This window comes from Cibotium barometz, chromosome 8, assembly GCF_041138505.1.
Source record: "Cibotium barometz isolate CiBa-2024 chromosome 8, ASM4113850v1, whole genome shotgun sequence".
Lineage (NCBI taxonomy): Eukaryota > Viridiplantae > Streptophyta > Polypodiopsida > Cyatheales > Cibotiaceae > Cibotium > Cibotium barometz.
Window position 1 is genome coordinate 44,800,874 of NC_141053.1, and position 72,089 is coordinate 44,872,962.

The following is a 72,089-nucleotide window of genomic DNA, read 5'->3' on the forward strand; positions in this document are numbered from 1 at the left end:
TATCCGAAGGGTGAATAAGAATCCATTGTCAAGGCACTATAAAAAACAACACCCTAGGGGATAAGGTAGGATGCTTTAGGGCTTGCTATAGGCTATGGACAACCCAAGGGTGGCCCCATGGTGGGTAGCCCATATTGTCCCCAAGACCTTTCCCAAGAAGCCTAAGGCAACATGAACCCCTATATAAGGGGTATTTGGGGGCTAATTCCTCCACCTCATGCCTACAAGAACCCATGCATAAATGTAGCCAAAGGTAGTATTTTGTGCGAGAAAACACAATTGCATGTTGCAAAAGGACAAAAATGACATGTTTTGTTAACATCCATAAATACAAACATTCAGAGGGTTATTTGGGACCTAATCATGGCTCTCTCTCTCTCTCTCTCTCTCTCTCTCTCTCTCTCTCTCTCTCTCTCTCTCTCAACACACACACACACACAAACACACACACACGTACTCATACTGAAAATATAAATGGAATATTATCTACACAAACTAACAAGTTAAAGTTCTATCAAATACAAAAGAGTATGCCTTCGTAAGAGAGATAACAGAGCCAATGCTTAGCAAGAAAGGTAAAAATTAAGAAGATGCCTTTATGAAAGTGTAGAATAATTGGCTAATCTTTTTCAAAGGGTGCTTGGAAAGTGTTGATAGTTGGGCGAATGAAATTTCGTATAAAGATAAAAGTAGTATTAGCCCTTATGTAACTTATGAATTATCTTGCACAGTAGATGGACTCAAAATCACCTATATACGTTTTGATTATGTGAAGCCCGAAACAATATGGTATTCTCCAAGATATCAAGAGAAATTGTGAAGCCCGAAACAATATGGTATTCTCCAAGATATCAAGAGCTCAATGTAAGATGTGTCCTCTCCCTCAATGCGTCTCTTTTTCCCTCATTTGAACCTCCCTCAACACCTCCATCTCTCTCACTCTTGAGTCCGGGTGAAAAATATCCAAAGATCTTTGATGTGATGTAAATAACATATTTATTTTTTTGTCCTTAATAAAGATTGGCATTTGAATTACTTGAACAATGTAATTCATCAGATTTTGGATGGTTACAAGGATTGGTCTACCTTATCCTTGTGATTTTTTTATTTTGTAAAAAGTGGAACAATTAGACCAATTTATGCATGAGTAGTAGGAATTGGTTTGTATATAAAAAGGACACATGTGTTACAGATACCTATTTCATTAATGACTGATATGATTTGGCAAGTCTATTGTCCAAATAATATGTTTAATTTCTCAAGCGTTGGCTCCTTGTTAAGTGTGAACACAGTGTAGTCTTAACTTGAGTCTTGCAATTCACTGTGAGGTTACCTACTAGTAAGGAGATGAATTGTAACCTCCTCTTGGTCTATCCACCACTCACACCATTAGCTTGGTGCCGAGTGCCCAATCCACATGGCCACATCTCTTATTAGTCTAAATTTGAAATAGATCATCTTTGGTTTTCCCTCTTATCCCCCACCTTTTCTTCCTTCAGCTATGTCCCAAGACCCATTATGATTATCGCTTTATTGTCCATGTTGGAATTTGGCTTCCTCTAGTTTCCCATCCCTGCTGCCATAATAGTCCCTAGAACATCCCTAATGGAGGACATCTTCATGCACATGTGGGTTCTTAGCTCCTTTCAAACTTGGCACAACATTAGAGTGATGAAGCAAACCAATCTGAGGCCACCTCCATGTAAATCTGCAAGAAATATGGGCAAGTAGGGTCGCATCATAGAATTTTGCCTTCATGACCATGGCTTCATTCTGCTCGAGTTTGTCAGGGAGGGTTGGGCCAAGAGTGTCCTAAAGAGGACACCCTAGCATTACACAATGTTTGAAGATGAGAAGGGGGGATGCCATATGCATCAATCCTCAGATGCTTGTCATGACTCTTCAGACCACATATTGTCTAGCTTGGGAGAGATGGTGACCATAGTGAGTTCTACTAATAGAGTAGAAATTAAGTCATAGTAGAGAGCACATAATAGTGTAGGTGCGTACATGTGTAAAGAGTTGATCCATACTCGGAGGCGGAAGGCCTATGAGAATGAGCTAGAGTTGAAAGATCCCTGTCGTTTTCGCGCAACGAATTCGGGGGTGGTAGCAGCGGAAGTAGCACTTCTTGCACAGGGCAGAGGCTCTCACTTAGGGCCTCGTCCATGGATATCCAGACAAGAGACTAATCCCTTGGTTTATTCCAGAACCGCACCCGGAAAAACTTCCCTTGCCTAGAAAGCACGGGCGATTCCTCTAGGATAATTTTATTTTAACGTAGTCAAGAGCCTTAACTAACTAAACTGATCCGACCGAACCAGTAAGTCACATGGTCAGATCAAGGAATCTTTCTTCTATTTCAGAGAGGGGAATAATTACAAGAACAGAAGGGGAGGTTCTTACACCTTTACACCTCAAATGCTGGAGGGAGGAATCTTACAAGAGTTATGGCATATTCATAGCGCCAGCTCTCATGTAGTCGAGTTCACACTAAGGACTAACATTTGTATGTTATAGTAGGAGAGTACTTTTCCTTATTGTATAGTATTATTATCTACATGTTATAGTGAGAGTACTCCCTTATAGTGTAGCACTCTTAACTATATGGTATGGTTGTAGAGAAGACAAGACAATACGTTACAGTTGGTGCTATATGTATTCCTCTCATTCATATACTTAGACTCTTGACTCTAACTTCTTGCATAAATAGGCCACACGTGCCTTGTTACGCACCTATAAAGCAAGCATATCCCAAGCATGCTTGGAAATTTTACATGACCAAATAGGAGGAATAATCCTCCTTTTCACAGAAAATACCACCAATTCATGTTGTGCATGTGCATCTCTATCATCCCACTTGGTGTGTTCCACATTGACATGTGCAGAGGTATATGCTATAATTATATCCAAACTAGTATATGCTATAATTATATCCAAACTAGTATCACCATCCAAAGTACATCTACTATCCTGTGTTGGCAAGATAGGGCAGTGTGCCTCAATGCTAATAACAAGATTCCAAAACATTCCAAAGTCCTTCAGCATCACCAATACATGATGCATCATATAGGACCACAACAGGTAGTTAGTCTTGTCAAGATTATCCTCAGCGGTAGCGATGGGGGTGGGGGAAAGCATCCCAAATATATCATTACCTATCTTTTTTGCCCACAAATAATGAATCTTTAACATAAATTGAAAATATCCTAACCATATGTAAATATTGTCAATGCCCACTAAATGCAACATGAAACCAAGATGGCTTTTAGCATATCATTTTGATAAAAAGACCTACAAAGTATGAAAAGAGAAATGTTACTAGTAAGGATGCAAAAGTCGATGATAATGATGATAACTTTTATGAAGCTATTGACGATGAGCTCAAAGATGTGATGTCGATGAAGATCCTATAACACTTATGTTATATGCACACAATCTTTGCACACCGAACCCAAAATCAAAGAAAGACAGTTTAAACTAACATTTCCCTAGGATGTCTATGAAAACCACTTGTGTCATCCATTTTAAGGAGGCAGGTAGCTTACATTTTGAAGATGCTTTAGAGAAACTTGTGTTATGAGAATATATTTTAAGCTCTCTTAAAAATATTATTATACCTTTTTGGATAATTTGAGGATACTTGGATTATCTTTGTGATAAGGAGGAAAGTGATCATGTTAGGTGCACTTTCAAAGCTACTTTATGTGATAATTTGAGGATGCTTGGATTATCTTTGTGATAATTTAAGGATGCTTGGATTATCTTTGTGATGATAAGGAGGAAAGTGATCATGTTAGGTGCACTTTCAAAGCTACTTTACGTGCCCAAAGTTTCTAGAGAGATTCACGAATCAGTTGAAAGGCGTTCACTTTCTAGAACTATGATAGTGGCAAGAAAGACGCGCAAATGTGATTTTAACCATTTAATTAAAAGTGCTACTTTGTGGTGGAATGTGATCAAGCAGGGCAAACATCGACCTATGACATGGAAGGATTTTTGGAAACTTTTAAAGAAACATTTTCTTCCTTCTTCTCAATACAAGGCTAAAGCTCCTCAACGATGGGATACTTTATGTGAGGTTGAGAAAAAGAATGTCTTAGCTTACATTGACAAATTTTGGGATATTCTTGTAGGTTCAAGTGATCGAGAAGGTCAGAGAAAGAGAGCAAAGAAGATAATTCATTTCCAATCTCAAGCCTACTATTAGGGCCGATGTTAATATGTTTCATCCTCAAAGTCTTAGTTCTACTATGGATCTTGCTCTAAATTTTGAACATAAAACTTCTATTTCTAGAGATTCTAGAATGCAAGAAAACTCTTTTACTAAAAGAGGACACAATGAACCCTTTTAAGATTTTGTCAAAACCCTAATGTGACATATAGTTGGAAAGCTCTTGAAGATAGGCTCTAAATCCACATTCTCTGATAACTTTGGAATTGGTATACTCAAGGTACACCAAAAGTTGATTAAAAAAGCTAACTCCAAAGTAATGGGATTTTCCCAAAGTCCCTAATATGGTCTTGGTCAACGAAACTCAAGACTCTTAATAACCATGCTCGGAATTCATTCGGAATTGGAGTAAAGGACCGTGCTAAGATCAACCTTTTGACAAATTTCAAACCCGAATTCAATGCCGTTAAAGAGCTAAGTTTTCTATCTTTATTTATTTATCTCCATCATAAATTATATTTTCTTTATTTGTTTATTTGCAATGGCCAATTTATCTACACAACCCACTATGCAAGAGTAAATTTTTACACTTTAAGAGCAAATTGCAAGTGAGACTGTGAACTCGAACATGAGTTAGAGTGACATATGAAGCGTTCTAAGTGTAAACGTAACTCTTCCAACTCTATCGAGCAAGAAAGTGATCATGGTAGACGCACTGTCAAAGCTACTTTGCATAGCCAAAGTTCTCGAAAAGACTCATGGATTAGTCGAAAGGTGTTCACTTTTCTGTACTATGATGATGGCAAGAAAGATACACGAGTAGTTATTGCATGGCTTACTCAACTGGATGACTATTTTTCAGGGGCAAAAGATTCTCGAAAAAGCACAAGACTAAATGTGCTTGTAACCATTTGATTGGAAGTGCTCCTTTGTGGGTGGAATGTGATCAAGTAGGAAAAACATAGACATGCGACATGGAAGGAGTTCTAGAAATTTTTAAAGAAACATTTTCTTCCTTCTCAATACAAGGTTAAAGCTCGTCAATGTTGGGATACGATATGCCAGGTCGAGAAAGAGAATGTCCAATCTTACATTGGCAAATTGTGGGATATTTGCTTGATATTTTGTAGGTTTAAGTGATCGAGAAGGTCAAAGAAAAAGAGCAAAGAAGAAAATTCATTGCTAGTCTCAAGCCTATTATTAGGGCGGATGTTAATATGTTTTATCGTCATAGCCTTAGTTCTGCTATGAATCTTTCTCTAAATTGTGAATGCAAAACTTCTATTTCTATAGATTCTAGAATGCATGAAAATTCTTGTACGAAGTCTTCTAAACCATATTTTCCTTCAAGCAATTTTGATAAATCCAAGATGCATAAGGGTAAAGATGTAGTCAAAGAAGATCTTTGGAAAGAAAATAACAATAAACCCTCAAATGGTCAGCTAAAGAATCATGCATGACATGTTTCAAATGTCACAAGGAAGGTCACCTTGCACTAGATTGTCCAGAGAAGAAAAAGAACTACGCACTTGTTGTGGCTCGTCTCAAGGAGGAAAATGATTCTTCCAAGAGCAAGAGAGTAATTCCGATCCTGACTATTCGGATGGAGGTAAGATTCTTATTTATGCTTTGTTAAGAATTCAAGAAAGAATAGAAGGGAAACCAATTTCTATCCTGCATGATGATGATAGTTTCCATGACTTCCTTTTCAAAAAGGCATTGAAAGCACTTAACCTAGATGCATTGTACTTAGTTATAAAGTGAAAGCTGCACTTCAAGAAACTAAGTAGAGGTTACGAATCTAGAATTGGAAATGGATTCATTGAAAGAAAAGAGAACATTTTTAGTTACTCCTTTGCAAGGTGTCTTAGGAATGCCATAAAAATATGAACATAATCCTTAGAATAATTATGACACCCATATAATATGGTTAATGAAAGATGACAAACAAATTTATCTCTAATGTCAGACTAAGGGTGACTTAGGTCCTCTTTTAACTCACCCCCAAGCTAAAAGACCAGAAGATATTTTTTATTCTTGTCAACCAACTTAGTGCTCAGGCTGACTCTAAATCAAGCATGTCTCATGATCCTTTTATTTCTAAGTTCTCTAATTTCTTTATAGATAACCTACCTCCTGCTTTACCTAAATCTCGTCTAGAGGATCATAAAAATAAAATAATCCCTGGAAGCTCTCCACCACCCACTATATGTAAAGCTTATCGAGTTAACATGCGTGAACAGAAAGAGATTTAGAGACAAGTAGAAGAATTGTTAGACAAATGACTAATTAGACCTAGGAGTTCTCCATTTGATGCTCTAGTTCTTCTTATTAAAAAGAAAAATGGGACATATTGAATGTGTATCGATTATCGTACTTTAAACAAGATTACTTTTAAGAACCGAAATCCAATACCACGAGTGGATGATTCGCTAGACAAGCTCAAGGGAGCACAATTTTTTTACAAAATTGACCTCAAGTCCGGTTACCATCAAATTCGAATGGATGAAGGAAATATTTTCAAGACTTCTTTTAGAGCCCAAACTAGTCAGTAGTTTTTAGTTATGCCATTTTGTTTGACTAATACCCTAGCTACTTTAATAGAATGATGAATAGAATACTCTTGAAACACCAAAGTGTTATTATAGTGTTTTTTTATGATATCTTAATTTTCAATAAGTATCGTCAAGAGCACAAACAACATTTGAAAAAAGTGTCAGCTCTATGTCGATCCTCCCAATATGAGAAAATTCATTCAAGAGGAAATTGAATACTTAGGACATATTGTTTCGGTTGATGGTATTCAAGTAGACCCCAAAAAGATCGAAAGCATTGCTAACTAGCCCAAACCGTATGATATTCTCACGAACTCTGATCTTTTCTTGGAATCAGTATAGCTACTATGGGAAGTTCGTCAAAAATAAGTTTCCATATATTTCACATCCTTTAACTAAACTCATCTAGACATTTTGATTGGCCTAGTAGACAGGACCATTCCTTCTTTGAACTTAAGAAAGCATGGACTCATGCACCGGTTCTTACACTACCAAATTTTCAACGACCGAGCATGGACATGGTTTTGGTAGTGTTCTCATGCAAGATGGACATCCCATTGCTTATGAAAGTCGTAAGCTTAAACCAATAGAAAGAAATTATAGTACACATGACAAGGCATTTGCTGTTGTCGTTCATGTCTTAGGACTTTGAAAATATTATTTAATGGGATCTAAATTTTTTATTAAAACAGACCAACAAAGTACTAGTCATTTATTAATGCAACCCTTAATTTCTGACCGACGTATCAAATGGGCTCCATTTATCTAGAGTTTTCAATCCATGATTCAATATCAACCAAGGAAAGAAAACGTTATGGGCAGATGCTTTAAGTCAATGTTCTAGTGTCCACAATATCTCTATGATTCAGAGTGAAGTCCTAGCTTGGGAGAGATGGTGACCAAAGTGAGTTCTACTTATAAAGAGAAGACATTGAGTCACAATAGAGATTAAGGTTTGCACATAATAGTGTCAGTGTGTGCGTGTGTGAAGGGTTGATACGTACCCGAAGGCGGAAGGCCTATGAGAATGAGTAGATCAGGAAATAAAGAGCAATGGGAGACAGGAGTCGGTCACAGTAGGGACACCATTGGAAATGCGGGGCATTGTTGGACACTGGTGTTTAGGGTGAAATCAACAAGGAACAGGGCTGCTCCGAGGCAGGTTTGAAGAGGTGGTGTGATAATTTCCGCAATTTTCAACCTAGCATGGCCAACCAGCAGTAAGTAGGGGAGGGGGGAGAGGCAGATTCGTCTTACCCCATCCCCTTATTCATCACCATTGCCTGCTTTTGAAGTTGGAGATTATGTACTTTTAAGAATTGCAAAACATAGACTTAAGAGTGTTGAAAATTTCCCAGCTCTTAATCTCGCCCCCCTAAGATTTTATGGGCCTTTTAAAGTGATTCACAATGTTGCTTACAAACTAGAATTACCTTTTCATTGGCAGATTCATAATTCATTTCATGTGAGTTTGTTAAAATCTTTCAGGGAATCACTTCTCACTCATCCTCTATATGAGGATCCACCTCTTATATATTGAGGGTAAGAAAGAAGTTTTAGTTCCTGATACTATCATTGACCAATAGATTACATCGACTCATACACTGGAATCAATATATAAAATACTTGGTGAATTTTTAAAATAATCGTCATGAATATGAGTGCCTGATAAATATTTCTATGCCTGAGATCCTCCATTCTTTTCAATAACCCACAATTGAGAGCAATTGCAAACTCAAGCAAGAGGGAATGTTTTGAGAATGTATTTTAAGCTCTCTTAAAAATACTATTCTAATCTCTTAGATAATTTGTGGACAATTGGATCATCTTTACGATTGGTTACTTACGCCTGGAAAATATTTGTGTGATGATAGTTTATATACTTATGGAATATTTGTTTATCAATTTATTGACCATATTAGGGAATTTGGTAAAATCCCAGTTCCCATTTTGCAAGATGAAAAAAAGGGGGGACACAATGAACCCTGTTAAGATTTTGTCAAAACCCTAATGTGACATATAGTTAGAAAGGTCTAAAAGAGTAGGCTCTAAATCCACATTCTCTGATAACTTTGGAATTGGTATACTCAAGATACACCAAAAGTTGATTAAAAAAGCTAACTCCAAAGTAATGGGATTTTCCCAAACTCCCTAATATGGTCTTGGTCAACAAAACTCAAGACTCTTAATAACCATGCTCGGAATTCATTCGGAATTGGAGTAAAGGACCGTGCTAAGATCAACCTTTTGACAAATTTCAAACCCGAATTCGATGCCGTTAAAGAGCTAAGTTTTCTATCTTTATTTATTTATCTACATCATAATGCAATGGCCAATTTATCTACACAACCCACTATGCAAGAGTAAATTTTTACACTTTAAGCGCAAATTGCAAGTGACCGTGAACTCGAACATGAGTTAGAGTGACATATGAAGCGTTCTAAGCGTAAACATAACTCTTCTAGCTCTATCCAGCAAGAAAGTGATCATGGTAGGCGCACTGTCAAAGCTACTTTGCATAGCCAAAGTTCCCAAAAAGACTCATGGGTTAGTCGAAAGGTGTTCACTTTTCAGAACAATGATGGCAAGAAAGATACACGAGTAGTTATTGCATGGCTTAGTCAACTGGATGACTATTTTTCAGGGGCAAAAGATTCTCAAAAAAGAACAAGATTAAATGTGCTTGTAATCATTTGATTGGAAGTGCTGCTTTTTGTGGGTGGAATGTGATCAAGCAGGGCAAACATAGACATGTGGCATGGAAGGAATTCTAGAAATTTTTAAAGAAACATTTTCTTCCTTCTCAATACAAAGTTAAAGCTCGTCAATGTTGGGATATGATATGCCAGGTCGAGAAAGAGAATGTCCAGTCTTACATTGGCAAATTGTGGGATATTTGCTCGATATTTGTAGGTATAAGTGATCGATAAGGTCAAAGAAAAAGAGCAAAGAAGAAAATTCATTACTAGTCTCAAGCCTATTATTAGGGTGGATGTTAATATGTTTTATCCTCATAGCCTTAGTTCTGCTATGAATCTTTCTCTAAATTGTGAATGCAAAACTTCTATTTCTATAGATTCTAGAATGCGTGAAAATTCTTGTACGAAGTCTTCTAAACCATATTTTCCTTCAAGCAATTTTAATAAATCCAAGATGCATAAGGGTAAAGATGTAGCCAAAGAAGATGTTCGGAAAGAAAATAACAATAAACCCTCAAATGGTCAGCTAAAGAATCATACGTGACGTGTTTCAAATGTCACAAGGAAGGTCACCTTGCACCAGATTGTCTAGAGAAGAAAAAGAACTACGCACTTGTGGCTCGTCTCAAAAGGACGAAAATGATTCTTCCAAGCAAGAGGGTAATTCTGATCCTCACTATTCGGATGGAGGTAAGATTTTTATTTATGCTTTGTTAAGAATTCAAGATAGAATAGAAGGGAAACCAATTTCTATTCTGCATGATGATGATAGTTTCCATGACTTCATTTCCGAAAAGGCATTGAAAGCACTTAACCTAGATGCATTGTACTCTAGTTATAAAGTGAAAGCTGCACTTCAAGAAACTAAGTAGAGGTTACGAGTCTAGAATTGGAAATGGATTCATTGAAAGAAAAGAGAACATTTTTAGTTACTCCTTTGCAAGGTGTTGATGTTATCTTAGGAATGCCATAAAAATATGAACATAATCCTTAGAATAATTATGAAACCCATATAATATGGTTAATGAAAGATGACAAACAAATTTATCTCTAATGTCAGACTAAGGGTGACTTAGGTCCTCTTTTAATTCACACCCAAGCTAAAAGAGCTATAAAGAACAAGGAGAAGATATTTTTTATTCTTGTCAACCAACTTAGTGCTCAGGCTGACTCTAAATCAAACATGTCTCATGATCCTTTTATTTCTAAGTTCTCTAATTTCTTTATAGATAACCTACCTCCTGCTTTACCTAAATCTCGTCTAGAGGATCTTGTGAATCAAGCCTTCGGTTGCTCTCCTCTTATATATCATCTTAGCTTGGGCAATAAAAGGGTTTCTCTTAGAATTGAGGTTACAGTTTAGTGTCCTTAATATTTTCTCTCTTCCTTCTAATAATTACTCTTGTACAAGAGTTGCCAGCAATTATAGTTACGTAAATAAACCCTAAACCTTCATCATTATAATTACAATCATAGTAAATGCTACTGCTCACATATGCATAAGGGTTGTTTGGGAACTCACCATTAGTGCACATAGAATGCGGCTAACCACAACGAGCTGATCTATCGCTTCCCTCGGCATTGTCATGCCACTAAGGGCTCAATCACCCCAACAATAGAGATCGAGCAGAGCTATATAGAGATTTACTCCACCTGCCTACTATGCCTCCTTATATGAATCTCATAAAAAGTTATGGGAAGCTGTGAGAAGCTCATTCATTATGTCTCCCTCTTATTCATATGCTCGAACTTTAAGTGCTTACATAAGTAGGCCACATATGCCTCCGTACGCATATGTGCCTCGTCATGCATCTCATAAAGTAGAGCAGGTGCATCACTAGCCTACTTGGCAGTATTACATGTGCCTCCTTACACACATGAGCCTCGTCGCGCACCTCGTAAAACAGAGCAAGTGTATCCCTAGCCTACTTGGTAGTATTACATGAGCGAATAGGACGCACACATGCCACAATTACATTTGAGCTAGTATCACCATTTGAATTACCTGTAATATCGTATGCTAGCAACGTAGGGCATTCCTTAATGCTTGTAACAACATTCGAAAGCCCTTTGGCAAATCAATACATGATACATCATTCGAAAGCCCTTTGGAAAATCCATACATGCTGATGAAGTTGATGATAAGCTCAAGATGCAATGTCAATGATGACCATGTAACACTTATGACACATGCACACAATGGTTACACACCAACCTAAAATTGAACAAAGCTAATTCAAACTGACAATCCCCTAGGATGTCTATGGAAACTTACAACATGAGAATGGACCCCAAAACATGCCTACCAATGCTGGAACAATGAAGCATATTCAAGATAATAGTCATTGAGTTTACTCAACTGGCCCATTGAAAATTGGGGGGGAACATCAATCACCCATTACATGGTACTTTTTTGTTATTATCAAGTTGTTACAATCTATATGTATTTATAATCACTCACGCAATTTCTTGTTTCTAACATATTATTTACGCTCATGGATCACATTACTTAGAAAAGTATAGTTCCCTCGACATGTGAAGCACCCAAGGGATGGAGAAGTCACATTATAGGGGGGCAAAGAGAATCTATTTCAAGAACACTCGTCACAGTGGAGGGGTGACATGAACAAATTACCTCATTGAAATGTTGGATTGGTCTTTTTGATACACAATGTGGAGCACCCGAGGGATGGAGAAATCATATTATAGGGCACAGAGAATCTATTTCAAGAACACTCATCATGGTGGAGGGGTGACATGAACAAATTACCTCATTGAAATGTTTGCTTGGTTTTTCTAATACACATCGAGTAGAAGCTTATTGAAGGAGAAAGCAAAGGCATCTTAAATTACAAGAGCAGTCTAACTCTGCATATGCAGGAGACCAATAAGGCTAAATGTAACCAAAGTAGTGGGCCCAATCACCAACAGTAGAGACCGACCAGAGCTATATAGAGCTTTACTCCACCTGCCTACTATGCCTCCTTATATGAATCTGATAAAAAGTTATGGGAAGCTGTCTCCCTCTTATTCATATGCTCGGACTTTAAGTGTTTGCATAAAAGTAGGACACATATGCCTCCATACGCATATGTGTGATGAAAAATAGGTAGAGGGAGAGGAGACACACACAGAAGCAAACCCTAATGTATATTGCAAACCCTAACCATAGAGGGAAGCCATCTCCCTTCTGACACAATGCATAAAGCCATAATCCATAATCTACAACACACTACTTGTGTTGTGTCCACACACAGCTAACCCTAGCTAATGTCCACACACTTATGACCAACTAGACGTGGTCATTTATGTCTCACACATGTTACTACCTAACATGCCAACACAAAGTGCAACTGGCACTATTTGTTCTCCCATACATGCTTCCCAATAGCTTCTGTATAGCATGTAGGTTCCACATGCTTCACCAAAGAGGTCATATATGCATAATGCTTGGGCAATAAAAGGGTTTCTCTTAGAATTGAGGTTACAGTTTAGTGTCCTTAATATTTTCTCTCTTCCTTCTAATAATTACTCTTGTACAAGAGTTGCCAATAGTTATAGTTACGTAAATAAACCCTAAACCTTCATCATTATAATTACAATCATAGTAAAGACTATTGCTCACATATGCATAAGGGTTGTTTGGGAACTGTTGAAATTTGAGCATAATGATGAGCTATGGTGGATCAAACACTAGAATCAACATCATTAACAAAGTGATTAGCAAATGATTAAGACGTAATTAGTGTGAATAATTAGCAAATAGATTAATGTAGGCATGGATACTCAAAAACCAGCAAATTCTCATTAGGGCTATGCCTCAATTTATAGAGTTTACATCAAGCATCAAATCCCATTGATTTCTCCATGATTCACTCCCAGAATATCTCCACCTTTTGCCTGATTCTCTCCACCTCTTCTCTTTTCCCTGATTATCTCCCAGAATAACTCCACACTCCTAAATTCCCTCATGCTACCCATTATTCTCTCCCAGTAGATTCTTCTATCCTTTTCACAGGTTCTTTCACAATTACATCTCTTCTTTTACAGCCTCTATCCAAGAGCTTGTTCCCACACACACCCTATTCACTTGTATTTTCAACACCTCCCCTCAAGTGAATAATCCTAGTACACCTAGACCCTATACCAAGTTTGCCTCCCCTTACTTGGTAGTCCGCGACCAGTGTCTACTCCTCCCCTCAAGTTATCTCAGCACACCTGGACCCTGTATCAAGTTTCTTTCTTACTTGACAGTCTGCGACCAGTGCCTCAAGTCCCTAAACCCATAGTCCTTGACACTCTCTCTCTCTATGTGTCCAAGGCTTACTATAGTTGCCCGCAACCTTGACTAAAGTGCTCACACATACATCTATCTACCACGTGGCCTACATCATCGGTGGCTCAGAGGTGGTTTTACTTTGTTGGGGCAGGTTACATTGGGTTGTGGGGTCTCTCTCTCTCTCTCTCTCTCTCTCTCTCTCTCTCTCTCTCTCTCTCTCTCTCTCTCTCAGAGATTTTCACATGGCTCCTCACTCTTTGGAGCCTCATATCTTCTCTTTTCTTCAGTCTTCTTGTCATGGCAGCATCTCTCCACGCGTCCGTCTCTTCTTTCAGTCTTCTCGGGGCAGCTTCTCTTCTTGTGGCAGCTTCTCTTCTCGTGTCCATGTCTTCCTTCAGCTTTTCTTCTTGGTGTGGATCCTCTTCTTGGGAAGAGATATTCTTCTTCTTCCATGGCTGGGGCCATGAGCTCGTCCGTTAGGTCATTTTGCTCCAGGTGAGCAACATGTTTCAATTTTTTGCTGACAGTTCCTTTCGGCTTTTTATGTTTATCTTTTGTCATTATGCAATGCAAACCCTGTGAGATCCCCCTGTTCCCACCGAGCAACGGATTCGGGTACTAGCAGCGGAAGTAGCACTTCTCGCACGGGACAGGGGTCCCACATTCGGGGCCTCGTCCATGGATATCCGGACAAGAGACTAATCCGTCGGTTTTTCCAAAACCGAACCCGAAAAAAACTTCCCTTACCCGAAAAGCACGGGCGATTCCACCAGGATAATTTTTTACTCTAACGTAGTCAAGATCATTACTGATCACGCTGATCCAACTGCACCTATAAAGATACTCGGTCGGATCAAGGAAGAAACTTGCACTTGGATCATTGGGATCAACGCTTTTTTCCCCATCAAGAGGCATAGCCGTTGATTCCTATCCATAGAACAATTACTATCCGAAACTTACTTCATCTATCGTAATAACAGAAATTGAGTCTCGGTTTACGGATCCATCAGTCCAGCCTAACCCCATCCGATCCCATGGGTTAGCCAACCGCCCAACCACTGTAGTGATGGGATCCAATTTGGAATTTGGTTAGGTTTTGTCCCGGGTACCAAGGAAAAGAGTTCCAAGGCCCCCTAGCCGGAATTTCATGCAAACATAAAACTAGCCACACCACTTACACACCCAATATGAAATTGCCTTTTTCTTATCATCAGCTAACTTTAAAACAATCCTTTAATGAAACCATAGTACCACTGATCACAATCTTCCAATTTATCCGGTTGATCCTCAATTTTCCCATCATTCCTTCATCAGAGTATCTATGGCATCATTGGCAACTAGAACGCTCACCACCTGTCCACTCAGAGGCCGTTTCCATAGTTCCTAGCCCATAATACTCGGCAATATAATCACTTATCAAGATGGACTCTCGTTGAAGATCAGCAAGATCAACCAACAGATCCATATAAAAGAGCCATGGACTCATCCGTTGAGGACCAGCAAGGTCAGTCAACCAGATCCATGCCCGGTTTCACAAAACAACTCTTACTCCTTGTTCCAATATCTTCCTCGACGCACGCGTGGGTATCCTAGGCGACCCAGAGCCCGAGCACCGTATGGTCAGTACCCTCTAGGATCCTTCGCAGGTGACCTAGCGCTTCACTCATAGGCCGCTTCCTTGGTCCCTCATCCACCGTACCGGAAGCTCACCATTTTAATCGAACCGAGGCTGGTCAAGACCTCGGTCGACCTTGCTACGCGAGACGTCCTCCATTGACTCTCCGTCAGCAGTTGCAACTTTATCAGTTAGGTCTCCACGACCTTAATCACAAGACGGTCAAAATGCTTTCCCAGCATTCTTGACATAAAACAGCATTTACAAACAGTTTACAAATACAATTTCTATATTAACTCTCATTTTTCCACATTATCCCTCATACAATCCACATTACTTATTCCACATTTCATTTATATGTGTACTCATCCAATCATATTATTTTCCATCTCTTCACTTCAGATTCCTTCACATCACATATCATATATTCACATCCATATCCACATCCATACATCCACATCCACATCCACATTCACATCCATACATCCACATCTACATTCACATTCACATACATCCACATCCACATTCCCATACATCCACATCTATACATCCACATTCCACATTCACATCTACATTCACATTCACATACATGCACATCCACATTCCCATACATCCACATCTATACATCCACATTCCACATTCACATCTACATTCACATTCACATACATGCATCCACATCCATTCACATCTATACATCCACATCTACATCCACATTTACATCTATGCATATATATCTTCATGCATATATCCATTTTCATGTTCATACATCCACACTCCCATCTCCATATCCACACATCCACATACATACATCCATTTTCACATTCCCATTTATATAACCCCATATACTTTCACATCTAATCTTTTACATCACATCCATTCTCGCCCTATCACAACCCATATACATCTTATCCTATCACATACACTTCTTACCTCATCCCCCCATACACATCTTAATTCATCTTATCACATCCTAACTTATTTCATAAGCATCTTATCACCTCTTATCACACCTCTTATCACATCCTATCACTTTCCATACGCATCTTATCAATTCTTATCACATCTCATACACCTCTTATCACATCTTATCACATTTCATATCTTTTTTTTTTTAAAAAAAAGAGAATTCTTTTATTTGATATAAGATTTCTCTACACATTTATTTATACATAAATTCCATTTAAGGAGACTAACACTTTCGAAATTAAATCAATCTTTTATGCATCTTCTTATGCATGATTTCAATTTGGTAGAGAATTATACTTTTAGAATAAAAGAATTTCTCTTATGCATCTAAGTTAAGCATAAAATCCATTTATGAGGAAAATCATACTTTTAGTATAAAAGGAATATCTTTTATGCATACCTATATGCATGAAATCCAATATGATAAAAGTAACACTTTTGATATAAAAATTTTTCCTTTATGCATACTTCTATGCATGTAACACTTTTGATATAAAAATTTTCCTTTATGCATACTTCTATGCATGAAAATTAAAAATGATAAAAGTAACACTATTGATATAAAAATTTTCTTTTATGCATACTTTTATGTATGAAATAAAAATGATAAAAGTAACACTTTTGATATAAAAATTTATCCATTATGCATACTTCTATGCATGAAAATAAAAATGGTAAAAATAACACTTTTGATATAAAAATTTATCCTTTATGCATAATATTAAAATTCAATTTCTCCATGATTATAATGAAATTCTTTCAATTAATCTAGGATGATGATTCCTAGAATATGGTAGGAAGTCCTCTTTTTATGCTTTGAATGAAAATTTTTTTTATGCATAATTTTTATAAAAATTTTGCCATAGCTCCGCTGCTATGACTGATAAATCTCAATTTTTCTAAGGGATAAAGCTTATCATTAAGGAAATAATTAAAATGATTCTCTAATTGGATCCTTAATCCATAATGGATTGAATCATCAATATACATAAACTAAAAGCATAAGAAAAAGCCATTAATTTGGCCTCAAGCATAGCTTTATCTTGGGTTAAGGAAAAGCTTTATGAAAAGCTTGATTTGGATTGAGAATGGGTCATGAGTATGACCATTTCTTGAGTGAGAGAGAGAATTTACATAAGAATAATTAGAATTTAAACATAAATGAAAATTAACTTCAATAGCATTTATTAAATTATGTAACTCTTCACTACTATTCAAACTTCAATAGCATTTTAAAAAAAACCATCTCTCAAGCTTGAGAGGGGTTGAGAAGAGAGAAACATTGAGAAATTAGAGAAAGATGAATATTCACTAATTACCTTACAACTTGCTTGATTCTTTGTTCACGGTAGAGGCCCCCAACCAATCAATTGGTTAAGTATGTTGATGGAGCCACTAATGGGGATTGAAGAAAGAGGGAAGCTCCAAAAACTAGTGAATTATTAAATGAATTCACAGTTCTTGGCTTAGGTGGAGTAGAGTAACGATGCATAAACACTATATATTTTTCAACAAGGGTGAGGCTTCTATTTATAGGAAAAATTGAGCTCCTAACCAAACAAACTGATTCTAGAATTTTCTAAATCAGTTTGGTCAATATTTGATCATTTTTAGGTCAGTTAAGCTAACTTTTTGGAACTAGACTTGAATGAGGAGAGAGGAGAGATGAAATATCTCAATTTTTATGAGTTTAAAACTCATTCAAGCATGTGAAATATGCACCTCCTTTAAAGAACTCCCCTTCCTTACATATGTCATATTTTTAATATTGCTCATAGTTTTTTACTAATAAACCTTGTACATTTTCAACTCTTCATCTTATGTGAAATATGCACCTCCTTTAAAGAACTCCCCTTCCTTACATATGTCATACTTTTAATATTGCTCATAATTTTTTATTAATAAACCTTGTACATTTTCAACTCTTCATCTTATGTGAAATATGCACCTCCTTTAAAGAACTCCTCTTCCTTATATATGTCATACTTTTAATATTGCTCATAATTTTTTATTAATAAACCTTGTACATTTTCAACTCTTCATCTTATGTGAAATATGCACCTCCTTTAAAGAACTCCTCTTCCTTACATATGTCATACTTTTAATATTGCTCATAATTTTTTATTAATAAACCTTGTACATTTTCAACTCTTCATCTTATGTGAAATATGCACCTCCTTTAAAGAACTCCTCTTCCTTACATATGTCATACTTTTAATATTGCTCATAATTTTTTATTAATAAACCTTGTACATTTTCAACTCTTCATCTTATGTGAAATATGCACCTCCTTTAAAGAACTCCTCTTCCTTACATATGTCATACTTTTAATATTGCTCATAGTTTTTTTTTTTACTAATAAACCTTGTACATTTTCAACTCTTCACCTCATGTGAGCATTTACTCATTTTTGGGTATTTTCTTTTTACAAGTTGGATTTATCTCCTCCCTACACATGGATTGATGCTATTGGTCCATAGGAACCTTAATTGGACCATAGTCTAAAGATTTCTGAAAATCTAGACCCTTAGGCTAAGGTTCTTTATAGCTATTTTCAATTAATTCCAATTGCACATTGGAAAATTCTTTTTGAATTTCTGTTTCAGGGGAACTCATCTGAATTAGAAGAGATATTTTTCTATCCAAAAATATTCAAAATCTGAATATTCTCTCTCTAGGCCAAAACAGATAGAAACAAGGTCTTTATATTTTTGAAGAGGGATTGATTACAGGGAAAGATACTAGACATCAAAAAGGGGGTGGGGGAGGAATCTTACAAACCCAAATTTATGCGGGAGGTCTTACCACTTGCCTTATTCTGGACAAGGGCAGTGTCTGTTCCCATTTTTACACTGATGCAATGTGCCCAATACATAATGCGTATAGCATTCATTCTCATGCACATTCCCAAATGCAACTCTGGCTGTGAATAATCTTGATTTTGAGTGAGATTTACAGGCATTAACCAAGGGTTAAGTGCAAAATGATGATTTTCACAATTTTATCAGCACAATTTTTCCAGAAATTACATTAAATCAGGGTAACCAATTTGTACGGGATGGTTGGAGTATCAAACCAACTCCGATTTGTAATTTGAAGTTATAGGGATCTGTATCACATACCTAATGGTTAATTTGAACCCTTAATTGCACCAAAATATAGTGATTAGCACTGATTAATCACTAATTAGCAAATTAATGCTCTATTTTGTGTGCAGAAAACAAAGTATGCGGGGAGCCCAGATCTGGTGCCTTCCACTTCAAATGAGCTCAAATGCTTTCAAAGGCATCAATAGCAATGAGTCTAGTAGAGGATTAAGCCAAGAAACACAAGATTTGATCAAATATTGAAAGCTTAATCTCTGTTTTACCAAAGTCACCTGCAGATTTGATGAAGAGCTTTGATCTCAATGTAGACTTGATGAAACTCAATTCTGTCTTCACCAGCTTGTAGAGCATGCTTGATTACCCCTTGGGCTAGGAGGAATTGAAGCAATTTGGCTTGATGAGCACAAGATCTACAAAACTGTCAGGAAAAACTGCGCTGAAAAAAACATCGATTTCTCCTCAACGTTTTCGCGTTTTGCTGCGCCATTTGATGAGCTTGTAGCTAGGTGTGTAGGCTAGCTTGTGTTAAAGGGGCAAGGCCTAATGTTGACTGTGCATGGAGAATTGTAACATACCCATTGTAAATAACAATGTACTTGCTTCAGAGTTGAAAAATATAACTTAGTTTGTCATTTTTACGATCAAAAAACTTCTATTTTTGGAAAATGAGCCATTTTTGCTTAGAAATTTGTAATTCTGAATCCAAATTTGGAATCTACGCGTAGTTTTACGCTTAAAATAGTTTTTTCTGAACTAAAAACGGGTACCCGGAATGGGTTTAATTAAGCTTTTAAGCCTTTAATCTGCGAACTTCCGACCAAAAATAGTAACTATCCAGGCGTCTAATCAACGAACGGAATACGCCCCCATGGTCACGGGGCAAGGCCGGACATTTCCGTCAAAAAATATTTTTTGACCCCCCCGGACGACGGCGGGCGGCCGGCGTGGGCCCCACACGGGCGCCGCCCGTGAAAAAAACCGACAATCCGCCCGGGACACCCAAGCGTGTACACGACCTAGACGCACCCTCCAGCACACCCCTACACGTACCCCCTCCTCCCAGAACCCTCTATCCACAGGTGTCGCGCTCTCTCTCTCTTGGGGACACCTCCACCCCCATGTGTCACACTTTCTCTCTCCTCGAGACACCTCCACCCCCAGGTGTCTCACGCCCACACCCTCTCCCGGACACCTACACCACCCAGGTGTCACCTTCCCGTACCCGGACGTCCACCCTCCAGCACCTATAAAAGGACCCTCCCAGCCCCCTTCTCCAGACAAGCCCCCAGCAAGCCCCTACGCGCAAGCTCTCTCTCAAGCTCTAGGACATGTCCTACACTCTTCTCCCCCCCCCCCCCCCCCCCCCCCCCCCCCGTGTGAATAGACTTTAAGTGTGCCTCTCCTTCAACCCTTGCCTTGCTCTTCCCTAGGCCTCCCTAGACGTACACTCTTCTCAAGAGCTCTCCAGGTTAAGGACACCCTCTCAATTCCCCCCCCCCCATATGCGGCGACTTAAACTTAAGCTAAGAGGTCGTTCCTGCCCATAAGCCCAACAAGCTTTTCCTACCCCAAACGGACTCCGTTTTCGAATCCGTTTGAACCAGTAGAATTCTCTCTTTTCTCTCCACGCTCCCAACCTCTTATATTCACCTCGTTTTCTCTTTATCCTCTTAAAACTCTAGTGCTCCTATGGCGCCGAAACGCCGCCGAATTGAAGAACCGCGCGCTGCCCAAGGAGGGAATGAAGCAAATCGCGTCCCTGCAATCGACTTCGCCCCTCTTGAAGTGGATAGGCATGAAAATGATAACCAGGTTGGTCATTTAACAAGTTTTAAGTAAAATTCTCTCTTATCAAGCTTAATGCAAAGATTCTCGAAATAATAAGAAAGGAACCAAGGTTAAACCCTAGTATAGATGGCCTAAAGTACCTTATGGTTACTCTTAAGTAAAGTTATAGGAAAGTAATCTTGCTTTCGAATCATTGTCTTTCCGAAACGATGGTTTTTGTTAATGCGTGAATTCATTGAATTAAGGCTATGTCTCTTTTTATTGGATATACTGTTGGTATATTGCTAACATGCAGGTACAGCTTCTCCCCCCCCTTAGCTAACTCCGTGCTTGCCTGTGTAGCCGGGCGGAGGATATAGCGAGGCCGGGAGTCGGCCCAAGGCAATCCCCTCCTATGCCACTGGGAATTGGTTTTCACCATCAGGGTGATGTATATATGCTGCCTAGTTCTGTGGGTCCAGGCTAGTGCGGTGACTTAACCCCCACCTCATGAGGAGACGTCCCCTCCGAAGAGCGAGAGGGTTTGGTACAAGCGTCAGTACCTGAGGGGGTGACAGGACGGCTTGGCCCTCATCGTCTGGCTGACGACGAGGAGAGACGGTCCGTGAGGTTTACCCAGCTGGTTGAGGCTGGAAGATCGAATTCTAGATTATCGATGTAGTTGTGGTTATGGTTATGGTTTGGACATGAGTTTGGATTGGAATATCGGCCCGGTTTCAGGGTCTTTGTAAATATTTTTCACTGTAAGTATGCTCGTTGATTTCAATGTTGTGCTAAGAAAGACTTTCTTTAAGGAATCAAGTGTAATTAATTAACAAAGGAATTTGTTTTTAAGTGTTTCACAGTGTGGTAGGACTTAATTAGGAAACAATTGAACGGGTGAGTGTGTGGAAAGTGGGAGAATGGATGCCCTGACGGTACCATTCTAAGGATGGGTGGACCCGATCAGTCGGGTAGCTTTCTACTAGTCGTAACCTACGATACTTAGGGAATAGTAGAGTCACGAACAAGACTTGTTTTAGGGGACCGAGCCAGCGGCCGTGCCTCATGAATACGGGGGAAAAAGGCGTTGGCTTCCTTGAACCAAGTGTGGGTCTTGTTCCATCTCCACGCACATCTCGTGCTGGGGATTAGAATTTCCTTTAGGATGACTACGTTTCCCCTGCGAGATAGAGTTAGGTCCGTCCGTTTGCTCGTAACCTCGTATTTCTACGAGATCGAGGTGTCGTCGATCGGAAAATAACACGAGACTTGACCGCCTATCAAAAGGATTCCCCCGCCCTTCGGGACGGGGGCCTTTTAGTACACGTGGTATCAGAGCGCGTTTAGACTTGGGAGATTTTATATTGTATTCTCTTGTTGCTCTAGGAATTCTTGTTAAACTAATCTAGTTACTGCTGGATGCAGGAGGACGAGATGGATCCCTATTCTCGCTTCCTGGTATTCCAATGCATGTTCATGACTGCTTGTCGCTCTTCCGAATTCGAGTTCCGTGACACTATGATGCACATTGTAGACAAGCTAACCCTTCCTCTTTACACTCGCATCGAAAGGGGATGGAACAGAACTGAGTATTGGCATCGTCGATCTACCTACTTCATCATTCGAGCTGAGCACGTCGGCAATCTCACCAACGACTTGAGGCGGATCCGATATGCCGAGATGTTGCGGATGGTTCGCCTGTTCTGGTTTATTGGCACTCCTCGTAACACCTATGTCACTATCGATGGGAATCGCATGCTGCAGAATCGTTGGGTTTATGATAAGGTGACTCAAGTTGTACCCCCTGATAGAGTAGCCGTTACCCGTCTTTCTAGACGAGGTTTACTTCCCCTACCAGAGACTTATCGAGTTCTTGAAACCATGGGAGAACCCCCCTACTTTTTCAATGCTACCACCGCAGATCTTTATTAGGTTTCCTAGAGGACTACCATGTAAATAAATAAGATTGGATTTAGTCCAATCCTTGTAAATGGCTTGGTTTACTTGTAAATGGCTTGGTTTACTTGTAAATATTAAAGCTTGGAATAAAAAGTTTTGATTTTCACACTCATTGTCTTATGTGTATTAAACCGCCTAAGCGTCATAATTCTAAATTTAGCTTCTTATTGATAACCAGGATCGTCAACTTCTTGCTCCCAATGCATTATATACAGATACACAGGAGAAGAAGCTTCTCCTCAAACAAATGCAACCTCCCTCATTTAATGGGGCAGGTTCAAAGATTGAAAGGGATGCAGAAGTTTGGATAGAAGCCATGGACGATTACTTTTCGGCTGCTGGTACAGGAATTGGGAATCAATCCATGCTTGCTAGATTCCGTCTTACCGGGGACGCCAAACTTTGGTGGAAGCAATGGTGCCGAGATAAGGGCGTCACTGAAGATACCCAAACCTGGAGTGACATTAAGCAAGCTGTGAAGGGCCGTTATCTTCCCCCATCTCATGAATCTATTAAGATGAACGAGTTCTTCAGCCTCAAGCAGCTTAGCTTAACCTTGGAGGAATACTACTCAAAATTTGTCACACTTGGCAAATATGCTCCACCTATGTCGATCACTCAACAAGTGGCCCGATTTTGCCAAGGGCTGAACGAACCTTTGGATTCTCGCCTTGAAGCAATGAGGCCAACTACCTTACAAGATGCTCTTACTCGAGCCAAACCTCTGGCTAAAGAAGTAAAGAGTGGTCAAGCAAAGAAGAGAGTCTATCCTGAGTCTAACCCAAGGGGGCGCCTTCAGAGGAATTACCAATCGAATTTCCGCCACAACACTATTGGTCAGTACCCCAATAATTTTGTCCCCCGCAGTTATGCTAATTCCACTTCAGAATCCTATGGGGACCAAAGGTGCTTTTATTGCAATGAAGTTGGCCACTTCCGGAATGAATGCCCCAAACTTGCAAGATCCTCTCTCAATCCTAATGTCATTCCTGCTCCACAAGGCGGCCGGGGAGTTCAAGGTCGTGGGACTCCTAATAACCGCCAGGCTGGACGAGGTGGTGGTGGACGTGGTAGAGGTCGTGGAGTGACTGCCCGTGTCTGCTCTATGATTGGTGAACCGACTTTAGAGATGGAAGAAGAAGAGCAAGCCACCATTCATGCAGCTATAGAACATCAAGGACCTAATCAGCAGTTTTCTGTTATCCAAGCTCCGGCCACTTATCAAGGTAGATCTTTCCAGCTTTTGGTTGATTGTGGTAGTACGCATTCGTTTCTTTCTCCAAAATGCTTGCGTAAGCTACAGTTAGATCAAAAACCAGCCCAAGCAATGATTGTTGAGTTAGCTAGTGGAAAAGAAGAAGTATCCCGACATTGTGTGGGAGATCTTGAATTTGAATTGGATGGTGAATCAACCCATGGGTATTTTAGAAGCTTACCATTAGGGATTTATGATGGAATCCTTGGTATGGATTGGTTAATTGCAAACAATGCTGACATTCACTGTGCTGAAGGAAGCATCACCTTTAAGAATAGTCAAGGACAGGTAGTATCAGCCCAGGGAAAAACAGGTAAACCCAAATTTCATTTGGTCAAAGCTAATCGTCTTCTTAAGGGAGTGCGCAAGGGCCAACAGATCTTCCTTGTCAAACTCAACAAGGTAGAAGAAAGCAACCCAGATTTAGAACCCTCTTGGCTCCAGGAGTTTTCAGATATCTTTCCAGAGGAACTTACAAAACTACCCCCATCTCGAGAAGTAGATCATGGGATTGAGTTAATCCCTGGTGCTGAATCAGTTTCAAGGAGACCTTACAAAATGTCTCTTCCCGAAGCCATAGAGCTCAAGGAACAACTTAGGCAGCTTATTGAGCAAGGATTCATTCGCCCTAGTAATTCCCCATGGGGAGCGCCTGTTCTTTTCCAGAGAAAGAAGGATGGCTCGCTTCGGCTTTGTATTGACTACCGAGGCCTAAACAAGGTCACTGTCAAAAACAAATACCCCATTCCTCGCATCGACGAACTTCTTGACAGACTTTATGGATCCAAAGTTTTCTCCAAGATGGATTTAAGGTCTGGCTACTATCAAATCAGGATCAAGGAATCAGATATCTCTAAAACCGCTTTCAATACCCGCTATGGCCACTATGAATTTACAGTCATGCCATTCGGATTAACCAATGCTCCCGCCACCTTCAACCGCCTGATGCAGGATATCTTCCGACCCTACTTGGATGAATTTGTCCTTGTCTTCTTCGATGACATCTTGGTCTATTCTCAGTCAAAAGAGGAACATGAGGAGCATGTACGCAAAGTATTGCAAATACTGCGCGAACATAAGCTCTATGCCAAGAAAAGCAAATGTACCTTCTTCACTTCCCAAATTGAATATCTAGGGTTCATTGTCTCCTCAAAGGGCATCTCAGTAGACCCTGCCAAAGTCAAGGATATATTGGAATGGCCACCCCCTAGGACAGTCAAAGAAATCCGTGGGTTTCTAGGCATCACAGGATGGTATAGGATATTCATCAAGGATTATGCCAAGATAGCCGCACCCTTAACTGATCTCCTCAAGAAGGAATGTAAGATAGTATGGCTACCAATCCACCAAATCAGTTTTAGCCAACTTAAAGCTATCCTCACCTCAGCACCAGTTCTGAAGCTCCCTGACTTCACCAAAGAGTTTGAGGTTGTCACTGATGCTAGTGGCCTTGCACTTGGTGGTGTCTTAATTCAAGAAGGAAGGCCTGTGGCTTACACTTCTCGTAAGCTTAAATCCTATGAAGTCAATTATGCCACCCATGATTTGGAACTCCTTGCAGTTGTTCATTGTTTCAAGTTATGGAGACACTATCTCCTAGGCCGTAAGTTTCTGCTTGTAACTGACCACCAGAGCTTAAAGTGGATCTTCACCCAGCCCAATCTCAACATGAGGCAAAGGAGGTGGATTGAGATTCTGCAAGAGTTTGATTTTGATATCAAATTTTGTCCTGGAAAGGATAATGTTGTAGCAGATGCCCTCAGTCGCAAATCCTTCCTAAGTGCAATCTCTATGCCAAATAACCCCATCCTAGAGAAGGTAAAGCAGGTTTCACTTCATGACCCTGATTACCAAAAGCTAGTAAGTCTGGTTCACAAGGAGGCACCCACAGAAAAGGAAAATATATTGATCAAGGGATACACCCTCGATGATGAATGCCTCTACTTCATGCATAGGTTATGTATCCCCAAAGATCTTGCACTAAAGAAGATGATCTTGTATGAAGCTCATGATAGCCCAGTAGCAGGACATCCAGGTTATGCAAAAACCTTGAATGCCTTAAGGAGAAGTTATTTTTGGCCTGGAATGAAGAGAGATATCCTTCAATACATCAGACAATGCCTTTCATGTCAAAGGATTAAAGCTGAAAGAATCAAAATGCCCGGGAAACTCCAACCTCTGGACATTCCTCAGATGAAGTGGGAATGTATCAGTATGGATTTTGTCACAAGTCTTCCCACAACACAAGGAGGGTATGATTCTATATTAGTAGTTGTGGATATGCTTACCAAAGTCACTCATATTATCCCAGTAAAGAAGACATTTAAATCTTCTGATATTGCCCGCCTTTTCATCAAGGAAATCTTTAGGGTTCATGGATTGCCAAAAAGAATAGTCAGTGACCGGGACTCTGACTTCACTTCAAAGTTCTGGACATCATTATTCCAGGCTATTGGAACACAACTTTGTTTCAGTACAGCTTACCACCCAGAAACAGATGGTCAAACTGAGAGAGTTAATCAGGTTATAGAAGACATCCTGAGAGCCTATTGTGGGCGTGAACCAAAGAAGTGGATTCAGTATCTCCCTCTAGTGGAATTCTCTTACAATACATCCTATCACCAAAGCATAGGGATGTCACCATTCAAAGCTCTTTATGGTCAGGAATGTTTGTCTCCCTTAAATTTCTCTGACCCCACACTAAAGGTTGAAGCCTCCAGGATAATGCTTGAAGAAATGGAAGAACAAACCAAAGCTATTCGTAAGGATATTAAAGCCGCCCAGGATCGACAGAAGCATTATGCTGATACCAAAAGATCTGACAGAATTTTTCAGCAAGGAGACAAAGTTTTTCTTCGAGTGCGGCCAAAGAGAAGTTCTCTATCTCTTGGAAAATTTAGGAAACTGAGTCCAAGGTATTGTGGGCCTTATGAAGTCATCAAATGTTTGGGGAAACATGCCTACAAACTTCGCCTCCCAACCCACCTCAAGATCCATGATGTATTCCATGTAAGCTTACTAAAGCCATATGTGCCTCATCCTGATCATGTTCTTGATGATGAACAAATTGTAATGCCAACTCAGGGAGTCCTTGAAATGAGACCTAATAGAATCATCGACTCTAGAGAAAGAGTGCTTCGCAATAGAATCCTTAGGGAACATTTAGTGGAATGGAAAGATTACCCTGAGGAGGATGCCACTTGGGAGGAAGAGTCAACCCTCCAAAAGAATTACCCAGAGTTCGTGCCGAGATGAGGACATCTCGAGTTCTTTTAGTAGGGAAGGATGTAACATACCCATTGTAAATAACAATGTACTTGCTTCAGAGTTGAAAAATATAACTTAGTTTGTCATTTTTACGATCAAAAAACTTCTATTTTTGGAAAATGAGCCATTTTTGCTTAGAAATTTGTAATTCTGAATCCAAATTTGGAATCTACGCGTAGTTTTACGCTTAAAATAGTTTTTTCTGAACTAAAAACGGGTACCCGGAATGGGTTTAATTAAGCTTTTAAGCCTTTAATCTGCGAACTTCCGACCAAAAATAGTAACTATCCAGGCGTCTAATCAACGAACGGAATACGCCCCCATGGTCACGGGGCAAGGCCGGACATTTCCGTCAAAAAATATTTTTTGACCCCCCCGGACGACGGCGGGCGGCCGGCGTGGGCCCCACACGGGCGCCGCCCGTGAAAAAAACCGACAATCCGCCCGGGACACCCAAGCGTGTACACGACCTAGACGCACCCTCCAGCACACCCCTACATGTACCCCCTCCTCCCAGAACCCTCTATCCACAGGTGTCGCGCTCTCTCTCTCTTGGGGACACCTCCACCCCCATGTGTCACACTTTCTCTCTCCTCGAGACACCTCCACCCCCAGGTGTCTCACGCCCACACCCTCTCCCGGACACCTACACCACCCAGGTGTCACCTTCCCGTACCCGGACGTCCACCCTCCAGCACCTATAAAAGGACCCTCCCAGCCCCCTTCTCCAGACAAGCCCCCAGCAAGCCCCTACGCGCAAGCTCTCTCTCAAGCTCTAGGACATGTCCTACACTCTTCTCCCCCCCCCCCCCCCCCCCCCCGTGTGAATAGACTTTAAGTGTGCCTCTCCTTCAACCCTTGCCTTGCTCTTCCCTAGGCCTCCCTAGACGTACACTCTTCTCAAGAGCTCTCCAGGTTAAGGACACCCTCTCAATTCCCCCCCCCCATATGCGGCGACTTAAACTTAGGCTAAGAGGTCGTTCCTGCCCATAAGCCCAACCACGACATGATATATTTCAAGATTAAGAGATATTTGGTATATGGATTTTGGTGCCTCTAACCACATGACCAGTCATGGTAAGTGGGTTAGAGATATGCAGAAAATGGAAAAACCACGATTTATAGAAACTCCATGATAGGAGATATGTCAAGATCAAGAGATATTTGGTATATAGATTTTGGTGCCTCTAACGACATGACTAGTCATGATAAGTGGTTGAGAGATATACAGAAAATGGAAAAAACAAGATACGTGGAAACAAGTGATGATACTGCATATTCCATTGCACATGTTGGTAAAGTGTGATTGTCTATGTAGGATGGCAAAACTTGGTATATATACTTCATGTTCTAAATATTATAAGAACCTAGTTTCTGTTGGACAGATGGTTGACCAGGGTATACAAGTGAGGTTTAATCCTTAAATATGTTTTATGGAAGACTTTAAAAATTAGTGCCGCTTGGTTACAAAGGATAACATAAATGGAAGGATGTTTAGTTTGGATCTGAACATGCCTAAGGTGAAGGAAACCATGTTTACGCATGGAATAGGTGTCATTATAGATATTGATATATGGCAGAAGCACATTGATCATGTGAATATACACAAAAAAGAATTTTGAAAGAGTGGTTGTCCCACCATTTTAGCAGCACAAACTTACCAACTCCTTTCACTAGATATATGAGGAGTTGTTTGCACATGTGAATATGTCTCCTTTGAGAAATAGACTCAAGCGAGGATATTCCAACTTAATGTAACTATAAATCAAATGCATATTTTTCTTTTGTGAAATAACATACACACTTATATTGCCATACCCATTTTAAGCTATATTCAATATTGTCTTCTCCATGGACACTATAGTTAATATTAACGTATGTATAGTATAACTAATGTAAATATTTTCTAGACTTTGAACCTAACTAAACTTACGGAATACTAATTATATAATATACTAACTATACTAAATACAAACTTATTATGCGGATATTATACTTAATACTATACTAAATACTAAATATAAACTATATTATGTTGGATATTATACTCAACACTATAATAAATACTCAATATGCTAAATACAAAATATGTTATTTTGGATATATCAATGCCATATCGTATGTTGAAGTCTCATGTTTGTATAGCTCCCATTACGAGGAGTAGATATGGTTGATTCGCCACTGCCACCGGATGCCTAGCATCCTCATATTCACATGGGAAGGTAGCCTAGGAGGCCATATAGTTTAGATACGACTTACATTAGATTTGTCACATTACCATATAGACTACCTTCACATGGGAATTACCATATAGACTACCTTCACATGGGAAGGTAGCCTAGGAGGCCATATGATTTAGATATGACTTATGTTAGATTGGGCGCACTACCATATAGACTACATAATGCTACATTGGGACTCTCATTTCATAATGGTAATGGACCACACATGGAGTAGGTAGAATTTACTCTTGCACACTCTGTTGTGACATTGTGGATATGGCATGACATTGTGGACTCCAAGGTCAGTGTTGCAGATGGTTATGGTGGAAAGTGGGGTCACCCTAATCTCACCATTGATTTGCCTTTTGTAATGTCCCCATGCTTTTATTACTTCCTTCAACTCATTAATATTATATCTCTTACATAATTGTATCAATTCAAGCAGCTTGAACACAAGTCGATAAGAGATTGTAGTGGTCATCTCTTTACTACTATGTTTTTATTCTATTTCATTGAGGCCTCCCCATGACTTGTAAGCAGTCAAACCACACACTCGAGATCATGGACATCTTCTTGCACCTTGTCCTAACCCTCACATTGTTTCCCTAGATATTTCACCACACTTGAACAAGATACCCTCATTGAATTTTTCTGGTTCTTTTATTAGACGAATTGCTAAACAAAAATATACAACTAATTAGTCTTCAACATGATAAAATATTATGTTAATGCCCAACATGATAAGTAGGAAGTATTTTTATCTTGGTTTAGGTAGTTCTTTACAATTATTTTTTTTTCTTCCCTTATTAGGACTCCATATGATCTAGCTTTTGAGAAATTATTTCAATTTCTTACCACGAGAATAATCTCCCATGTGCTTGAAGCAAACCGGGTCATCAAGTCCTACCAAAGAAGTCTTGGAATTTCATCTAGCCAAAGCACAAGAGGCTTACACAAGGCATTCCAACAAAACAAAGGGAAATTTCCAATTGTTGAAAGGGGATGGGATGTACCTCTAAATAATCAAGCAAATATTAAAGCAAGTGGGCAAGCAATGATTAAAGCAAGTGGGCAAGCAATAATCTCACAATTTTATATCATTTTCAATTATGAAGAAAATTAATGACATCTCCATGAAGCTCTGACTTCAACCAGTTAGATAATGCATGATGTTTTCCATGTTAGTTGTTGTTGTTGAAGCCATACGTAAGTCCTTTGGAGAAGGTGCCCTTTTAAAGCTATGTTTTGTTCACACCTATTTGTTGGTTTTGATATTTTAGGGATTTTTTGAGAAATAATGGCATGTGGCATTTATTGCTAGCTTAGCTTGTGTGGTTATGTAAATACCTTAGCTTGTGTGTTGGCCATGCAGTATATGAAGGATAATATGTGTATATGTAGCTTTACCTACAAAGGGGATATATAATATCTACAAAGTATTTTTGAAAACAAAAATCCATGCATAAGCCCTACTATGTCCAAGGTTTTGAACATGCTGAAACCAGAAGTGATAGACAAAGTAAAAATTGTGATTCCAGAGAAGATATTCCTTCATTTATTCAAGCATGGCTCTAACTGTCGTACAAGCATCAATACCTCACAAAGTTCCAAAATTGAGGGACATATGAAGCCGTTTGACTTGATGATGAGGAGAAGAACCCAACATTGTTAACGGACTACCTAGATGCAATGTAACTCTTATCAACAAGCTAAGCAAGAAAGAATATCATGTGCATCCCCGCACTTGGATGCTACATGAACATACTATACAGACAAGTTCAAGGACCTAAGGTCGGATATTATCCTTGTCTACTGAGTGGTCAGTTAGTTGTGCAAGTCTCACATAAGCCATACCACATGTAATCCTCTTGTATAACGTAATGATATAAAACTTTCATTTATTAGACCTAAACCCACACAATGAGCCCAGTTAGAAGTCAAACTCAGTGTTTATCCAAAGTGGGGTGAATGAGAATCCATTGTCAAGGCATTATAACAACACCCTAGGGGATAAGGTAGGATGCTTTAGGGCTTGCTATAGGCTATGGACAAGGGTGGCCCCATGGGTAGCCCATATTGTCCCCAAGGCCTTTCCCAAGAAGCCTAAGGCAACATGAACCCCTATATAAGGGGTATTTGGGGGCTAATTCCTCCACCTCATGCCTACAAGAACCCATGCATAAACATAGCCAAAGGTAGTATTTTGTGCAAGAAAACACAATTGCATGTTGCTCAAGGATGAAAACGACATGTTTTGTTAACATCCATAAATACAAACATTCAGAGGGTTATTTGGGACCTAATCATGGCTATCTCTCTCTCTCTCTCTCAACACACACACACATACTCATACTGAAAATATAAACGGAATATTATCTACACAAACTAACAAGTTAAAGTTTTATCAATACAAAAGAGTATGCCTTCGTAGTAAGAGAGATAATAGAGTATGCCTTCGTAGTAAGAGAGATAATAGAGCCAACGCTTAGCAAGCAAGGTAAAAATTAAGAAGACGCCTTTATGAAGTGTAGAATAATTCACTAATCTTTTTCAAAGGGTGCTTGGAAAGTGCTGATAGTTGGGCGAATGAAACTTCGTATAAAGATAAAAGTAGTATTAGCCCTTATGTAACTTATGGTAAGTGTGAGCACAATGTAGTCTAAACTTGAGTCTTGCAATTCACTGCTGTGAGGTTACCTACTAGTAAGGAGATGAATTGTAACCTCCTCTTGGTCAGTCCACCACTCACACCATTAGCTTGGTGCCCAGTGCCCAATTCACATGGCCACATCTCGTATTAGTCTAAATTTGAAATATATCATCTTTGGTTTTCCCTCTTATCCCCCCACCTTTTCTTCCTTCAGCTATGTCCCAGGACCCATTATCATTATCACTTTATTGTCCATGTTGGCATTTGGCTTCCGCTAGTTTCCCATCCCTACTACCATAAGTCCCTAGAACATCCCTAATGGAGGACATCTTCATGCACATGTGGGTTCTCAGCTCCTTTCAAACTTGGCACACCATTAGAGTGATGAGGAGGATGAAAGAAACCCAATCTCAGGCCACCTCCATGTAAATCTACAAGAAATATGGGCAAGCAGGGCCACATCATAGATACATGTGTACTTTTGGGGGCATTGGGCTATATTAGGCATAGGGCTCATGGGCATTGTACCTTTTTTATTATATTTTACTTTATAAACATTATGTCTTCTTGGTGCTCATGCCCAAACTTCCATGTCCTTCTTGGCTATTGCCTTAGGATGGTGACCTACACCCATGCCTATTCCATGCCCTAAGTAGCCCCTTTCTTGCACAATGGTTACACACCAAACCTAAAATCGAAAAAAGTTGATTCAAATTGACAGTCCTCTAGGATGTCTATGGAAACCTTTGTTGAAATTCGTGGCGCTCATGCTAGATCAAAGATGTGGAGCAGAGAGACGCAAAATACAAGAAAAGATCTTGCTTATTAAGTTGCTCAAAGTACAACTAAGCTTCATACTCCATAAAATGCCTTCTAGATCCACCTTTAAATAGGTGAGCTAGTGGACCATAAGTCCATTCACACACACACCCTTCTCCTCCCCTTTTACACAACCTTAGTCCTTTAATACCCCCCTCAATACCAACTATGAAAAAAAATTGGAATAGGTGGTATTGAACATAGGTTGCCTTTATAACATTAGGCGTACAAGGTTAGGAATATAGGTGTGGTTACATTGAGATTTAAAACAATTTTTCAGTGGAGTTAGAGGCTGATACCCTCTGACTCTTTGTTAGGACATCTGGAAGTGACATGTCTCGTTTGTTTACACTTGTTACATTTCATTTTGTTGGGATATTTGATCCAACAATTATTTGCCAAATGACCCACCTTTTTGCAATGGACACACCTTACTTTGATCACTTGATGTAACAAAGCTTGTTGGATATTCAATGAAGTTATTGCATTTGAAGATTCAGCTCCTCCCTTTGGCCTCTTTTCTTCATCAAGACAAGATTGAATGACCCCTTCAAGGGTGGGATTAGGTATGTTCTTCAGGGTGGTGACTAAGGTGGGGTACACCTTCTTGACTGCTTTTAGCAAAACAACCACTGCATCATCTTCATCCATTCTCGCATTCACTGATGCAAGTTGAGCCATAAGACCCTTCAATTGAGAGATGAAGGCTCCAATGCCGTCTCCCTCTTTGAGTTCCAAGCTGAAAAATTCAATTTTAAGTAAGATCTTGGAATTCTTACCACGAGCTCCATAGAACTTGTCAAGCTCATCCCATTTCTCATGGTGGTGAATGAGAGCCTCATCAAGATGAAGCATGATGATGGCTTGTGCCCTCTCATCATCTTCAATATCTTCAGCCTTAGTTTGATAAATAACCTTAGTGCCGGAGATGAATGGCCAAAAACCATCATCTTGTACTTTGACAAGAACTTGCGAAGTGTGAAGCCCTCTCCTGAGAACTTCTTGATTTGGGTGTTGTCCTTTGACATTGGGTATTGAAGGAGATTACAAGAGACTAATCGGCTGATTTATGAAGAAGAAAGACCAAAAAATTTGTGATGTTTTGGCTTAAGTAGAAAGAGAAAGGCTAATGAGAGTGCAACAACCCTTAATCAAGCCAAGGATGTTGCATAAAAAAGGAGATTAAGATGGTGAAGCTTATGGTTTAGCACTTAGGGTTTGTGCCAACCACTAATTCTGATGGAGATTAGCTTCATTAGTGTTAAAGAACACTTTGTTTGGTGATTAAGATCACCATTAGTGTTTAGCAACACTATTAGTGCTTAAGAGCACATTTCTAGTGTCTAATGACACTTGCATTGGTGATTACCATTAGTGTCTAAGAACACTCTTAGTGTTTAGAAACACTTTGGAATGGCTCCCCTTTACTAGATTAGTAGCCTCATTTAGTGTTAATCAACACTATTAGTGCTTATAAGCACACTTTGAGAAGCTTTGTGCACTTGAAGATGTTGATGAAGCTTAATGACGTTTGATGAATAAGACTTATGAGCACCTCATAGTGTATGCCAACAACTTCAGAGGATCTGGAGCAAAGCCCTTTCAAGAGGCACTTAAGAGATTTAGAGCTAAGAAGAGGAGATTAGTGAAAAAAAACACTATTGTGAAGCTTTTATTCAAGCTTCCATGGCTTCCTCACAAGGGGCCCTGGTCTTTTGCTTCTTATACAAGCGCATCGCGGACAGCCATTAAGGCTCATCTCTTGGCTGTAGAGCCTTGAGACTATGGGCTTCAAAAGCCCTAAGCCCACATAGCCCCGAATTGCCTACAGATGGCGAATGGGCTGTAGACATCAGCGCTGCAAAAAATGGGTGCCGATTTGAACCAGATGCAATGCCGCTGCTCAGATAGGTAAAAACACCAAATTGACTGTACGGATCTAAGCGCCCGGAGGTCCTCTTGAACTTCCTAGTTGAAAGCACGCCAAGATTCGTCCTCCTCAAGCTGCTGGAAGGCCTCCACTGGCTGGGGGTAGATGAGTTGCACTCTAAAAACCACTTTTTTGACCTATTCTATACCTTGCAAGTTGCCTAGCTCTAGATACCATGTTGAAATTCATGGTTCTCATGCTAGATCAAAGATGTGGAGGAGAGAGAGACCCAAAATACAAGAAAAGATCTTGCTTATTGCTCAAAATACAACTAAGCTTCATGCTCCATAAAATGCCTTCTAGCTCCACCTTTAAATAGGTGAGCTAGTGGACCATAAGTCCATTCACACAGACACACCCTTCTCCTCCCCTTTTACATAACCTTAGTCTTTTAATAACCTTATAACATGTGAACAGGCCCCAAACACGCCCACCAAAATGGCTCGAAAGTTTTAAAAATTTTGTTGTTAATAAAGTTAACAAAACACCATAGGAATTACCTTCTCTAGCTAAGAGGATAGCTCAATCTAAGCTAACCAACCAGAAGAGTAGCTCTAGGAAGTGAAGATGGGAACTAACGATGGAGGTGAGAGCCAAGATAACCTACTCTGATATCAGTTGTGGAGTGGAGACAAAGGTAGCAACATACACACATGTGAAACAAGTAAGAATAGATGCAGAGAAATAAGTAAGAATAGATGCAAAGAAACATAACAATCAAAGTAAATTGATTTGATAATAAGTGAATTACAAGTGAAGTGACATGATAAGGTCACTTATCATAGATGCAGAGAAACACAACATCAAAGTAAATTGATTGATAATAAGTGACCTTATCAAAGGTGAGAAAGAAGTAAGAATAGATGCAGAGAAACACAACAATCAAAGTAAATTGATTGATAATAAGTAAATTACAAGTGAAGTGACATGATAAGGTCACTTATCATATCACTTACACACACACACACTCCTAAGAGTGTTTACACATGCTTGAAGGAAAAAGACCTTCTAAGGAGGGAAAAGTGGTCCGGCCCATTATTAGTGTACATCATATATCTACATCCACACATCACTACCATATAAATGGCTACACGACCATGGTTGGTTGACACTTGGGTGATGAAGTTGAACTTAGATGATGAGGTTGATGTAGTGAGATGTTTGGTAGGTTGTGCAATACTACAATGTAGGGCTATAATGAGTACAAAATTTGGTTTCTAATCCTCCAACTCAATTGTTATTATCTTTACTACTCTTCTCTTATCTTCTTGTCTTTTATATCTTCATTTTCTCCTATCACTTTCTAATTTCTTTGGCATTTGAATGGTTTCTTTGACATTTGAATAATGTCCTTCACATTTTTCTTTAAAAACACAAACGCTTTTGGTGAGCTACTATGATTCAAATCCCATGATGATTTAGCTTATCGTGAGGCTTGAGATGTTGTCATAGCAATGACACTTAAGTTTAATGCCATTAGAACTATGCAGTGATGTAGTATCACCGTCTTTGATGCCGCACACACAGCCCCCTCTTAAATCAATTGTTTAGATACATGGATGAAGTCTTCTAAGGCACTTGCAGTGTTACTATCTTTTTTGTACTTATTAATATTAGGGAGGTTGAGAGGGCTCGATGGTCATCATGATGGGTGAGTGAAGTGTTGCCCTCATGTGCACAAGTTCTTGTGGTGTGGTATATTTTCTAGTTGCATAATTATTCAGGGTAGACTACCATTTGTTTGCCCTTATCTTACACACAGGCTCTTGTGGCTTCCCCAACAACTGAGGAGAGGTCCTTGCGGTCTATTTACACCTTTTTGGGCCACCAAAATTTGAGTTTTTTGGTGATATTTATTACTTAGGGACCTTTTACTTGGAACATAAGGAAAAACTTCTACAGTAATAAGTAACTTGGTGATATTTACTCCTTAGTGACCTTCTACCTAAGCAACTTATCCATCTCCCAAGAAGTAACTAATTGCTTAGATATTAATTCATGAGCTTATTGTAGTATTGTTGGAAAATTTGGGACCAAAACTCAAAATTCGAGATCCATGAGATAATGTAAGATATGCACAGTAAGCCATTGGGACTCATCACAACTAATCGAATTCAAACATCACAACAATGTAGAAGGTCACAAAAATCAATTATTAATTGAGGAATTATAAGTATGAAGTTGATTTCAAACTAAATCCACCCTATGTGGAGGAAATCCAAGATTCTTTCTTCCCAAGTTATTATTAGCCTCATCAAGAAGTTTTGATACCAATTTTCCAAGCATTCAGGTAGATACATCAACTTAATATCTCAAAGAGCTCCTCTATGGTGCTACCATTGTTGTCAAGGACTGTACAAAGTTTCAAAGTTCCTAAGAAAGTTTAGTTTAATACACACATAATAGCCCAATGACTTTGATATGTGATAAGTGTGGGGTGGAATTGTGTCCAATGTGGGCTCCTAAGGTGAGTTTTATTGATCCACCCTCATCACCACCACATTCTAGTATAATAAGAAGCAAAAGTTATTGCAACTTCTTTGCGTGAACTTACAATTTTGTAGAAATTATTGTGTCAAAATGGGGATGCACCAAAACCCATAAGAAGAAGAAGGTGGGTAAACGTGATGATAGAGTCAATGTGTCCAAAGTGTCTTAATGAAGAAGAAGAAGATAGGTAAACGAGAAGATAGATTCAGTGTGTCCAAAGTGGCTCCAATAATGAAGACGCATCTACCACCTCTTTAAGCACTCCCTCTAAAGGATCCAATACTCGAACCAGTTAAGTAGACTATGATCAATGCCAAACCTACTTCAATGTGAAAGAGACTCAACCTAAAGTTTAAAAAGGAATGAGAGATTATCCTAGACAAGAGATGAGTTGACTAGAAGACACTACAAACTTGGTATGTGAGTGCAAGGAAAAATTTATAGCGTATATAAATAATACATCCAATGGTGTTATTAGCACAATAACATATGAAACATTTGGATATATCAAGTCAAATTCTATACTTAGTCCCTAAAGAGTAATCAAAAGAAATTTAAAACATGACTTGATGTCTAAGATGTTGATAAGGATGGCATGTGGCTCCAAAAGAGGTGAACATATCCTAAACATTGAGTTAGTAATATGGTGGGATTAATGAGATGATTAAGAGACAGTACCCAAGGGACATCACTAGACTAATAACCTTTCTATCTTCAAATATTGGAATGTCTATTGGGTCATTGCTCTAGGGATATCTGCATCTTACGAGCTAAGAAATAGACCTTAAATATTGGATGGATGGCAACCTACAAGTTGAAAATGAGGTTGTTGTGCTAACCAAGCAAGAACCAAGTGCCATTTAAAAACTTAAAGGATAAGACTTGGCCAACATTCTAGTTAATAAATTTGGGAGATTGTTATGAAAGGATGACACTAATGCAATACCACTAGTGGTTTGCAATAAGGGTTGGGATCATGGTTTATAAGGGTTTGCATCATGGATAGTGGTGCAGGTGTGACGATAACTACCAAGCACTACTAGCATAAATAGGGAAGGCCTCCTTTAGGATAGACTAAGTTCATTGTGAAAATGGGTGATGATACTATTACTAGGCCAATGGGAAAACTTTATGAATACTTTTAGAAATGGGGAAAACCTCCTTTAGTATAAACTAAACTCATTGTCAAAATAGGTGATGGTACTACTACCAAACCAATGGGATACTTTATGCTTGAGAGTCAAGATTTTCTCAATTATGCATCATCACAGGTGTGGTGATGGTACTACTACAAACTAATGAGAATACTTTAAGCTTGAGAGTCAAGATTTTCTCAATTATACATCATCACACTTGTGTGGTGATTAACTTCCTTAAGCAAACCAAACTCTTATGATGCCATTTTGGGCCAATCATTTATGTCAAAGTCCTAATTGATGCACGATTGGTCTATGGATCATGTGTATGTTGGAGTGGAGATAAAGATCGCAACACACACACATATGTAGCATGTAAATTATGCATCATCACACTTGTGTGGTGATGAACTTCCTTAAGCAAACCAAACTCTTATGGTGCCATTTTGGGCCGATCATTTATGTCAAAATCTAAATTTATGCAGGATTGGTCTATGGATCATGTGTATGTTAAAGTGGAGATAAAGGTAGCAACACACACACATATGTAGCATGTAAACAAAGAGCAAATAGAGAATAGAGGAGCACAACACTAAAAGTAGATTCATGAGAATGAGTGAAGTATAAATTAAGTAGATTCATGAGGATGAGTACAAATGAAATTATATTATAAGGTCATTTGAGCATAACACTCAAAGTAGATTCATGAGAATGAGTACAAACAAAATTATATGATAAGGTCATTTACACACTCACTCATACCTCCAAAAAGGGGGGAAAAATTACCCCAACCCATTATTAGTCTCTACATCCTCAAATCACCACCATATAAATGGCTACATTGATGTCAACATGTACAGGGAGATCATGTGGCTGATTAATCCCCAAATGGCAGCCGTAAGCCCAAAGCTTTATGAAAATCTTCTCACTTCTGTCATGGAGGAGAGAGCCTTTGTGAACATATCTACCACATTGTCATATGTAGAGACATAAGCGAGGCTAATATCTCTTTAAAATGAGCCTCTCCCTTGATAATGCACCTTAATGTGCTTTGTATAAGCATGAAACACTCATACTGCCAATGTACTCCTGCCTGCTGTCAGTAAAGATGGAGGTGGGGTGCTATAGTCCAACAATAAGATAGCTCGCATATCATGACATCTAGCACAATCGGAGTCACTGAAAGCATCTAATTGATGAATATCACCACTCTTAGCATATAATAGCCGAAGGAAATGAGTGCCTTTTAAGTATCAAAATGCTCGCTTGGTAGCCATGCTAATGTTCTTACTTCTCGGAATGTGTATAAACTTCCTCAAATATTGAATGTTTGACCTTGTAGCAAATCAGATAGATGAGGCACCTAACAATAACCTCTACAAGAACTTGATAAAGTGATGCATCAAATGGTTCACCTGTATCCTGTGGAGATTGAGCGTATCTACCTTTACTAGTGTAGCAATAGTCTAATAGTCTATCCCTTCGACCCATGAGGATTGGCTATTCGCGTCCCCAACATGGGCTTTCTATATTCTCTATTCAGTCTAGGAAATATGAGAGCCATTTCTTTGGATTCTACATGGCTTGGATTTACATTTCATCCATGTGATCACAGTTGCATGGATTACCTCATCTTTGGGGCAATACTTGTAGATTTTTCATATGACCCTAGAGCCTCATCATCGACAGGATTCCTTTATCTTTTCCATTTGACGTCATATGACCCTGGAGGATATTCGACTAGCCTCATCATCGACAAGATTCCTTTATCTTTTCCATTTGACGTCGGGGGTCATGAGATTCATGTATTGGTATTGGCTCTCTAGGATGGTGACATTTTCTCACGTATTGTGCTTCTTGTATATAGCATTTGTATTGGGCTATATTAGGCATAGGGCTCATGGACATTGTACCTTTTTTTTTATCATATTTTACTTTATAAACATTATGTCTTCTTGGTGCTCATGCCCAAACTTCCATGGCCTTCTTGCCTATTGCCTTAGGATGGTGACCTATACCCATGTCTACTCCATGCCTTGAGTGTTGCCTTAGGATGGTGACCTACACCCATGCATATTCCATGCCATGAGTAGCCCCTTTCTTACACAATGGTTACACACAAAACCTAAAATCGAACAAAGCTGATTCAAATTGAGAGTCCCCTAGGATGTCTATGGAAACCTTATAACATGTGAACAGGCCCCAAAACACGCCCACCAAAATGGCCCGAAAGTTACAAAAAATTGTTGTTAAGAAAGTTAACAAAACACTATAGGGTTTACCTTCTCCACCTAAGAGGATAGCTCAATCTCTACTAATCTGAAGGGTAGCACTAGGAAGTGATGATGACAGATAAGGATGGAGGTGAGAGCCAAGAAAACCTACTCTGATACTAGTTGTTGGAGTGGAGACAAAGGTAGCAACATACACACATGTGAAAGAAGGAAGAATAGATGCAGAGAAACACAAAATTCAAAGTAAATTGATGATAATAAGTGAATTACAAGTGAAGTGGCATGAATCATATCACTTACACACACACACACACACACACACACACACACACACACCTTGTACTCAATCAACTCTTCATCTTATGTAAGCATTTACTCATTTTAAGGTATTTTCTTTTATTGTCTTGGATTTATCTCATCCCAACTCTTGGATTAATCCAGTTGGCCCATTGGAACCTTAATTGGACCATAATCCAAAAATTTCTAAAAATGTAGACCCTTAGGCTCAGGTCCCTTATACGATTTTTAATTAATTCCTAATGCATATTGGAGAGTTCATTTTGAACTTCTGTTTCAAGGGAATCCAATTTAGACACTAGGAGGATTTTTATATCCAAATATATCTCAATTTTGGATTATCTCTCTCTAGACATTTTCTCTCTCTAGGCCAAAATAGGGTAAAACAAGATCTTTCTTCTACTTCAGAGAGGGGAATAATTACAAGAATAGAAGGGGAGGTTCTTACACCTTTACACCTCAAAAGCTGGAGGGAGGAATCTTATAATGAAGCTTCTCTCGGAATGCCTCTTGTGAATTGAGCCTTCTGTTGCTCTCCTCTTATATATCATCTTAGCTTGGGCAATAAAAGGGTTTCTCTTAGAATTGAGGTTACAATTTAGTGTCCTTAATATTTTCTCTCTTCCTTCTAATAATTACTCTTGTACAAGTTTCCAGTTATAGTTATGTAAATAAACCCTAAACCTTCATCATTATAATTATAATTATAGTAAAGACTATTGCTCACATATGCATAAGGGTTGTTTGGGAACTCACCATTAGTCCGCATAGAATGCAGCTAACCACAAGGAGCTTATCTATTGCTTCCCTCGGCATTGTCATTCCACTAAGGGCTCAATCACAACAGTAGAGACCGAGCAGAGCTATATAGAGATTTACTCCACATGCTTACTATGCCTCCCTATATGAATCTGATAAAAAGTTATGTGAAGCTGTGAGAAACTCATTCATTATGTCTCCCTCTTATTCATATGCTCGGATTTTAAGTGCTTGCATAAGTAGGCCACATACGCTCGGATTTTAAGTGCTTGCATAAGTAGGCCACATATGCCTTTGTACGCATATGTGCCTCGTCATGCATCTGGTAAAGTAGAGCAGGTGCATCACTAGCCTACTTGGCAGTATTACATGTGCCTCCTTACACACATGTGCCTCGTCACGCACCTCATAAAGCAGAGCAAGTGCATCCCTAGCCTACTTGGCATTGCTACATGAGCGATAACGATGAATAATGTTCCTTTTTATGAAAAGTGCTGCCAATGCATATTCCTATGCATCCGCGCCATCCCACCTAGCTTGTTCTACATTGAGAGGTGCGGAGACACATGCCACAATTACATTTGAACTAGTATCGCCATTTGAATTACCTGTAATATCCTATGCTAGGGCATTCGTTGATGCTTGTAACAACATTCAAAAGCCCTTTGGCAAATCAATACATGATACATCATTCGAAAGCCCTTTGGAAAATCAATACATGCTGATGAAGTTGATGATTGATAAGCTCAAGATGCAATGCCAATGATGGCCATGTAACACTTATGGCACATGCACACAATGGTTACACACCAACCTAAAATTGAACAAAGCTAATTCAACTTTGTGAGAAGCTCATTGGGGAACCCATCCCATCCTAGAATTTTCCCTTTAGGCAAATGCTTCAACACATCTTCCACCTCATCCACATAAATATCTCTTTCTAATTCATTTGTAGAAACATCTAATACCTGGTGAGACGAACCAAGTGAAACAAAGACTCTCTAGCTGCAAATGACATCAGGAGACATGACCTCCGCCGCGGACCCAACAAATGGTGATAAAAGTCCATACACACATCTAGAACACAAGTAGGATCAGTAATCAATACTCCTTGCCTATCTTGCATCCTGATAATATTCTCACATGCTCTCTCTCTCTCTCTCTCTCTCTCTCTCTCTCTCATGGGAGAAGAGAATGAAGAAGATTAAGAGTATATAAGCATAAACACTCTCAAGAGATAGACATTAATCCTACTCACATGCACTTAGAGTATAAGAACCAAGCAACACAATAGCACAAGAGAGAACAAACACAATCAGATCAATTGAATTCAGTTAAAATAAGAGGTCTAGCCCCACATGATCAAAGTGCTTGCTAGAATATGAGAAGAGAATGAAGAAGAGGAAGAGCATATTAGCATACACACTCTCAATTTATTCTTTTTTATTCTAGTAATAAGCTTGCATTACATCTTTCTCCCTCTTATCCTCTTCCATTATCAAACTCTTAATGCCAATGAAGGTGGGGTTTGGTAGATTCTTCAAAGTCAACACAAGTATATGAAATTCCTAGTATTCTCTTTAGTAGAATGACTATTTCTCTTTGTTGGCATGCTTCACATACTTTGTGTATTCTATCCACTTTTACTTTGGAACCTATAATGATGCTTTGGGCCTACATTTTCAGCTGCCTTCTCACTCGTTGAATATTGACATAATGAATATGCTTATGCCAAATGTCAATGTCTACACTCATACTTATATCATGTGTAAACATTATAGCCTTTACTTTAAGTATATTTACATCCAATGTAAACATTATGCCAATTATGTTGCCTCTTTAATCTCACACTAAAGAACCTTGCTCAACCATTTGTCGAATAGACATCGGGTTCTTTATAATGTTTGGAACATGAAGCACATTAGCCACGTACTTGATTTTGTCATGCTACATAGACAATGGCACTAACCAACATGTACAAGAGGATATGCAGTGTCATTACCAGTTTCCACATATCCTAGTTTTTCCTTTTTCTACATATCTCTAAACAACTCTCCATGAATATCAGGTGGTTAGAAGTACCCAAATCAACATACATACATCTCTAGAGTTTCTTTACGTCTGCAGTCATAGAACTAAGCATAGGACGTTGCATCACAAGAAGCTACTTACTTCTATCTTTGGCTTGCTTGAATATGTATAGCTCCCTTACTATAGCTTCCTGCTTTTAGTGTCATTCTACCTTTTATAGTAATTCTTTGCCATATTACTTTATTTTACACAATAATAGTACTCTCTGTTATTTTCATTGTGGTTTCTTTGTCATCCATCTCAGCCTCTGTGGCTCCCTCTGCCTCTAGAGTGGCGTATTCCTCCCGTTTGGATGTTAGATTCTTGTTGTTGCTACCCATGATTTTTGTTTCCAAAACAGGATGTACCTCGGCCTCTAAATTGCCTCTACCTCTACTTGTGTCTGTGTAGAAGGCCTATCCTACCTATTTCTAAAAGATGATTTACTCTTGACATTCATCTCCTCAATGTGATAAGAAGGCATGCTCGCATATTTCAAAAAGAGGATATACTCATGACATTCATCTCCTCAGTGTGATAAGAAGGGTTATAATATTCTTAAAGTTTGTGAAGCTTTCAAATAGATGCCCGATGAAACCATACTCCTTGCCAAATACATTCAATCTGGCTCTAACACTAGATTATCATCAGTCAACAGGAGCTCCAATAGAGTTAAGGGCATCTGTAAGCCCTTTCAATGAGTAACACCGATACTTATTGAAACTAATCATACTCCTTGTTTGCCAATCCCATTCAATGTGGCTGACACTAGGTTATTGTCATTAACAAGAGCTCTAATAGAGTCAAGGGCATCTGCACGCCCTTTCAATGAGTAATCTGATACTCATCTTATTCCTTTGCATGTGCAGTATACACTTCTTGCTTCTTTAAGTGCATCTTTCTTGTTTTACTTGTGCTATACGGCTTAACCAAGGTATCCCATGCACCCTTAGGTGTCTCGCTGCATCCTATATGACCAATCATAGCATCCAACATGCTAATAGACAACCAACACATCTCTTTGTTGGCTATCTCATGCCACAGCTTACAAGCCGGCACACTTATTGAGGAGTGACATTTTCTTTCGAAAGCTATGGCTCTTGTTGTCACGTGCATCTCACACTTGGATGCCACGTGGACATATCTAAACAAGAAGGTGCAAGACTTGGAGTGGAAAACTAGTCCCATGTGAGCCCAGTCCAGGGATGAGTCAGCTAGGTTTCTACTCCATGCATCCGAGGTAAGGTGTGCATTGTTCTGCATATGCGTCCGAGGTTAGGTGTGCATTATCTTGCACATGAAGTAGTGCAAGTCTGTGCTATGAGTCTCCCTTTGTAATGATGTCAGTGGTTCTGTGTATCTGATATAATACTGAATGCCATACCTTTGTGTAGACATGTAGCTTGCATGTAGAAGGGGGTAGCCTTTAGAGTTACCCCAAAAAGGGGTATTATATCCCGTGAATGCACAAGGGATAGGCCTTAGGCCACCCCAAGGGGCCCAAGAGGCCCATGGCCTCTTTCCACCAGCCAAGGATGCGGTGGTTCTGTCGGCTAGGTTATAGAAGAGCCTGGCTAGCCAACCGACATGCTTTGAAGGCCAGCCTAGCCAATTGGCTAGCCCATGGGCAACCAAGACTATAGGCGGCTAGGGCATCAGGGTTGCCTAGCAGCCTCGATAGTATGTGCATAAGTGGCCAACCTCCATAGGTGTGAAACGATGGGTTTTTATTAGCATTAAATGCTATTGCTGTTGCTGGTCGTCTCGTGAGCTTTTTTCAACAAAAAGGCTCTTGTAGAACTAGCCGACCAGCATCATGAGAAGGGCTATATAAAGCCCAGCCCCATAAATTTAGTTCATCTCATAATTCACAAGGTGTTGTAGCTACTCAAGGGCCAGGACAGCCAAGGGAGAAGCTAACGCAAGGGTGAAGGTTGGAAGGTCAAGGGCAGAGATCTATCTCAGCTAAAACAGGTTCAATTAGTCTTTTATTTTTAGATTTTATATCATTCTAATAAAAGCAAATACACCATTTGTGTTGGGGGGCCTATAGAGGGTATTTGAGACCCAATACTATGTCCTCTCTCTCTCTCTCTCTCTCTCTCTCTCTCTCTCTCTCTCTCTCTCTCTCTCTCTCTCTCTCTCTCTCTCTCTATTTTCTGCACATCTATTTTTAGTTTTGTGCATTATTCTTGTCGTGAAACGTTTCCTAATTTCTGAGCATTGAAGTTACTTATGTCCCCCAAAGCTTCCGCCACTTTTTGTCACCTGAAATAAATTCCCAATATCCTTTTCGCATGAGAAAGTTTCTCATCCTAAAATTACATGCTTGGAAGTTGTTCTTATCTAGCCCTTCCTAGCCATGGCTTCATTCTGCTCGAATTTGATGGTGAGGGCTTGTCCAAGAGTCTCCTATATAGGATGCTAGCATTACATAATGTTTGAAGATGAGAAGGGGGGAGCCATATACATCATGCCTCTAGATGATGCCTCTAGATGATGTGTCATGACCCTAAACCCTAAACCTACATCCCTCCCTCCGTCCCTCCCTCTCCCTCCCTCCGTCCCTCTCTCTCTCTCTCTCTCTCTCTCTCTCTCTCTCTCTCTCTCTCTCTCTCTCTCTCTCTCTCTCTCTCTCATAATAGAAGATATACTACCAAAAATTATTTTACAAATGGCCACATGGACGCCATATGATGTACTAGCTTTCCCTCACTAATTACTCCAAACCCCACGTATAGCTTGGAGTATCCTCATCCAATATATAGCCATGTCATTCTCCACCAAATGAGCTGACCCGCAATGATGAAGAGACTTGCCACAATAGTAGCCCTTTTATACAACCTATGTATGATGTAATACCCACTTTTGCATCAAATATGAAGGCATTCCTAATTAACTAGATATGCCACAAACCTGTCCACCTTAAAAAATCAAAGAAAACTAAATGTTTTGGGTTATCCGGCCTATTTTAAATCCCAAGGATACCCAAGTTTCCTTGGATACAATGTTGACTTTAGGAATAATCATTGCTTTTTTCGATTCAAGTTTTCTCGTAGGGAAATAAAGCCAAACTTTGAAAGGCACCTCAAATGAAATCATGGATGTCTTAATTTCACCTTTAGTTTTAGTTTCCCATTCACTTTGAGATTGAAGCATTGAATCCTCATTCCCTGATTCACTCTCAAAGAGTTGGTCTCTAAAGCATGGTTTTCCTTAGTTTAGCTCTCAACATTCTCAAGATTATCCAATGTGGTGCTCAATGTATAGGTCCCCTTTTACTGTGCTTACTCTGAGACTTTTTTAGAAGCTTGTTTGAAGACCTTGGAGGTTTAAGTGTGGTAGCATAATACCCTTCTATGTAGGTACAATTAGATTGGAGGGGTGTAAAGATGGAAGCTACATCCTTGATGCCACACAGAGTCTCTAGATCTTTCTTAGTTGAATACTCACTTGTAGTATCATTTATAGATTCTTCTTTTTATTTATTCTTTTCATGGTTCGATGGTTCGATGGATTAGTTTTGGTAGATAGTGCCTCTTCCTCTTGGAAAGGAAATCGGTACCCCTCTTCTTGTTGGTTTTGAGGAATCTTTTGGGTTTAACAAAAAGTGGTTCAATGTCAACTAATGACCCCCCCCATTGAACAACTCAACAAATTTGATCATGGTCTCTTGAGCGTGTTGTTTGCTAGGGATTTTAACGAGAGTCGTGTCCCATGGCTTCTTAGTATACCAAATAGCATAGTGATGTCTCCATAACTCTAATCATGAACTGTATAGCTCCCATCATTCACTAGGCTTGCAACAATGGTACATAATCACAAATAAACTATTTGAATGCTTATCACAAACAAGAATTTTGAGAGAGTGATTATCCCACCATTTTAGCAGTTGAGCACAACCTTATCAAGTCCTTTCACTAGATATATGAGGAGTTGTTTGCACATGTGAATGTGTCTCCTTTGAGGAGACACATTCACATGTGAGGAGTTGTTTGCACATGTGAATGTGTCTCCTTTGAGGAGAAAACTCAAGGGAGGAAAACAACCCAACTTGAGAAGTAATGTGCTTACTAACACCACTATCAAAATACTAAAAATGATGATCTATCACTAACATGCATACATCATGTTTAGAGGAGTCATAATCATATTACACAATCAATTTTCAATATTTATGTGCATAGCTCACTGACTCCTTCTTTTAAGCACTCCATCACTCATCCTTGCCTGACTCTCACAACGCTCTTCATCAGCCAAATCTACATGCATACCTTCTTGAGTGCTGCCAACCCCCCTGGTATCATCGTCCAAAGACTCCCCAGCACCTAATCCATCAGATGGAACAACATCCACATCATCCATCGCAGGTACCATACCACCATCAAGCTGTCCAAGAAAATCCAAGATAATGGAGTCTTCCTCCACGTTCTCCACATCCGCATCACAAGCCATCTTCACTTCATCAGAAGTCTGTACCCCATCCTCCTCCCTTGCTGAATTCTGCAAAGAATCGTCCTCAAAGTATCCTGTATCCAGCTCCTCTTCCTTCTTATCATCAGCCAATCCCAAGGCATCATCCTCTTTGTTTCCATGTGTATGCATATCCTCCAGATCCAAATGATCTCCAATAGAACCTTTCAACTCACTGTCATGTACAGCCATGACCTCCAAATCCAAAGAAGAATCCACTGGCAACTCCTCATCTGCACTTTGCTCCTTCACCTGCTTCTCATCCACCTGCACATGCTTTTCAAACTTTGGAAAAAAATCAGAAGGCATATAAAACATACCCCTTTGCACCTGTATCGGCCTTTGAGGCTCCTGTCTAATTAAACCTTGCATAGAACTCTTATCCACCTCAACCAAATTTACCTGCTTATCCCTTTTTGCAGACACAACACCTTCATACGGATAAATACCCATCTCCATCTGCTTTAAAACCTTGCCTTCCTTTTCCCTAGCAATCCTAACTGCATCATCAAATGACCTAGGATTCTTCAACTCAACCCTGACCTTCAAATGTGGTAGCAAACCATCAATAAACAAGCTCTTCTTCAGAAACATAGGAGGAACTTCTTGCTTTAATGTCATACACCACTTACTCCACAAACATGTAAATACCTTCACAAAATCGTCCAGTGATTGCCCATGTACCTGCTTCAAGACACTCAGCTCCTGCCAAAGCACATTAGGATCCTCCACTTGCTGAAAGCGCTCCAAAAGGCCTTCTTTCAACCTGTCCAAGGTCAAGACACCAGCATCCTTTGCTTCAAAATCCTTAAGCCAGCTTCGGGCTTCTCCCTTCAAGAAAATCTTTATCAACTTCAGAACCTGCTCTTCATCTATGACATGGTTGCTAATGCATGCCAACTCCATCTGCTCCAAAAAGTCACACACATCTTCACCCTTCCTGCCATGAAACTCAGGATAAGACCACATCCTGACAACCTGTACCAATCTCTGAGCTCTCCTCAATGGAACACACGCCCTTCCAGGCAAACAACAATGCCAAAGCAACTCCTCAGTGGAACAATCCTTGAGAAATCCTCAATCAAACTATACCAGAAAGAGCCACTCCTCAGTGGGGGCACCAGAAGGATGTGAGGTGAAAAAAAGAAAGAAAACCCTGCCTCTATAGCCCTTCCACCTCGCAAACTTGGAATAACACACACGAACGGGGGCACCACCAGCCACCGTGGAACTCTTCTTGCACTTCACCACCCAACCCACGCCAAACAGACAGCACCAAACAGGGGTACCATAGACCAAAGAAACACCCAGCAATATATATTCCAGATCACAACATTTCATACAAGCTTCTCCCGACACAGAAGCTTTACTCACACAACTCACAAACAAAACACTCAGGCCTGTCAGCCGAGGATACACCACATCCCCAATCACCACGAAATCCACTCGCCTGCCTGCTGTACCAGCCACACCAGAATGAACCCGGCCACTCACTCTTCAGAAGGCGCCCACACCAGCTAACCCTCGAGTCCTCTGCGACCCATCACTTCTGCATGTGTCGTCAGCAGCAGCTACATCATCATTTCTCTCTCACTCTCTGTGCTGATCCTCTGTCAGCTCGCAACAAACCCAGGCAGCTTATCTGCCCTGCTACCGGCCCACCACCAAGCAGCAACACCAACCTCTCTCTGTGCTTCACTCGGCACCCACTTTGTCCAGAGCCCTGTCTCCTAGGCGGCCCACACCAGCCAGCCTGTCACCTGCAGCTTATCTGCTCCCCTCTGTCCATCACCCGTCTCTTTCCCACAGGCAGCGCCCCACCAGCCTCTGCCTTCTCCTACACCTCCAGCTCGTCAACCAGCAGCCTTCTTTGTCGCCAGCACCCGCACTAGCCGTGCTCCAATCTCTTCACACGGGAAGGCTCCCCACAACCACACGATGGCCCTACACCATCTGTCACTTCACCTGGGAGGCTCCCATACTACCTCTGCGCTGACCAGCTACATTCCAAAGCCCACCGGCTTCTCTAGCCCGTCAGCCTTCGCCACAACGGCGCCTCCTCACTACGTACCTGCAGCTGCCGCACTGCGCTCCTCAGTTGCGCTAGAGAGCCCCTATCTGCTAACCATCCGCTGGCGGCTCCACAACCACTAGCGCTCTAACACTCAGCTGCTGTTTACACCAGCCCGTCGGCTGCCCACTCGCCTTTATACGGGAGGCCCCATCCGTCTCTGCTGCCCGTCAGCCCTCGTCATACAAGGCTTCTCAGCTTCATATACCTGCAGTAGCTACATTGCGTTCCTCCACCGCCTAAGAGAGCCCCCACCTATACACGATGGCCATACACCATCTTATCTGCAGCCAGCGCCGACTCGTCACCTTCGACCGTCTTTTGGAGGGTATACGTTGGCAGCCCTTCAGCGCTCCACGCAAACGTTACCAGCTGGCTATGTTTTTGTTATTTTATTTATTTATTTTGAAGATGGCCGTCATGTTCCTTTCACACTCATGCCCAAGACCTTCCACAACCTTCTTCAAATGCAACCCACACGAGTGCCCGCTGTACTTTGACGTGCCCACACATATCAAGCGGCCAAATGCTGAATATCAACTCCAGCCTACCCTCATTCCGGACAGGCCTGCACGAGCCCAAAACCAAAAGCATCCACACTGAACACCTAGACACGCATTCCACGGCCAAGTTTTTATTCACACCATGCATTCGTATGTACACGAGCCAAAAAGACCACTCAGAAAAACGCCTGACACATGGCATGCTACAATGGTTAGAAATGGCAAATTCTGGGTGAAACAACATTAAATTGTAAAGGACATTAAATTTTTCTAGGTTTCACACTAAATTGTCATTTTTCTGGGTTTCACACTAAATTGTCATTTTTGAAAATTTGACCTAATGTTCTAGTGCCTATAATAAGACTCTATGGCCTCATTTTTGTCATTTCACTTTCACTCTCCTCACTTTCTCACCCATGGAACTAAGAATACTGCACGTAGAGTACCTTCTTGACTTGCCAATGTTGCTGGTACTAGAAAGCATCCTCTATCATGGAATCGTCAACTGACAGGAGAGCGAGCAGGGTCCTCCAACAATGGAAGGATAAAATATTCCACCTCCACGAGGGCAACGTGTTGAGAAGACCCTCCCTACTAATATGGGTCCCCTTCCAACACGAGAGGAAGTCCAACAAGTAGGCGGAGGACATGGAGGGTCTACAAGTGAGGGGAGTGTGCCTGGTGTTTTGTATTTACAAGCACCTCCACGACAGCAGGTAGTAGAACCTCCACCAGAACCTCGTCATGGGTGGCAGCCCCAAGGGACCTGATTGGAAGAAGGCTCCTCATCCTCCAAGGCCTCAGAACCCGAATATTCCTCCACGTGCACCAAGGAGGAGGAGGAAATATGGAGTCAGGGTACTCCAAGAGATACACATATTTCAAAATTTTGTGGATCTCCTTATTCCCGAGGCACCTTTTCACACTTCTTGTAAAAGAAATCCTAGACTATCGTGTGCAAAGCCTTGCCTTGGGAGCTTTACGAGAAGCTACAGAAGCTTTTTTGGTGACCTTTTTCGAGGATGCAAACCTCTGTGCTATCCACGCCAAGAGGGTTACTATAATGACGAAGGATCTTAAATTAGCTAGACTTTTGCGTTGCCAAGACTTGTAATCAACAATGCTGCTATGTAAGAATTTATTTTTATCTCGATAGAAAGCTCAACTTTTTTTGTCTTGTCTCATTTTAAGGTTGTATAGTCATGGATTTTTGTTTGGAACACATTTTAAAATATGTAAGTTTGAAATATACTTTATTAATGGACCATGTGTAAAATTGAACTAGATTGCCCGAATTTTCTCATAGTAAGTTATAAAACACATAAGTGAAATTTTTTGTAAAATCTTCTAGAGAGTTTATAGATTTATAAAAAATATATATTCAATTGAATTGCAAAATTGAATTCTAAATTTGTAACAAAACTTTTCAGAAAAAAGAGAATTTTTTTCAAAGAATCCAAAACATTTTTTTAACCCTATGTAGGTCTTATAAGCCCTCCCCCCCAAGGCCTCAAGGGGACTGGAATCCTGTTTGCCCCATGCTGGCCCGGGGCTTTCTGGGGGCCAATCCAGCCCCCCTGAGGCCTGAGGGAGGGCCAAAGGTTCGTCTGGCTCGCCCTATGCTAGCCTGGGGCCTTCTAGGCCCATCCAGCCCCCCCCCCGAGGCCTAGGGGAGGGCTTGGAAGGCCTATATAGGCTTGGAAAAAATGTTTTGGTCTGTTTTAAAAAAAATAGAATCAATTTCAAAACTAATTATAAAAATTCAGTAAATTAGGACAAACTCAACTACAAAATTGAACTCCCTTGATTCAATTGCAAATTCATAATCAACTGCACAGTTAAAAAAATCACTTCATGTAAAATTCAACTACAAAAATATTGGCCCGTGAGGTTGTACCTTCAGCTTTTTCTACCTCTTCGTGTTGTCGAAGAAGAACTAAGGCCAGAGCTTGCTCCACCACTTGATCAATGAGCTCGGGCTTTGGATCTACCTCCTTACCCTTAGCTAAATCGGCTAAGGCAATGCAACTGAGACCTCAACCTTATCATCGGACTCTTGTTCATTCAACATGAGAATGAATGTTGAGATCCATGACAAAAAGTTGGTGCTAATGTTTCCCTTACCAAGGGCAGCCATTTCCTAAGTGGAGAGCACCTTGAAGTGCCCATCTTCTTGCACGGCTTGTTGGTACCTATGCAATCTCTTAGAATAGTTTGCATCGGTTTTGTTGATGTAGCAACAAGGAAGCTCGCAAGGGACCTAGAGAGTGTTACTGTTAGGGTTGATCACAACAAAGGGCTTTATGTATGTTTCCATGTACTACAAGGTCTCCTTGTAGTCCTATTTGGTGGCGAGGAGGATACTTGCTTTAAAGTTAATGGTGCAAGAGAAAATGTGAAATAGCTCTTGCTGGCTAGCCCACTCAGTCTTCTCTAGGGAATGCAAGAACGTTCTCATACACCATGGAATGATCCATTAGGATTGCGATGAGAGTGCAAGCCAAGCTGTAGGGAATGTATGCTAGCAAAGTGCGCACGAGTACTAGTGATACAAATGACAAAAATGAGGGAGGTCCTCTATTTATAGAAAAATTTAGGGTTTGACATCGACAATTTCACACTTAATGAAAAAGGGTCTACCCAGAATACTTTATTGAACGTAGTCATTTTTAATTAAAATAATGAATCCAAGTAATATATTTAATCAGAATATCCAAATAATAATTTTGTACAAAGTCATCCGAATTGAACTTATTTTGATCATTCAAGCTTGATCCAAATAGTCCGCGTCATTCATTACATTGTCGACCAAAAAAGGGAAAAGTTGGATTACAACGAAAAAAATTACAATGGCATTACCCAATTACACTCGTAATTACAATTCCAACCCATCCCTCCAAGAATCACGAACCATGAAAGACTTCTCCATATGTCTCCCAATCTACACAAACACATATGAACAAATATCATCAGAGTATGGATGGTTAAGAAAAATCTACTCAAAAATTAATGAGAAAAGAGCTAATACCTTTCGACATTCTATCTTGAAGCTTGCATTTTGTACTTCCTCAAATTGAGTAGTAGGTGTTCTCGAATGTCTACTATGCTCCATTCTTTGCTAGCGTTAAAGGTTAATGGTGCCATTGGGTAGTTTGATCGATAGTTCTATGGGTGAGTTAGCACCCTCAGATGACTGCAATAGTATCCACTCCCCCTTTTTCTTCATCCATCACTTGTAAAAGAATCAGATGTATAAATTTGAGCATGCTTTCAAGTATTGAAGTGTGATACTTGAAATCACAACTCTGCAAGAATATACATCTCCCTTATGCACCCCTTCCACTATATCCCATGCATTTCCAAATAAACCATTCATATGCTTAGATTGCAATTTCTTGCAAATGAACATTGCTAGAGTGGCTTGTGGCAAGAGCTTACAAAACACGTGCATAAAAAGATGAATGGGAGCATACCAACTAAGACCTACTGAACAAGAGGGCTTTGTAAATTTTAAAGAGGATTGGCTATCAATAATCATCTTTTGTTTGAAGGCATCTACAGTTCATTTGTATGGGATTCGCCACTCATTACTGCCTAATGAGGGAAATGGAAGCTTTTCAAGTCTTCCATAGTCTTTAGGCCTAGAGGGAACTATGTAAGAGTGTGTGAAAAAGAATATTCTATTGCCAAGAAGTGTCCCAGGGTTCTTGTTCGGAAATAAAACCTCACCTATAGTGGAATGGAAAGTATTAAAGGTCCATGTTATGCTCTTCAATGGTTGTTCCTCTATGTAACTTGATGGGAATATATCTACATACACAAAACCACCAAAAAAAAAAGTGAACAACAATAGAAGCAGGGGTATCTATAAGCCCTTTACTCTTCACTAAGTAATCATTTATACTCATCATCATCATCTACTAGTAATCCAATAGAAGCAAGGGTATCTATAAGCCCTTTACTCTTCCGAAGTAAACATTTATACTCAACTTTTCTCTAGTCACATAATGTAGCTCCCGCTTTAGCTATATCTTTTGAGCTTGTGTGTTTGTGCTACACATCTTCACCAAGGTGTCACAAGCCTCCTCAAGCATTTGTGCTTCCTGTATATGCATAATCATAGAATCTATCACATTGACAAATAACTAGTACAACACTTTTATGGCTCTTGTTTGCTTTGTCAGCACTGTTGGCTATCTTGGTTGTGTCTGTTGAGGGATGATGCATGTCAAAGCATCCAAGAAGAGTATCCAAAGTGTATTACACTAGAGCCCAAGCCCAAGCAGGAAACATTGATCCTTTTAATTATGACAAGCCGTAGATGAAGAGGTTGAGCGACCTATCCTTGAAGAGCAACTGTCAGGCCAAGGGGGAGAGTTTTTAGGAGCAACAAAGGGAAGGCATGTGAGGCAATTGGTGGGAGCTTTACTCTTGATAGGAGGACCTGCAAGAAGTAGAAGAAGACTCTTATTTGACAGGAGGACCTGCAAGAAGTAGAAGGCATGTGAGGCAATTGGTGGGAGCTTTACTCTTGACAGGAGGACCTGCAAGAAGTAGAAGAAGACTCCTATTTGACCCACTACAGGTATCTACCAGGCAAAGACCTAGGAGAGTACCTCTCAAACTATCCCAATGGCTCAACAACCTCCCAACCCTAAGGTCAAAGCAGCACAATTCAGAGGAAGGTCTAAAGAAGATGCTAATTGTCATGTGGCTCAGTTTGAGACCAAGTGGCAAGCAAGTGGGTATCAGGCTGTGTATCCTGACCCTATTAAATTACTGCAATTTGTAGCAACATTGGAAGGAAAAGCCATGAGGTTGGTTTAGCCAATATGGTATTGCACATTTTGCAACATATGCTGCACTCAGAGTAGCATTTTTACAAAGATTTAGAGAAGAGAAGACTCCAGTAGATGTCTTGTGAAGAAAATTAGGGACATCAAGCAGGGGAATATATTAGTGGAAGATTATGCTCAGAAATTTAGAATTTTGGTTTGATAGATTGCAGGGCAATGAAAGACCCATAGATGAAATGTTAGCAGGATACTTCTTGAAGGGTTTAAGGAAAGGTTTTGAAGAATGATGTGGCAAGCATTGACATTGTAGGTGGAATCAATAATCTAGTTACTGCTAGTAGCTAGAATTGAGAAGAGGCTTGGCATGACCAAGACCAGTAGTAAAAGCAGGGATAGCTCTGATTCAGAAGAAGGGTCAGAAGCAGAGTCTGAGTCTGAGCAAGAAAGTGAATCAGAAGTTTCATTAGCCAGTGAAGTGATGAGGGAAGTAAAGGAAAGAAGAAGAAGAAGTATAGTGGTAAGAAGAAGAAGGATAAGAAGGATAAATTTGATGAGAGGAGGATTCGATAAGTCAGTTAAAGAAAATTGGATCTTCTATTGTAGCACCAAAAGAGAAGCAGTTTTGTCAGATTTGTGAAAGAGAAGGCCATAGAACTTCTCAGTGCTGGTATAACCCTGAATAGGTTCTGTTGTAGCACCAAAAGAGAAGCAATTTTGTCAGATTTATGAAAGAGAAGGCCAACTCCCAATGGAGGTAGAGGTAGAAATAATGTGGAAGCTAATCAAGTAGCTCCATTTAGAGGAAGACCACCATTCCAGAGACCTCCTAGACCTCCAAGACCACCTTGGAGGAATCCAAAAAATAATCAGAGAAGACCACCTGGAGTAATGCCATGTGTGTATTGTGGTGCACCAGATCATTGGGTAGGCCTAAATTGTGCATTATGGTTGAAACATAGAGAAGAAAGAGGGATACTAGTGGTACAGTGCAATCAGGATGACCAGCAAAAGCAAGGTCTCCCAGTAGCAACAAAATCAGCATAGGCTCAAGCAAATGTGATAATAATTGACACGACTCAGCAACAAGAACCGGTAGAGGTGCATGAACCAAATCAAGAGCATCTTATCAAGGAACACTGTGATGAGTGGGCATGTGATTGCAACCAATGTTATGAAAATTAGGATGTTGATGTGATGGCTGTTACCAGGTCTAAAGGTAAAGGACCAATTGATTGGAAAACAATCAGATTGGTAAGCAGAAGGAGCATGTGGAAGTCAAGCCTAAAGTGAAGGGAGATCAAAAGGATTGGTTTGAGGTATTGATCAACTTTCCATTGCAGTTGTCCTTAGATCAAATGTTATGTATTATACCAGCATTCAAGGAGAGGTTGTTGAATAAGCTGCTAGGTAAGGAATATGAAGTTCAAATGAACCAAACAATTGAGGCAGCAATGCATAAGATTGATCCAGTAGATGTTGATTTTGTAGTTCCTGTCATAAAGGTAACTTTTCAGGGTAGCTTATTTGAAGAAGTGTTGCTTGATGGAGGATCTGGAGTTAACATATTAGCTGAGTCAGTCTATCAAAAAATGCAGTTGGGAAAGTTAGACCCAACACCTTTTCAGGTTAAGATGGCAGATCGGAGAAGGGTTCAACCTTTAGGGATTCTGAGGCAACAGTCCATTTAGATTGCAGGTATAAATTTTCTCGTGAACTTTGTGGTTTTGAAAATGGAGCAGGGAGATGCTTCTTATGAGATGTTATTGGGAAGACCTTGGTTTTCAGACTGGCTAAATAAGCAGGATTGGGGTGAAAATAAGGTTGTTCTGAAAAAAGGTAAACAGGTGGTAACTATACCTATGCTGGGCTGGAGGAACATTCCTTTCAAAGAGAGACCATTGTATGCCCAAACCATTAATTTGGTAGAGGAAGTTGAAGATGATGAGGAGGAAGCATTTTTTAAGGCCAACCCATCAATTGTGCCTGTCTTTGAAGTTGATGTTGAAGGGATCTTGCATAAGGAAGATGAGTCAATGGAAACAAGCTTTGATCTAGTTCCTGGTGGACAGGTAATAGAAGGATCTGAATTGATACAAATGGTAGATCAGAATGAAGCCTCTAGCTCAAAAGAAGCCCTAGCGCTCAAGAAGAGAGGGAAGCAGGGGATATGACAGAAAAGATATACAACAAGAGATTTGGAGGTTCCAACAGGGTGAAACAGGATGAGTTGAAGGAGCTCAATTTGGGCACAAATGAGGATCCAAGATGGTAAAGGTGAGCATTCATGTGGAAGGACAGTTCTTGAATGATCTATTTCATCTATTGCTAGAGTATAAGGATGTATTTGCATGCGATTATGCTGATGTAAAAGGTATCGATCCAGATCTGCACCAGCATCACATCAATCTTAAAGAAGATACGATTTCGATTGTGCAGCAGCAAAGATACAGGATGAATCCAAACTTTGCTCAACAGGTTAAGGTGGAGATTGATGTTGTTGGTGGCTATAGGATTAATCAAACCTGTCAATGAGGTGACATGGTTATCTCCTATCATTGTGGTGCCTAAGAAAAATGGCAAGTTAAGAGTGTGTGTTGACTACAGGGGAAGCTAAATGCAGCCTCCATTACTGATCCATTCCCAATGCCATTTTGTGATGCAATATTGGATGAAGTAGCAGGGCAAGAGTTATATAGCTTTTTAAATGGTTTTTCTGGGTACAATCAAACTAAGGTTGCTGAGGAGGATCAGCATAAAACAACCTTTATTACGGAATAGGGAGCTTTTGTCTATACAGTCATGAGTTTTGGGCTCAAGAATGGACCACCATCCTTTAACTACACAGCCTCTACAAAACATTTGAACCTTACTTACAGGATTTTATGAGGGTATTTGTGGATGATTTTTTAGTTTTTGGAAAGAAGGATTTGCATTTGCAGCATCTGAAGTTGTGTTTTGAAAGATGTAGAAAGTTCAAGATGTCCCTCAACCCCTATAAGAGTGTTTTTGCTGTCAGGAGCGGAATTTTGTTGGGACATGTGTCCAAAGAGGGGATGTCTATTGATGAAAAGAAAATTGAAGTTATCAAGGAAGCTAAAGTTCTAGAGAATGTGAAGGAAGTGAGTAGGTTTGTTGGATAGGTCAAATGGCATGCCAGGTACATCAGATATTTGGCTAATGTTTGTATGCCTCTTACTCATTTAACAACAAAGAAGAATGTGCCATTTGTTTGGGCTGAACCTCAGGAGAAGTCATTTCAGATGTTAAAGAAAATGTTATCAGTGGCTCCAATATTACAACCTCCAGATTGGACTTTACCTTTTCATGTGTTTGTTGATGCATCAAATATGGCTATAGGAGCTGTTCTTATGTAGGAAAAAGTCAGAGGGTGGTTCAGGCCTGTATATTATGCTAGTAGAGTCTTGACAGCAGCTGAAAGGAATTATACAGTGACTGAGAGAGAAGCTCTTGGGATGGTGTATGCTTTGAACAAATAATTTAGACATTATTTATTGAGCAACAGGGTGATTTTTCATGTTGACCACCATCAAGCATTGCTGTATCTGATTAAGAAGCCATTGTTAACTAGAAGGTTAGCCAGATGGATGTTGTTGCTACACGAATTTGATTTTGTCCACACACCAGGCAAGGAGCATGCTATAGCTGATTACCTGAGTAGATTAGAAATTGGAGAAGAGCCAACAGGTATCAATGATGATTTACCTGATGCAAAGCTGTTTGAGGTGCAAAATGCAATATCTGAGTCATGGTATGATCAGATGTTGATATTTTTGACAGATGGGACTATGCCAACAGGTTTTTTAGTTAATCAAAGAAGAAAATTTGCTCTTAAAAGTAGACCTTTTTTGGTGATTATAGGAGCACTATATAAGAAGGGGATTGATCAGGTGATTAGAAGGTGTGTTCCTGATTTTGAACAGAAGGCTGTACTTCAAGAAGCTCATTCAGGTGCAACAGGAGGACATTTTTTAGGAGACATTACAGGTAAGAAGATATTGCAAGCTGGATTATGGTGGCCTACTGTGTTGAAGGATGCACATGAGCATGCAAAAAGTTGTGTTATTTGCCAAAAACTTAGACAGCCTGATTCTAGGGATAGAATGTCTGATCATCCTATTCTGCCAAAAAGTTGTGTTATTTGCCAAAAACTTAGACAGCCTGATTCTAGGGATAGAATGTCTGATCATCCTATTCTGCCATTAGAGCCATTTTAGAAGTGGGGATTGGATTTTGTAGGGCCTATGAAGCCAACTACCAGCAGCAGAGCAGGGGATGTAAGTACATTCTAGTGGCAACTGATTACTACACTTAAGTGGGTAGAAGCCGTAGCACTTAAGGACAATAAAGCTCAAAGTGTGGCCAAGTTTTTGTACCACAACATTATGACCAGGTTTGGATGCCCTGTGGAGTTGGTGAGTGACAGGGGAACTCATTTTTTTAATGAGGTGATCTCTAAGCTAACCAAGACTCACATGATCATGCATAAGAAGTCTACAGCATATCATCCTCAGGCTAATGGATAGGCTAAAAGCACTAATAAAACCTTGGTCAAAATTTTGAAGAAGATTGTGCAAGAGAACCACAAGGACTGGGATGAGAAGTTGGACTCTACATTATGGTCTTTCAGAACAGCTTTCAAAGTCATAACAGGTATGACACCATTTAAATTAGTTTATAGACTTGAAGCTGTGGTACCAAGTCTGAGAGTTAGTGCAGTGAAGATGTCTCCTAAATTGTCAGTTCAGCATAGGAGTAAATATCTGATGCAGTTGGAAAAAGATAGATTGGTCAGTGCTTACATTACTGAGGTGATTCAGAGAAGAAGGCAAGCATGGGTAAGCATGAATGTGAAGTCTAAGGTATTTCAAGTTGGAGACTGGGTGATGTTGTACAATTCCAGGCTAGGACCACATCCAAGAAAGCTGACTTTGAGGTATAAAGGACCTTATCAGATTGTGCAAGATTTGAGTCAAGGCACATTTATTGTGGCTGATGTTTTTGGTACTGGAGTAGAGAAACATGTCAATGGTTTTAGGTTGAAGAAGTTTTAGGGTAAGCCACCTCATTTAGATTGGCCAATAGCAAGTTTGCTTGATCCAGAGAAGTTTGCAGAAAGCAAGGAAGCCAGATTTTGCTATCAACATGTGTGTTTTGGATAGGAGATGAACGAGAAGAGTGTTGTTCCATATGGCCCAATACAGGGGAAATTGCTTGGCAATGTAATTGATGCTGGCTCAATTACACGTGGTTGAGAGTATCCTCTCACAACAATATGTTTTGTGATCAAGGGATATGTGAATTCGAGTCGGATTTCTTTGAGACCCACCACCGTGACGTGCCATGTGTTGAACTGGATATTGTAATGCTTAGTCGGATTATGCTAAGTCGGGTTTTGATAGGTCTGATGTGGCTGAGTTGGATGTTTATGCCAAGAACATTGTTTGGTCAGTTACAACTACTTTTGTCTTGTTACTTCAAGAGGTTAGAATGTGCCTGGTGGGGCAGAGTTAGGGTGATGTCATCGTGTTCTGATGCTGATGTATTTACTCAATGAAGCAAGTTCAGTCATGTTTTCTGCTCTCCCGGATCTACCTCTGTGCATTATTTTGTTCAATCTAAAGTTGTTTTTGTGCAAGTGCTGCTATGTCTGAAGTGCTTTCTATGTTGATTCATTGTGAGTAATGGTGTTTCAAAGTGAGTCTATCATGTGTTGATGAACCCCAACACTCCAGTTGACGATTCCTTCCTTGCTGCTATTTTGGGTTGAATGAAGGTTGCATTTCTACTCCAGGGGCTGAAACAAGAAACGGTGATGAATAAGGGGATGGGGTAAGATGAATCCACCCCTCCCCCCTCCCCTACTTACTGTTGGTTGGCCATGCTGGGTTGAAAATTGCGGAAATTAACACACCACCTCTTCAAACCTACCTCTGAGCCCTGTTCTTTGTTGATTTTGCCCTAAACATCGGTGTCCTACAATGCCCCACATTTTCAACGGTGTCCCTACTGTGACCAACTCCTATCTTCCATTGCTCTTTGTTTCCCGATCTGCTCATTCTCATAGGCCTTCTGCCTTCGGGTACGGATCAACCATTCACACGCATGCACCTCATCAAGCCAAAAGGCTTCATGTGTCCCTCAATTTTGGAACTTTATGAGTTACAGATGCTTGACAGTTAGAGCCATGCTTGAAGAAACGAAGGATATCTTGTCTGGAATCACAACTTGTACTTTGTCTATCACTTCCGATTTAAGCTCGTTCAAAACCATCTAGCACATGTACATAGGAAGTGCAACTAAACACTTTCAAGTGTGCCAAATCTAGTTTTCTGCAAGTAAACTTATGTCCAGGTGTCGTGCCATGAATTGGATTGCTTTAGCCCAAAATAATGAGGCCTCTCTTTCTCATCATCAATGCATGGATAACTTTTGCAATCTGCATGTTATTTCTTTCTACAATGCAATTTTGCTTTTGGGGTGTATTTGCATGTGAATTGCCTCTTTATTCTATACTCTCTTAGATAATCACTGAGTTCATTGGGGATAGTATTTTCCCCCACCACGTGATCTTAGGAATTTTATGTGCATGCCTTTATTTTTCTCAAGCATTTTATGCTCCAAGGGTTGAAGCAGGCAATGGTGATGAATAAAGGTATGGGGTAAGACGAATCCGCCCCTCCCCCCTCCCCTACTTACTACTGGTTGGCCATGCTAGGTTTAAAATTGCGCAAATTAGCACTGAGCCCTGTTCTTTGCTGATTTCACCTAAACACCAGTGTTCAACAACACCCTGCATTTTCAATGGTGTCGTTACTGTGACCAACTCCTGTCTTCCATCGCTCTTTGTTTCCCGATTTGCTCATTCTCATAGGCCTTCCGCCTTTGAGTATGGATGAACCCTTTACACGCACTCACCTCATCAAGCCAAAAGGCTTCATGTGTCCCTCAATTTTGGAACTTTATGAGGTAGTGATGCTTGCCCACGGGTAGAGCCATGCTTGAAGAAACGGAGGATATCTTGTGTGGAATCACAACTTCTACTTTGTCTATCACTTTTGATTTAAGCTCGTTCAAAACCATCTAGTACATGTACATAGGAAGTGCAAGTAAACACTTTCAAGTGTGCCAAATCTAGTTTTCTGTAAGTAAACTTATGTTCAGGTGTCATGCCATGAACTGGACTACTTTAGCCCAAAATAATGAGGCCTCTCTTTCTCGTCATCAATGCAGGGATAACTTTTGCAATATGCATGTTCTTTCTTTTTGCAATGCAATTTTGCGTTTCGGGTGTACTTGCATGTGAATTGCCTCTTTATTCTATACTCTCTTAGATAATCTCACTGAGTTCATTGGGAAAATATTTTCCCCCACCATCCGATCTTAGGAATTTTATGTGCATGCCTTTATCTTTCTCAAGCATTTAAAGTGCATAAATACTTAACTTTTCTCTTTCATGAAGTATACCCACACTTTCCTAGATTGTTCACATCAATGAAAGATACATAGTAGTGGCATCCTTTAATTGATGCTATCTTTGTTGATCCCCAAATATTCAAATTGCACCATATCCAATGGTCTTTGACTCACATTCCTATATAGTAGTGGCATCCTTTAATTGATGGCATCTTTGTTATTCCCCAAACATTTAGACTACACCACATCCAATGATCTTTGACTCACATTTCTATTATGTGGAAATGCATGCATAAATCATTTTCCCAATTGGCATGTTTTACATGCTTTGTGTATTCTATCCACTTTTACTTTGGAACCTATAATTATGCTTTGGGCCTGAATTATTTTTAGCCACTGCCACCCATTGAATATTGACATAATGAATACACTTATGCTAAATGTCAATGTCTACACTCACACTTGTATCATGTGTAAACATTATAGCCTTTACTTTAAGTATATTTACATCCAATGTGAACATTCTACCAATTATGTTGCCTTTTGTTAAATCTCACACTAAAGAACCTTGCTCAACCATTTGTCTAATAGACATCAGGTTCTTTATAATGTTTGGAACATGAAGCACATTAGCCACCACATACTTGATTTTGCCATCCTACATAGACAATGGCACCCACCAACATGTACAAGAGGATATGTAGTGTCAACGAGTTGCCACATATCCTAGTTTTTCCTTTTTCTACATATCTCTAAACAACTCTCCCATGGATATCAGGTGGTTAGAAGTACCCGAATCAACATACCATACATCTCGAGGGTTCCTTGCATCTGCAGTCATGGAACTAAGCCTATGATATTACATCACAAAAACCGACTCACTTCTATCTTTGGCTTGCTTGAATATGTATAGCTCCCTTACTATAGCTTCCTACTTTTAGTGTCATTCTACCTTTCATAGCAATTCTTTTCCATATGACTTGGTTTAGTGTCTGTGTAAAAGGCCTATCTTACCTATTTTTAAAAGATAATTTACTCTTGACATTCATCTCCTTAGTGTGATAAGAATGCCTACTCGCATATTTCAAAAATTGGATTTACTCCTGACATTCATCTCCTCCACGTGATAAGAAGGACTATAAGATCCTCAAAGTATATGAAGCTTTCAAATAGATGTCTATTGAAACCATACTCCTTGCCAAATACATTCAATATGGCTCTAACACTAGGCTATCATCGGTCAGCAAGAGCTCCAATATAGTTGAGGGCATCTGCAAGCCTTTTCAATGAGTAACACCGATACTTATTGAAACTAATCATACTCCTTGTTTGCCAATCACATTCAATGTGGCTGATACTAGGTTATTGTCATTAATAGGAGCTGTAATAGAGTAAAGGGCATCTGCAAGCCCTTTCAATGAGTAATCTGATACTCATCTTATTCCTTTGCACATTATACACTTCTTGCTTTAACTGCATCTTTCTTGTTTTACTTGTGCTATACGGTTTAACCAAGGTATCCCATGCATCCTTAGGTGTCTCGCTACATCCTATATGACAAATCATAGCATCCAACATGCTAATAAACAACCAACGCATGTCTTTGTTGGCTATCTCATGCCACGGCTTACAAGCCCGCGCGCTTATTGAGGAGTGACATTTTCTTTCGAAAGCTATGGCTCTTTTTGTCAGGTGCATCTCACACTTGGATGCCACGTGGACATATCTGGAACAAGAAGGTGCAGGACTTAGAGTGGAAAACCAGTCCCATGTAAGCCCAGTCCAGGGATGAGTCAGCTAGGTTTCTACTCCATGCATCCGAGGTCAGGTGTGCATTGTCCTGCATATGCATTGTACTGCATATGCGTCCGAGGTTAGGTGTGCATTGTCTTGCACATGAAGTAGAAGGGGGTAGCCCTTAGAGTTACCCCACAAAGGGGTATTATATCCACTGTGAATGGACAAGGGGTAGGCCTTAGGCCACCCCAAGGGGCACAAGAGGCCCATGGCCTCTTTCCACTAGCCAAGGATGCTATTGTTCTGACGGCTAGGCCATAGAAGATCCTGGCCAGCCAATCGACATGCTTTGAAGGCCAGCCGAGCCAGTCAGCTAGCCTATGGGGGCAGCCAAGACTATAGGCAGCTAGGGCATAAGGGTTGCCCCTAGCAACCTCGACAGTATGCGCATAAGTGGCCAGCCTCCATAGGTGTGAAACAATGGGTTTTTATTAGCATTAAATGCTATTTCTGCTGGTCGTGAGCTTTTTTCAGCAAAAAAGCTCTTGTAGAACTAGCCGACCAGCATCATGAGGGGGTATATAAAGCCCAGTCATAAATTCAATTCATCTCATAATTAACAAGGTGCTATAGCTACTCAAGGGCCAGGACAGCCAAGGGAGAAGCTAACGCAAGGGTGAAGGTTTGAAGGTCAAGGACAGAGATCTATCTCAGCTAAAACAGGTTCAGTCAGTCTTTTATTTTCATATTTTACATCATTCTAATAAAATCAAATACACCATTTGTGGTGGGGCCCTACAGAGGGTATTCGAGACCCAATACTGTTTCCTCTTCTCTCTCTCTCTCTCTCTCTCTCTCTCTCTCTCTCTCTCTCTCTCTCTCTCTCTCTCTCTCTCTCTCTCTCTCTCTCTATTTTTTGCACATCTATTTTTAGTTTTGTGCATTATTCTCGTTGTGAAACATTTGCTGATTTCTAAGCATTGAAGTTACTTATGCCCCCCGAAGCTTCCGCCACTTTTTGTCACCTAAAATAAATTCCCAATATCCTTTTCCCATGAGAAAGTTTCTCATCCTAAAATTACATGCTTGGAAGTTGTTCTTGTCTAGCCCTTCCTAGCCATGGCTTCATTCTGCTCGAGTTTGATGGTGAGGGCTTGTCCAAGAGTCTCCTATATATAGAACGCTAACATTACATATGTTTGAAGATCAGAAGGGGGGAGCCGTATACATCATGCCTCCAGATGATGCGTCATGACCCTAAACCCTAAACCGTACTTCCCTCTCTCTCTCTCTCTCTCTCTCTCTCTCTCTCTCTCTCTCTCTCTCTCTCTCTCTCTCTCTCTCATAATAGAAGATATACTACTAAAATTTATTTTACAAATGGCCACATGGATGCCATATGATGTACTAGCTTTCCCTCACTAATTACTCCAAACCACACGTGTAGCTTGAAGTACCCTCATCCAATATATAGCCGTGTCATTCTCTCCACCAAATGAGCTGATCACAATGAAGAGACTTGCCACAATAGTATCCCTTTTATACAACCTATGTGAGCTGTAATATCCACTTTTGCATCAAATATGAAGGCATTCCTATTTAACCAGATATGCCACAAACCTATCCACCTAAAAAATCAAAGAAAACTGAATGTTTTGGGTTATCCGGCCTATTTGGAATCCCAAGGATACCCAAGTTTCCTTAGATACAATGTTGGCTTTAGGAATAATCATTGCTTTTTCGATTCAATTTTCCTGTAGGGAAATCTAGCCAAACTTTGAAAAGCACCTCAAATGAAATCATGGATGTCTTAATTTCACCTTTAGTTTTAGTTTCCCATTCACTTTGAGATTGAAGCATTGAATCCTCATTCCCTGATTCACTCTCGAAGAGTTGGTCTAAAGCATGGTTTTCCTTAGTTTAGATCTCAACATTCTCAAGATTATCCAATGTGGTGCTTCGAGTTTAACAAAATGTGGTTCAATGTCAACTAATGACCCCCCATTCAACAACTCAATAAATTTGATCATGGTCTCTTGAGCGTCTTGTTTGCTAGGGATTTTAATGAGAGTCATGTCCCGTGGCTTAGTATACCAAATAGCATAGTGATGTCTCCATAACTCTAATCATGAACTGTACAGATCCCATCATTTAATTTGCCCACTAGGCTTGCATTAGCAACAATGGTAGATAATCGTCATAGGTAAATTATTTGAATGCTTATCACAAAAACAAGAATTTTGAGAGAGTGATTATCCCACCATTTTAGCAGTTGAGCACAACCTTACCAAGTCCTTTCACTAGATATGAGGAGTTGTTTGCACATGTAAATGTGTCTCCTTTGATGAGGAGAAAACTCAAGGGAGGAAAACAACCCAACTTGAGAAGTAATGTGCTTACTAACACCACTATGAGAATACTAAAAATGATGATCTATCACTAACATGCATACATCATGGATAGAGGGGTCATAATCATATTACACAATCAATTTCCAATCATTATGTGCATAGCTCGCTGACTCCTTCTTCTAAGCACTACATCAATCATCCTTGCCTGACTCTTTCTTCTTCTCCTTCTCCAGTCTTTTTCTACATTCATTGATATAATGGCATGACTTATGATGATAGTTGCATTTTCCTTTATTCTAAGTCTTATCATCCCTTTTCTTGGCATCCGCTAGAAGATTGGATGATTCTTCCTTTGGCTTGTAGCCACCCTGAAAGAACGTAAAGGGTTTGCCCTTATCTTTTTGACTGTTACTGAATGCTTGATCACCCACACGTATACATTAGCTTATTTTGCTGATATTGAGAATTGCTCTACCAACTTATCAAGTGTACGGGAAGTGATCTCCCACATATATACACTAACTTATTTTGCTGACATTGCTCTTCTTGAGCATTACAAGAACCAATGCATCAAACGTAACGGAATCGATCTCCCACATTTATAAACTAGCTTATTTTGCTAATAGTGCTCTTTTTTTTGCAAGAGCATTTCAACCAACTCATCAAATGTAAGGGCACTTGAGTTACCCTTCATCATAAGCTAATGTTACCTTTTTGACTGGTAGTAAGTGAATGCCTGATCTCCTACATGTATACACTAGCTTATTTTTACTGATATTGCTCTTTTTACAAGAGCATTACAACCAACGCATCAAACATAAGGGCACTAGAGTTACCCTTCATCCATAAGTTGAAGTGTGGATACAAAACCTTATTTTATAAATCTACTAAAAATTTGTGAGAACATTAGATACCAATGAGCTGTCCAGATATTGCTCTAAGATCTTTGATCCTTGTGAGAAACTCATCCATTATGTATTCCTCTCATTCATATACTTAGACTCTTGACTCTAACTTCTTGCATGAGTAGGCCACACGTGCCTTGTTACGCACTTGTAGAGCAAGCATATCCCAAGGTTTCGTGGAAATTTTACATGACCAAATAGGAGGAATAATCCTCCTTTTCACAGAAAGTACCACCAATGCAGTTGCGCATGTGCATCTCTATCATCCCACTTGGCGTGTTCCACATTGACAGGTGCAAAGGTATATGTTATAATTATATCCAAACTAGTATCACCATCCAAAGCACATCTACTATCCTGTGTTGGTGGCAAGATAGGGCGGTGTGCCTCAATGCTAATAACAAGATTCCAAAACATTCCAAAGTCCTTCAGCATCACCAATACATGATGCATCATATAGGACCACAACAGGTAGTTAGTCTCATCAAGATTATCCTCAACAGTAGTGGTGGGGGGTGGGGGAAATCATCCCAAATATATCATTACCTATCTTTTTTGCCCACAAATAATGAATCTTCAACATAAATTGAAAATATCCTAACCATGTGTAAATACTATCAATTCCCACTAAATGCAACATGAAGCCAAGATGGCTTTTAGCAGATCATTTTGATAAAAAGACCTACAAAGTATGAAAAGTAGACTGTAGAAATGTTACTAGTAAGGATGCAAAAGTCGATGATAATGATGATGATCACTTTTATGAAGCTATTGACGATGAACTCAAAGATGTGATGTCGATGAAGACCCTATAACACTTATGTTATATGCACACAATCTTTGCACACCGAACTTAAAATCAAAGAAAGACAGTTTAAACTAACATTTGCCTAGGATGTCTATGAAAACCACTTGTGTCATCCATTTTAAGGAGGCAGGTAGCTTACATTTTGAAGACGCTTTAGAGAAAGACTTGTGTTATGAGAATATATTTTAATCTCTCTTAAAAATATTATTCTACCCTTTTGGATAATTTGAGGATGCTTGGATTATCTTTGCAGCATGCCAAATCATGTTAATATCATGGATAATGCCATTATAAATATTGATACATTTGGTGTACATTGAGGTATGTTTAGGGCCTCCAATGCCATGCTACCATAAGTTTGTATGGAAGGGTGATTCCCAGGTTACTTATGCCTGGCAAATATGTGTGTAGTGATGGTCTATATACTTATCAAATATTTGTTTCCTAATTTATAATTGGTTATTTTATAGATGAAGAGGATTCAAAAGATTGAGGAGGATGTGCACAAAATTATTTGTTGGCACATATTTTTATAAACAAGCTTTGTATATATATGTGATAGCTTGTGCACATTTTGATTTATTTTGGAAACTTAGATTTATCAGAGCTGACTTGAACTTCAATATTTTTATAACGTGTGATATGCGTTAATCCTAGCCTCAATTTATGGACGCTCTATTTTGAGCACAAGAGAGTACCATGCAAGTAAAGGCACCTTTTTTGTATTTTTGAAGGCCATGGCCTATTCTTGGAATGGAAAAATTACATAAATACTCATGTGTGGTGAGAGGCCACACACTTGAGGGATAAAGATTACACCCAATGTTGAGTCGTTTTCATGAGCTAAGTATTTTATATGTTATTTATGCAATTCTTGAATATGTTGACTTGCGATTTTGATGAGTGTATTGGGTTGAATAATATACTTTCTTGCAAGTCTGTATTTTCTCTATTTTCCTAGAAGTGGATCCTTGTCAGTGGTATTAGAGCTATGGGTCTAGCAAGATGGAGGCAAGATTTAAAAGCTTGAAAGCATAAATCAAAGGTTTCAAGAGTTATTGGCTTTAACCCAAAGGGAAAAAACCATAAGGCAAAAGAGAAGGTGGAAACCCACTAATGGATTTGCAAATCCACCTTTTTCATGAAAAGTAGTTTTCAAATTTTCTCGAATTAAACTGGCATATAAAAGAGAAAGAGGCTCCACCTTCAGATAGCCATGATAGATTTCTATAATGGATGGTGGTTGTTTGCCCATAAATCAATTTGGAGGAAAAAGCAATTTCTTTTACAGGCTATTAGTTTTTAAATTAAAGATTAATCAAAGTGGGAAATTCAAGCTCTTTAAAAAGAGAATTTTAAAAAAATCCCCTTCTCTTCTCCCTTCATCGAATTGGTGGCAAAAAAATGCGGTTGGCATGCGATTTTCTCTTTGTCACACACAGGCACCCTGTCTAATAGGGTGATACAGTCGTGAGAAGTTTTCTTTTAAAAAAAACTTAAGCTTTAAGCTTTGTAATCTTTAAAGCTTATTATTGTTATAAGCTTTTCAAATCTTATAACCTTGAAAAGCTTATGTCTCTTATAAGCTAAAAAGCTAATATTTCTTAAGCTCCAAAACCCCTCATAGGCTATAAAAAAGAAGAAGAAGAGAGAGTCCTACAAAAAATCCAGCCTTTATCATATACAACTTTCTTTTAAAGCATCTTATCTCCATTCTTTGAAAATTTGGAAAGCCTTTTGCAAGTAAAATTTTGGGAATTATCAAAGGGGACCAACAACCAAACATTTTGGGAGGTGCTCTTCGTTGCAAGTTCCTTATCACACATCAACAAGATTTTTCAATACTCAAACAAGTGGCTTTAAAAATATTACCAAAGTGGCCCAAAGCTCAACACTCTTACCCACGATCCGAATTCATTCAGAATTGGAGTAAAGGATAGTGCTCAGATCAAATTTTTTGACAAATTTCAAACCCGAATGCAACAAGAGCTAATTTTTTTTATCTTTATTTATTTATTTACATCATAAATTATATTTTCATTATTTATTTATTGGCAATGGCCAATTTACTTGCACATCCCACTATGCAAGAACAAATTTTTGCACTTCAAAAGTAAATTGCAAGTGAGCGTGAACTCCGATATGAGTTAGAGCAATATACGAAGTGTTCTATGCGCAAATGTGATTCTTTCGAATCTGACAAAGAGGAAAGTGATTATGTTTGGTGCACTTTTAAAGCTACTTTACATGCCCAAAGTTCCTATAAAGACTCACAAATTAGCGAAAAGGCATTCACTTTCCAGAACTATGATAGTGGCAAGAAAGACGCGTGAATGTGCTTGTAACCATTTAATTAAAAGTGCTACTTTGTGGTGGAATGTGATCAAGCAGGGCAAACATCGACCTACGACATGGAAGGATTTTTGGAAACTTTTAAAGAAACATTTTCTTCCTTCTCAATACAAGGCTAAAGCTCCTCAACGATGGGATACTTTATGTGAGGTTGAGACAAAGAATGTCTTAGCTTACATTGACAAATTTTGGGATACTCTTGCAGGTTCAAGTGATTGAGAAGGTCAAAGAAAGAGAGCAAGAAGAAAATTCAAGTTGCCGATCACTCAAGCCTACTATTAGGGCCGATGTTAATATGTTTAATCCTCATAGTCTTAGTTCTGCTATGGATCAACATGCTTGAGCACAAAGATATTAAAAGACAAGTAGAGAGAAAGGACTGATTAGACCTAGTAGTTCTCCATTT

General features: G+C 39.7%; 1 protein-coding gene and 1 pseudogene across 1 annotated transcript; both read left to right on the top strand.

Moving 5' to 3' along the window:
• Positions 1 to 20,954: 20,954 nt before the first annotated feature.
• Positions 20,955 to 57,784, top strand: LOC147636317 (aspartyl protease gag-polyprotein). The gene is made up of 3 exons (XM_086802106.1): positions 20,955 to 21,207; positions 22,591 to 23,034; positions 57,344 to 57,784. Exons 1-3 carry the CDS (start codon positions 21,085 to 21,087, stop codon positions 57,782 to 57,784), a joined length of 1,008 nt encoding a protein of 335 aa, XP_086658232.1. The 5' UTR covers positions 20,955 to 21,084.
• A 69-nt stretch (positions 57,785 to 57,853) lies between these two features.
• On the top strand, positions 57,854 to 58,368 carry LOC147636318 (uncharacterized; annotated as a pseudogene).
• Positions 58,369 to 72,089: the final 13,721 nt, after the last annotated feature.

Excerpts from the sequence above, each read along its gene's own strand:
- LOC147636317 (XM_086802106.1), top strand. The coding sequence starts at position 21,085 with ATGGCGCCGAAACGCCGCCGAATTGAAGAACCGCGCGCTGCCCAAGGA. Across the intron at positions 21,208-22,590 it reads GGCATGAAAATGATAACCAG|GAGGACGAGATGGATCCCTA; the intron begins GTTGGTCATTTA and ends TGCTGGATGCAG. Across the intron at positions 23,035-57,343 it reads CCCTACCAGAGACTTATCGA|ATTGGTAAGCAGAAGGAGCA; the intron begins GTTCTTGAAACC and ends GAAAACAATCAG.